General features: G+C 36.5%; 2 protein-coding genes across 2 annotated transcripts; one reads left to right on the top strand and one right to left on the bottom strand.

Moving 5' to 3' along the window:
* The first annotated feature begins 6,315 nt into the window (after nucleotides 1-6,315).
* On the top strand, nucleotides 6,316-21,983 carry LOC131931000 (Na(+)/citrate cotransporter-like). Its single transcript, XM_059287676.1, has 14 exons — nucleotides 6,316-6,467; nucleotides 7,550-7,694; nucleotides 8,739-8,897; nucleotides 10,260-10,375; nucleotides 11,028-11,133; nucleotides 11,613-11,788; nucleotides 12,139-12,267; nucleotides 17,941-18,045; nucleotides 18,119-18,223; nucleotides 18,451-18,545; nucleotides 19,913-20,016; nucleotides 20,375-20,536; nucleotides 21,015-21,152; nucleotides 21,831-21,983. Exons 1-14 carry the CDS (start codon nucleotides 6,316-6,318, stop codon nucleotides 21,981-21,983), a joined length of 1,845 nt encoding a protein of 614 aa, XP_059143659.1.
* Nucleotides 21,984-24,216: 2,233 nt separating this feature from the next.
* LOC131930999 (Na(+)/citrate cotransporter-like) lies at nucleotides 24,217-37,216 on the bottom strand. Its single transcript, XM_059287675.1, has 14 exons — nucleotides 37,026-37,216; nucleotides 36,273-36,426; nucleotides 31,590-31,748; nucleotides 31,324-31,439; nucleotides 30,983-31,150; nucleotides 30,659-30,835; nucleotides 28,429-28,557; nucleotides 26,766-26,870; nucleotides 26,503-26,607; nucleotides 26,269-26,363; nucleotides 25,571-25,683; nucleotides 25,014-25,175; nucleotides 24,505-24,642; nucleotides 24,217-24,366 (listed from the first exon to the last, which is right to left on the bottom strand). Exons 1-14 carry the CDS (start codon nucleotides 37,214-37,216, stop codon nucleotides 24,217-24,219), a joined length of 1,962 nt encoding a protein of 653 aa, XP_059143658.1.
* Nucleotides 37,217-60,727: the final 23,511 nt, after the last annotated feature.

The raw sequence follows: 60,727 nt of genomic DNA, 5'->3' as shown, positions 1-60,727 counted from the left end.
CTCCTAACTTGCTCTTGAGATCTGTGAACTTACCGCTCCAAAAATGTTTGGTTTTCAAATCCAGCAATAGCATTTGAAGCGAGCAAGCATCAATTCCAAATGGCTCAATGTTGATCTCATTTTTATTTGTGCTGGGAGGATATAAAATGAACGCCAGTGTACTTTTGAATTGCTCAAACCTCTTAGTTAATCCATCCTTCGTTTTGTTGATAGAAATGCTGAAGTGATACATGTTAATAGTAGCGTTGGTTTCACCACGATATTTTTTTCAGATTTTTCAAAATAATGTAATTTACAGGTCTCCGTGTCTTCAACAAAATGAGGTAATTTTTTTTTCGAAACAAGCATCTTCTTCAAGCAAGGCATGGCTGGGTTTTCCTTTCCATTTAGATTTAGCTCGTTTAGTTTCTTTGTGATATCCACCATGAAGATGAATTTTTCAATTCGGGATGAACAAATTAATAGTAAATACATTGAAATAGAGAGTAGCTAAATGTTCTTATAGAATAGCGAGTGTTTATTGTTTATGTTTATTATTTTATTGTTCATTACCGAGTGTTGCAGAACAATATTTTTTTGAGTTTTGAAAATAAAATAAAATAATTATTAATATTTGTGCATGGAACTCAAGAGCCGCATCTCGACATCAAAAGAGCCGCATGAGGCTCGCGAGCCGCAGGTTGCCGACCCCTGGTGTATAACGATAATTACTATGAGAAGATTGGTTTATAACAATAATTACTATTAGAAGATTGGTGTATAACAATAATATTATGAGAAGATTGGTGTATAACAATAATTACTATGAGAAGATTGGTGTATAACAATAATTGCTATGAGAAGATTGGTGTATAACAATAATTACTATGAGAAGATTAGTGTATAACAATAATATTATGAGAATATTGTTGTACAACTATAATATTATGAGAATATTGTTGTATAACAATAATATTATGAGAATATTGTTGTATAACAATAATATTATGAGAAGATTGTTGTATAACAATAATATTATGAGAAGATTGTTGTATAACAATAATATTATGAGAAGATTGTTGTATAACAATAATATTATGAGAAGATTGTTGTATAACAATAATATTATGAGAAGATTGGTGTATGAAAATCATGACTATGATCTGATTGGTGTGTGTGTCAATGAAAGAAAGGGGCGATAACTCACTACAGTACCCATACGTACGAGTCCTCACAGAACCTCTGAAGCTCCAGCTACCCCAGTTCCACGAGTACTCCAGCCTGGGGCAACCTGTCGTACACTAGCACCACACGACCAGCAACGTGTGACAGACTGACAACAATCCCGTGTGACAGACGAAGAAAAAATACAATTGACGTCGGTCTGTCATAGCTATTTAAACGACAAGTTTCAAGATAAAAAACAAATTGTGTAATCTTGTTCAAGGTCGCGATTATTGTTATGTTATCTAAGCCTGATAGAGCAACATGGAACGTGTGTTGAAGTGGGCCGTACAGGTCAATGGTTTCAGATAAAAGAACGATAACTGATGCCTTCAAATGACAAGAAAAAATATGAGCTTTTAAATACACTGAAAACGAAACAAATAAAACTAATTTTCTTTTTGTAATAAAAGATTTGGTCGCTCATGAGGTCTCTTACTTATTTAGCGACCAAAGCTTTTATTTAGAAAGCGAGTTTTGTCGGAGGGGGGGGGGGGGGCGGCGCTACTAATAAAGCGAACTAGGTGGTCGCCTAGGGCGCTGTCCATAGTGGGGTGCAAAAATGAATACCTAATAATTAATTACTTTGATTACATTATGTAAACTATAGACAGGGTATTATACAAAGGTGTTGCGATTTATTTCGGCGCCCAGGATGAATTAGGCCTACCAGTTTTTGGGCCCTCCTCCCCAAATTAGGCCCTAATGGGCCTATATAGGTCATATAGGTGTTCGCGTTGCTGAAAATACCCCTCATGAGTACTCAGGTTTACGCCAATGAAATGGTTTGGGAAGGGGGAAGGTAGGTAAAATAATCTTTTTTCTCGGAGATCAGGAAATACGTGGGTAAAAAAATTCACATTTTAAAATTTACTTTGATACAAAAAATATCATTTGTGATTGAAAAAAATAATTAATTTATGATTTTAATAATTTAATAATTAATTAGTTGTTTAAATATCTACTGCTTTAAAGTTCTTTTAGTTAGTTTGAAAGTTGAACTCCAAGTATAAAAAATACGAGCAGTCAATGGCAATGCAAAGAGTCTATTCGTAATGCCAGTTTATGTTAGTAATACATTTACACTAAGTGAATCGCAATATTGGTGTAAATCCGTTTAACTTGGATGGCTAAAAAAGGGTGTGTGCCAGCCAAATCTACCAGTGACGGAAGACAAAAAAAAAAAAAAAAAAAAAAACCCACAACAGAAAAAAACTGCTTTAGTGTGTTGTTCGTAAGATTTTCTAAATCAACTTGATAACACTTGCTTGCTATCACGAAAAATCACTTGAATGCAATTTGATTGACTGAAACTGTCTACTGATTAAAAACAAGTTGGTCATGCACATTTGTCTAAACGTATAGTTTACTTTAGCCGTATTCCTAGCTTACATAACAGACAGAAGCTACTTCGCCAAATAAATAATTTAGTTTTAATTAATTTCATCTATTAAGCTGAAGAGGTTTACGTATATAACAACATATTTTCTGCTTTATGCTTCAAACCGAAAAGTCTCGAGTTCGAACCCCCAGGCAGATGAGGTTCGTTAGCTGGGGACAACTCCAAAATCAAACAACTGCTGTCTTGTAGTTTGTTCTTGGTTGGACAAAGGCTATGGAAGCAAATCCAAAAAGAAAAGCAGTCTGAAATCGTAGTCAATGGCCCATATAGAACATAACAAGCTGAGACGTAAAACTTAGTTGGAAAGTTCCAACGTAAGAATAAAGAAAGTAGAAGTAGAAAAATAAAAATATCAATCACAATCATCAATAATAAATATGTGTTACAGTCACAGGTCAAAATAATAAAATATAAATATATAATACAAATATAGATCACAATCATACAAATTAGTTATATGTTGCAATCAGATAAAAAGTGACAAGCGAACAAAGTAGCTATGCAATACTTTTTTTGTAGATTATACCTTGCAATCAAGCAACTCAGTCGTATATAGTACATACACACTCGCCTATCGTACACACAAACACATACACACACATACACACACACATCCAACAACACACTCATGCAATAAACTCTCCTATCGTACACACAAACACACACACACGACAACATACTCACTGATCGTACAAACACACACTCACACAAACTCACACACACCCAACAACACACTTGTCTATCGTACACACACACACACACATGCACCCAACAACACACTTGTCTATCGTACACACACACACACATGCACATATCAACCAACACACATATTATCACAGCAACAAATCCACGAGATGTAACCATCAAGTCCAATAAAGTCACCCCAGCCCGATTACAACCATTGTAGACCAAAGTAGATGACGGCAGCGTACTACGGTCTGTCTGAACATGGTATCGAGTAGATTATTCGATCAAATCTCAATACAATTAACATGTTTTGGTTAATGGAATATCCAGCTTTAATTAAAATAAATTTCTACCCTGAAACAAACGACATGTGTTCAGTATACTAACTAGCTTTCAAATCACGTTTTTCGAACTTCTTTCTAAAATTAATTTGTATTACGTCTTTGTGCCGCTAGTATGTTGTTGACCCGTATTATTTAGTGCGGTGATGTGTGATTGTATATGGTGAAGTTTATGTGTCGCAGTTGTTGATGAAAACACAGACTCACGTCTCGGTGTCATTTGTCACGTTAGGAGTTGACACATTTGTGACATTTGGGGAAGAGATTTGCGATGTATATACTTTTAACAGTGTCCGCCCCCCGCCCCGGAAATTTTAGTCCGCCCCCCCTAAAACTTTCAAGTGTGCCCCCCCCCCCCCCGGACGGAAAAAAAAGCCTGGAAGAAACACTGGATGTGAGATATTAATGATGTGTGAAATGAGAGTTTTTTTAACATCAATGATGTGTTACACGAGAGATTTGTGACATCCAAGATGTGTGATAAATGCTGATGAGCTGGTGAACTTGTCTGGTCGTCTGGCCTCTCGCCCTCGTCTGCTCCAGACTGACAGCACGTCTGTCATGTGTCTGACCGATATTACTTGACAGATGCTTGATGGGATATGATTAGGATTATTGTAATACAGTACGCGGTTATTAACGCTAAGTTTAGAGAGGGGAGGTAATTAAAGTTGTAGAGAATTTAAAGTTTCCTAACGTTTTACAGTTGAGAGTACATGTCTGAAAAGAAGTATTACTATTGTAAATTTGTATCAGTCTCACAAGCCGATGATGAAAACTGGAATAATAAGACGAACAAGGCAAGACAAGATGTTGCTATGAATTACATGTCTGAGGCAAAAAAAAAAAATAGAAACAAAAATTAGGAAAAAAATGTTTTTCTCTGTTAAATGATCACTTATTTTTGTTTTGGTGTCACCCCCTTCAAATGGTATCACCCGTTGCGCTCCATCACTTCCTGTCTTGGCCAAGTAAAGCCGCGACATCAGCTGGTTGGTTGTCAGAGGTGTTACATGAATACATGAATTCAGTTATTCTATTCTGGCTGGCTCGATTTGTCTCCCTTCGTTTCATCTCAAATGAAATACTTTTAGCTATGACTAACGTCGGGTGGAGGGGGGGGGGGGTGGTGTGTGTGTGGGGGGGGGGGGGTAATGTATGCATACAATGTGTACGTCATCTCATTGGTGGAATTATTATAAGTTCACGGGTCAATTAGAGCAGTCTCTATGGCTAAATGTTTAGCTTTCTTTATAGCTAAACGTATCGCTAACGTCGGAAACAGCAAGTTGCAGTATTCAGATTTGGTCAGAAAGGCGGAGTTGTTTCTTACTAAACTAACTGACTTTCTTATAGGACTTAACTAGGTCTTTTATTGAAATTGTGAGTGGGTTTTTCAAACTTTTTTTTTCGGTTTGGTTTAGATTTTTTAATTTTATAATTTTTCACTCAAATGTTTATTGTTTAGGAAGCGTTGTATTTTGATGGTAGATGAAGATGAGTTCTTTTATTTACCCATTAAAGTTTTGTAAGTTTTCAAAACTAAACTGTAGCACGTTTTATTCTCGAAGCCGTAAGCTAATTGTAGCCTCTACGTAGCTAAGTACTGCACAAGTGTTAGCCGAATGTTGTGAATTGTAAAATATTTGTTTTTCTTTTACCTGAAAATTATTTATTAAAATTTAGCATCGTTGCTAAACGCAATTTAAAAAAAAAAAAAAAACCAAGAAAATAAAAAACAAAAGGGTTTAAACTTAAAAAAGTAAGTAAGGTTCCCTTTTAGAACATGTCGGTCCACGGGTCAAGTGAAGTATAGTACACTTGTTTCTGTGACCTCGGCATATGAAGAGATAGTGTGGCCAGCACTATGTCCAGCCGCTTTTTCTTTCCCTAACTTGAGTAAGGTACCCATTAGAGCTGGGTGGACCTAAACGTTATACTGACTTGAACTCGGATTTAAATTCTAGAATTTTGGGCTAGAAGTCTAGCGCTCTACCTCTAGGCCACGCCATCCCACGGGTTCAAACGTTGAAGGGAGAAAATAAGGAGAGACAACCTCAATGTATGTATGTATGAGATGCAAAGATGAAAGGGAGAATTAATGTGAGTGCTGAAGACTTTATTCTTTTTTTTTTGTTGCTCTAGTTCTGCCTTGTCATTCGCGAATTGATGCGGGATTAATTAACAATTGAATTCATAATTAAGTGTATTAGTATTATTAGCAAGATGCTGAAATGTGAGTGTAAAAGTACAATCCGGTTAGGCTAATTCTAGTCTATAATCATCCCACGAATGTTGTTGTGTTGCTTTATTTATTTGGAGATTTAGATACAATGTTCAAAACATATAACAAGTGGCTGGGTGGTAGAGTGCTTGTTTCCAAACACAAAATCTTGAGTTTGGATCATGGGCTCCGTTGCGTTGGAAATCTCTGAGTCCACTCAGCCCTGATGAGTACCTGACTAACGTTTAGTGAAGCAATAGGGCTGGCCACACTATCCCATTCATATACGTGTCATAGAAACAGGTTAACTCTACTTCATCTGTACCATGGACGTACACGTCCAGAAGGGTGCTTTTCTTTTACTGTATTATTTTATAACTTTATTTATAATATCATCTAAAATTTAGAATTCCTTCTCGTACGTCCTCGCTCAATAACCAGGAGTTATGGGATCCACCATGGAAAACACTGACTCCACCATAATGGTGAAGACTATTCCAACCTACAGACGCCAGGCTAGCCTCATAGAACAAGAGGAGGGGGGTGAGGTGGCGGAGAATGGGACACTGCTTTCATCTGGATGTGGCGACATCGTTTTTGAAGATTGCCAGTAAGAAGTTCGTGTATATGTTGTGTTTTATCATCATCTTTTATTTTTTTTGTTCAAGATACATAGAGTCATCACAGAAAACTCCCTCCACTTTTGTCGGTCTCCGGCGATTCTCCTTGCAGTCCCCCAAGACAGTCCTGCCTCTGCCAGCTGCTTCCCCACTGTTCGCCTCCACGTCTCTCTTGGCTTCCTGCTTTCTTATTATAAATCGAGCATAATAGACATTAACGAAGAGTGACTACGTGTACATTGTTGCCTAATGAAACATATTTCCACGAAACATAAAAAATAATAATTGGTAAGTATAATGAGTTTGAATTTGAACATTTGCTGTGTGCGCAATTTCCATTGCGCAGTTTTCCGATTGGGCATCTATCTGAGAAACCACTGTAACAGGTGTTGTAGATGTAGCTGGACGTCATTTTGTCAATTCCCGCATACATGTTGGAGAGTGAGTGCTGAAACATTCCGGTTAATTATGACACAGACTAGGATTAGCGCACCATGTGATATTGATGTCAACATCTAACTGGGATAATGACTAAGATTAACTCCAATAATTAGCGACCATTAACATGGGAAATTTACACGCACAGAAAAAAGACTCAGCACAAATACATTCGCACACACACACACACACACACACACATATATATATATATATATATATATATATATATATATATATATATATATATATATATATATATATATATATATACACACCAGTGGTGTAGCGAGGTCGGGTGTCACCCGGTGCGGCACTTAATGGTGTCACCCCCCCAGAGGCGTTGTGACCCTTCCCGGGGACAAACATTCAAGTTATCGATTTGCACCCCCCTCAAGTTTTCGATTTGCACCCCCCCCCCCCTTCAAACTTTCGATTTGCACCCCCCCCTCAAGTTTTTCTCTATATATTTTGCTATTTTTTGCCTTGGTGTCACCTCCTTAAATGGTGTCACCCGGTGCGGTCCGCACCCCCGCCCTCCCCCTCGCTACGCCCCTGACACACACACACACTCACACACGTAGTGAAAAATTATCAAACTAATTTTTTTTCAAAAATATTATGTTTATTGCAGTGAAAATGAAAAAGAATACCCTGTCGATCGCGTAGACGTCAATCACACCTCCATGTTCAAGTACCTGCTGTCAATGTGGCCCCTCCTTGTTATCATAGCCACGCCCCTCGTCTGTCTGCCCATAGTGCTGGCTGTGGATGAAAAGGTTACCGGATAGAACTCATTGAGTTTCTTTCAGGCATTTCTTTGGGGGGCGCCACCTTCTACCCTACCGAAGGAAATAAAATTTATATAGAAAATAAATGATTTTACCAATATCCTACTCACCGGAAAATTTAATCCCCTCCCCCTCTGAAAATTTTAAGTGACCCTCCCTCTGTGAAGGTGGGGGTGAAAGAGATGATGAAGAGAAGATCAAACACACAGTCCAATTCAAGGTGTTCTATAAATCTTTATTTAAACAAATCAATTATTCTACTTCTACCTAACTAGCCTATACTATATGCTGTCTACTAACACTACTAACTACACACTCCCATGACCAACCCTAACACTATCTACCTCTAACTCTCTACCTAACTCTACATTTCTTTGACCGTTCACTACTGTTGCCTATCACCAACTGCTTGGCCTAACTACTGACCCACGCTCCAGTGGTCAGCTGACCGTCCCACGTGACCGGTCAGCTCCTGTACTTTCATTGGTTTGTTTAGCTAACTAAGCTATAGTCTGTTTCCACAATCTACTTCATTTCTAACCTAACTCGCGTCATCACACTCCCCCCCCCCCTCCATCGGAGAAAAAAGTCTGAAAGAAACACGGCTTATTGAATATATTTATCTAAAGTCTATGAACTTCAATCATCAAATTAAAAATATAGGTACGATCTTATGAGACTAAAAGTCTACAGCAAATCCAAGGTTGAAGCAATTAAGACTTTGCAACAAAATTGTATTTCAATATACGCTATCTAACCAGTAATTGTAAGTTAGGTATAAATGGTATAAATGGTAACCATTAACCAACGTGATGAGGCTGCTAAGAACTACGTCGGATTTGAAGGCGTAGAATCTCTTTCCGGAGTAAACAACTATTTCACCTCTCATCTTATTCATATATTCTCGAATTCCTTTTGATTACCAATGACATAATTATTTCCCTTTACCTAACACTCCTTGAGTTATGCCACCACCCATGTCTAGTATAGTCTATAAGCTACACCGTCTCAAGTATCATACCTGTATTACAGCATCAACAGCCGGCCAGGTGTGCCTACGTCATAGTCATCATGGCTGTCTACTGGACAACCGAGGCACTGCCCATAGCTGTGACGTCACTGGTACCTGTCGTCCTCCTGCCAGCCCTAGGGGTCATGACGACACGGGAGACGTCAGCTGTTTACTTTAGTGTAAGTTGTAAGCTGTGTAAATGTGGATGTGAGTTGTGAATGTAAGCTATGGATGTAAGCTGTGGATGTACGTTGATGTAAGCTATGGATGTAAGCTGTGGATGTTCGTTGATGTAAGCTATGGATGTAAGCTGTGCATGTAAGCTTTGAATGTAAGCTGTAGACGTAAGTTGATGTAACCTGTGGATGTAAGTTAATGTAAGCTGTGGATGTATGCTAGACATGTAACATGTGGATGTAAGTTTATGTAGACTATAGAAGTAAATTGATGTAAGCATATTGGCTATCGAAGTATGCTATTATTACTTCTCGCATTTGAATTTTGTTGCGTTAGGTAAGAACCTTGTTGGATTTTATATTTTAGTTTTTGCGTGAGATTCAGCTTTCAAAAAGTTATTTAGGGCTGTCACTAACTATGACATCCATGCAGGCTTACACAGACGCCTCCTGTCATCTCCACCTTCTACACGTTGGTTAGCGGACTGTACTCACTTTGACAATATAACCTGTTCATGTCATTAGGTGGAACGTTGTCGTCTAGCTGCATTAGGATTGCTAATTAGACTTTAATTAATCGGCCCTTTGTGTAATTTAGCAATTGTACTTGCAAATTGGGTTTTCATGTGTTTTTATTTTTGTCTGTAGAAACGTTTTTCAGCAGGTATTTTTGTATGTAAAAATCATTACCGCTGCTCTCTGATAAACTCGTATAGGATTCAGGTGACGATTGTTACAGTGACTCAGCAGAATACTTGCACCAGCCTTCAATACTTAAACGTTGTGTTTTAAAATATTGGTTGATTAACGCTATACACAAACCCTCAATGAACTAATGGTTGAATGACATTATACACAAACCCTCAATGAACTAATGGTTGATTAACGCTATACACAAACCCTCAATGAACTAATGGTTGATTAACGCTATACACAAACCCTCAATGAACTAATGGTTGATTAACGCTATACACAAACCCTCAATGAACTAATGGTTGATTAACGCTATACACAAACCCTCAATTAACTAATGGTTGATTAACGCTATACACAAACCCTCAATGAACTAATGGTTGATTAACGCTAGACACAAACCCTCAATGAACTAATGGTTGATTAACGCTATACACAAACCCTCAATGAACTAATGGTTGATTAACGCTATACACAAACCCTCAATTAACTAATGGTTGATTAACGCTATACACAAACCCTCAATGGACTAATGGTTGATTAACGCTATACACAAACCCTCAATGAACTAATGGTTGATTAACGCTATACATAAACCCTCAATGAACTAATGGTTGATTGACATTATGCACAAACCCTCAATGAACTCATGGTTGATTAACATTCTTTCAGGACACATCAATGCTTTTCATGGGCGGATTCTTCGTGGCTTTAGCTATTGAGCAGTGGGATGTCCACAAGAGAATCGCCTTGTTCGTCTTGAAGATTGTTGGTGCCGAGCCCAAATGGTAATGTCTAAATATTCACTGATCTTAATTCATAAGGAGTGTAGATTTCGTCTACGTTATATTTATATAGATAACACAGAGTTTGCCCAGAAACTTCAGAACACTTCCACGCCTAGGAGAGTTTTTGCACTGACCCATATCTTTATTAAGAAAACTGGGAGTGCTATAGATTGTAGTTTGAGATATTGCCAAAGAGAATGAAAGCTGACCGCAAATGACTACCCTATCAAATATTTAAAAATGTCGCCGACAACACAACCTGTAACTTTTCATATTTGTAAAAGGCCCAAAACGAGGCACCAAGAAAATATAATGTCTATTTTCAGAAAAGTTTGAAAAGACTGACCTACTGCTTCAGTAAAATAACTTGTGACACATTCTCCAACCCTGCCTGCTTTATGGGTTTAGTTGTAGCTATTCCCTTCGAGTGTCTCATAGTGTAGTATGTGAACCTTTGAAATGTAGCCTTTTTTTTAGTTAATAGAAACTCAGTCAATTAAAAGATTTTAACGTTTTATCGAAGAAAATCTGTTTCCACCAATAGGTATACAGAATAAGTTTCTGATTTTTCTAGAACCTTCCGTCTAGTAAGTCACTGAGAGGGTCTATATTGAAGGTGAAGAATTTGTTTTCAAACTCGTTTTTTTCCCAGCCTTCTCTTTGGCATTTGTATGGTCACATGGTTCCTGTCAATGTGGATCTCCAACACGGCCACGACGGCCATGATGATGACCATCGTCCAGGCCTTGCTGCAGCAGGTCAAGGACGTCCAGAGAAATCAGCGACCCAAGAGACGTCCAACTAATGAACGAGCCAGGTTAGGACAATGTAACCTTACAATCATTCAAGAACAATGTTTTCATCTTACTAGTTGGATAAAAAAACTTTTTTTTACAATAAACTGTGCTATGGCACGGAAGGTAGAACGCAGATTGGCTGCTAACATGCGAGTCTCGAGTTCGGATCCAGGACTCGAGTCTGTTGGAAGTTCCTAAATCCGCCCGACTCTGATAAGTGGGCACCGGACTCACGTTAGGGAAAGTAAAGGCGACTGGGAATTGTGTTAAGTTCATAGAAAATAGGTGAAATCTACTTTACCTGCCCAGTGTGTCTTGGGCACTGAAGAAAATAATTGAATAAATTTTGCATAGCCTACATCAATGTTATGCCTTAAAAAATTTCTTCTGTAAACTTTTATTAGTACCAGATTACATAACTTTATGCTGACACATGACAGAGCGAGGCTTTCCCTAGGGCTTACACGGGAACAGCTGACAATGGCTCAGCGGACGCCGAGTTTCTGAGACTGAGCAAGGCGCTGTCCCTGACCGTGGCCTACTCGGCCAACATTGGAGGCATCGCCAGTCTGACGGGGACTGGACCTAACCTTGTCCTGTTTGCTGCGGCTCAGAAGTAGGTGGAGCAAGGGTTTTATTCATTTTAATTAGTGTGAACTTTTCTGAATGTCATGAGTTCTAAATGGTAGATATGCACATTTGTTTGCGAACTTTACCAATACCCATACCAGTTTTCTTTGTATCCTGCACTTATTAATGTAAGTCGCAATGAGATATTTAAAAAAAAAACATATCTTGATACATTGACGCGTATTAGAACTGTTTATCTCAGAGGCTGATGTTCATATGTGTTAGAATTGTGTGTTTCTTGATGTTGCTATAATACAACACAGGCGCTTGTGTTAGCAATACATCTGGCTGTAGTATTTATGCTACAAATCGTTTTGATTCTCTTTCATCTTTCAGAGTTTTCGAAGACGTTGGTCTAGAGTCACCGGTCACATTCAGCACCTGGTTGGTGTACGGGTTGCCACTGTCTCTGCTGCTTGTTCTAGTCATGTTGGTCTGGATGGTTGTCGTGTACCTGAGGTACAGGTAAGTGGTTCTTCAGGTAGATACAGGTCAATCCTTAACGTATGATACAAAATAGATAGGTCTAACAACCCAATACATACGAATCTAAATATTTCATTTGAGTTGTGTGGCAAAGATATGCCTTTTCGTGAGTTATCTCATGCTTTCAGGTCATTTGCTGAGAGATTCTTCAGTTAGAAATTGACTTCTATAACGATGGCGAGGATTCTATATAAGCCAAAAGTATTTTTAAACCATTATTGTAACAAAATATAGTGTTGCCTTTTAGGTTATGCTATTAACATAACGTCTGGGTTCAGACTGTTCTGTCTTTACTTGGACTATATTCTGTACCTTTGTCTACCCTTGGCGTTGAAATATCACTTTCTGTTTACATTGCTATTTCAGTTACAACGCCTGCTTCCACCCTTTACCATGCTATTAACATTCAACTCTGCTAATTGTTCTATCGAACAAAACTCAACTGTCTCCAGTGTGTCTGTGTTGTTGTAGTACAAATATTTGAAAGATCTAACCAAACTAAACTGTCCCTTATGTGTCTATGTTGTTGAAGAATAAACATTTGAAAGATTTAACCAAACTAAACTGTCCCCTGTGTGTCTGTGTTGTTGTAGTACAAACATTTGAAAGATCTAACCAAACTAAACTGTCCCCTGTGTGTCTGTGTTGTTGTAGTACAAACATTTGAAAGATTTAACCAAACTAAACTGTCCCCTGTGTCTGTGTTGTTGTAGTACAAACATTTGAAAGATCAAACCAAACTAAACTGTCCCATGTGTGTCTGTGTTGTTGTAGTACAAACATTTGAAAGATCTAACCAAACTAAACTGTCCCCTGTGTGTCTGTGTTGTTGTAGTACAAACATTTGAAAGATCTAACCAAACTAAACTGTCCCCTGTGTGTCTATGTTGTTGAAGTACAAACATTTGAAAGATCTAACCAAACTAAACTGTCCCCCGTGTGTCTGTGTTGTTGTAGTACAAACATTTGAAAGATCTAACCAAACTAAACTGTCCCCTGTGTGTCTGTGTTGTTGAAGTACAAACATTTGAAAGATCTAACCAAACTTAACTGTCCCATGTGTGTCTGTGTTGTTGTAGTACAAACATTTGAAAGATCTAACCAAACTTAACTGTCCCATGTGTGTCTGTGTTGTTGTAGTACAAACATTTGAAAGATTGAACCAAACTAAACTGTCCCCTGTGTGTCTGTGTTGTTGTAGTACAAACATTTGAAAGATCTAACCAAACTTAACTGTCCCATGTGTGTCTGTGTTGTTGTAGTACAAACATTTGAAAGATCTAACCAAACTAAACTGTCCCCTGTGTGTCTGTGTTGTTGTAGTACAAACATTTGAAAGATCTAACCTAACTCAACTGTACCCTGTGTGTCTGTGTTGTTGTAGTACAAACATTTGAAAGATCTAACCAAACTAAACTGTCCCCTGTGTGTCTGTGTTGTTGTAGTACAAACATTTGAAAGATCTAACTAAACTAAACTGTCCCCTATGTGTCTGTGTTGTTGTAGTACAAACATTTGAAAGATCTAACCAAACTAAACTGTCCCCTGTGTGTCTGTGTTGTTGTAATACAAACATTTGAAAGATCTAACCAAACTAAACTGTCCCCTGTGTTGTTGTAGTACAAACATTTGAAAGATTTAACCAAACTAAACTGTCCCCTGTGTGTCTATGTTGTTTTAATACAAACATTTGAAAGATCTAACCAAACTAAACTGTCCCCTGTGTTGTTGTAGTACAAACATTTGAAAGATCTAACCAAACTCAACTGTCCCCTGTGTGTCTGTGTTGGTGTAGTACAAACATTTGAAAGATCTAACCAAACTAAACTGTCCCCTGTGTTGTTGTAGTACAAACATTTGAAAGATCTAACCAAACTAAACTGTCCTCTGTGTGTCTGTGTTGTTGTAGTACAAACATTTGAAAGATCTAACCAAACTCAACTGTCCCCTGTATGTCTGTGTTGTTGTAGTACAAACATTTGAAAGATCTAACCAAACTAAACTGTCCCCTCTGTTGTTGTAGTACAAACATTTGAAAGATCTAACCAAACTCAACTGTCCCCGGTATGTCTGTGTTGTTGTAGTACAAACATTTGAAAGATCTAACCAAACTCAACTGTCCCCTGTGTGTCTGTGTTGTTGTAGTACAAACATTTGAAAGATCTAACCAAACTAAACTGTCCCCTCTGTTGTTGTTGTACAAACATTTGAAAGATCTAACCAAACTAAACTGTCCCCTGTGTGTCTGTGTTGTTGTAGTACAAACATTTGAAAGATCTAACCAAACTAAACTGTCCCTTGTGTGTCTGTGTTGTTGTAGTACAAACATTTGAAAGATCTAACCAAACTAAACTGTCCCCTGTGTGTCTGTGTTGTTGTAGTACAAACATTTGAAAGATCTAACCAAACTAAACTGTCCCCTGTGTGTCTGTGTTGTTGTAGTACAAACATTTGAAAGATCTAACCAAACTAAACTGTCCCCTGTGTGTCTGTGTTGTTGTAGTACAAACATTTGAAAGATCTAACCAAACTAAACTGTCCCCTGTGTGTCTGTGTTGTTGTAGTACAAACATTTGAAAGATCTAATCAAACTAAACTGTCCCCTGTGTGTTTGTGTTGTTGTAGTACAAACATTTGAAAGATCTAACCAAACTCAACTGTCCCCTGTGTGTCTGTGTTGTTGTAGTACAAACATTTGAAAGATCTAACCAAACTAAACTGTCCCCTATGTGTCTGTGTTGTTGTAGTACAAACATTTGAAAGATCTAATCAAACTAAACTGTCCCCTGTGTGTTTGTGTTGTTGTAGTACAAACATTTGAAAGATCTAACCAAACTAAACTGTCCCCTGTGTGTCTGTGTTGTTGTAGTACAAACATTTGAAAGATCTAACCAAACTAAACTGTTCCCTGTATGTCTGTGTTGTTGTAGTACAAACATTTGAAAGATCTAACCAGACTCAACTGTCCCCTGTGTGTCTGTGTTGTTGTAGTACAAACATTTGAAAGATCTAACCAAACTAAACTGTCCCCTGTGTTGTTGTAGTACAAACATTTGAAAGATCTAACCAAACTAAACTGTCCCCTGTGTGTCTGTGTTGTTGTAGTACAAACATTTGAAAGATCTAACCAAACTAAACTGTCCCCTGTGTTGTTGTAGTACAAACATTTGAAAGATCTAACCAAACTCAACTGTCCCCTGTGTGTTTGTGTTGTTGTAGTACAAACATTTGAAAGATCTAACCAAACTAAACTGTCCCCTGTGTTGTTGTAGTACAAACATTTGAAAGATCTAACCAAACTAAACTGTCCCCTATGTGTCTGTGTTGTTGTAGTACAAACATTTGAAAGATCTAACCAAACTAAACTGTCCCCTATGTGTCTGTGTTGTTGTAGTACAAACATTTGAAAGATCTAACCAAACTAAACTGTCCCCTGTGTGTCTGTGTTGTTGTAGTACAAACATTTGAAAGATCTAACCAAACTAAACTGTCCCCTGTGTTGTTGTAGTACAAACATTTGAAAGATCTAACCAAACTAAACTGTCCCCTGTGTTGTTGTAGTACAAACATTTGAAAGATCTAACCAAACTAAACTGTCCCCTGTGTTGTTGTAGTACAAACATTTGAAAGATCTAACCAAACTAAACTGTCCCCTATGTGTCTGTGTTGTTGTAGTACAAACATTTGAAAGATCTAACCAAACTAAACTGTCCCCTGTGTTGTTGTAGTACAAACATTTGAAAGATCTAACCAAACTAAACTGTCCCCTGTGTTGTTGTAGTACAAACATTTGAAAGATCTAACCAAACTAAACACTCCCCTGTGTTGTTGTAGTACAAACATTTGAAAGATCTAACCAAACTAAACTGTCCCCTGTGTTGTTGTAGTACAAACATTTGAAAGATCTAACCAAACTAAACTGTCCCCTGTGTTGTTGTAGTACAAACATTTGAAAGATCTAACCAAACTAAACTGTCCCCTGTGTTGTTGTAGTACAAACATTTGAAAGATCTAACCAAACTAAACTGTCCCCTATGTGTCTGTGTTGTTGTAGTACAAACATGTGAAAGATCTAACCAAACTAAACTGTCCCCTGTGTGTCTGTGTTGTTGTAGTACAAACATTTGAAAGATCTAACCAAACTCAACTGTCCCCTGTGTTGTTGTAGTACAAACATTTGAAAGATCTAACCAAACTCAACTGTCCCCTGTGTTGTTGTAGTACAAACATTTGAAAGATCTAACCAAACTAAACTGTCCCCTGTGTTGTTGTAGTACAAACATTTGAAAGATCTAACCAAACTCAACTGTCCCCTGTGTTGTTGTAGTACAAACATTTGAAAGATCTAACCAAACTAAACTGTCCCCTGTGTTGTTGTAGTACAAACATTTGAAAGATCTAACCAAACTAAACTGTCCCCTGTGTTGTTGTAGTACAAACATTTGAAAGATCTAACCAAACTCAACTGTCCCCTGTGTTGTTGTAGTACAAACATTTGAAAGATCTAACCAAACTAAACTGTCCCCTGTGTGTCTGTGTTGTTGTAGTACAAACATTTGAAAGATCTAACCAAACTAAACTGTCCCCTGTGTGTCTGTGTTGTTGTAGTACAAACATTTGAAAGATCTAACCAAACTAAACTGTCCCCTGTGTGTCTGTGTTGTTGTAGTACAAACATTTGAAAGATCTAACCAAACTAAACTGTCCCCTGTGTGTCTGTGTTGTTGTAGTACAAACATTTGAAAGATCTAACCAAACTAAACTGTCCCCTGTGTGTCTGTGTTGTTGTAGTACAAACATTTGAAAGATCTAACCAAACTAAACTGTCCCCTGTGTTGTTGTAGTACAAACATTTGAAAGATCTAACCAAACTAAACTGTCCCCTGTGTTGTTGTAGTACAAACATTTGAAAGATCTAACCAAACTAAACTGTCCCCTGTATGTCTGTGTTGTTGTAGTACAAACATTTGAAAGATCTAACCAAACTCAACTGTCCCCTGTGTGTTTGTGTTGTTGTAGTACAAACATTTAAAAGATCTAATCAAACTAAACTGTCCCCTGTGTTGTTGTAGTACAAACATTTGAAAGATCTAACCAAACTAAACTGTCCCCTGTATGTCTGTGTTGTTGTAGTACAAACATTTGAAAGATCTAACCAAACTAAACTGTCCCCTGTATGTCTGTGTTGTTGTAGTACAAACATTTGAAAGATCTAACCAAACTCAACTGTCCCCTGTGTGTTTGTGTTGTTGTAGTACAAACATTTAAAAGATCTAATCAAACTAAACTGTCCCCTGTGTTGTTGTAGTACAAACATTTGAAAGATCTAACCAAACTAAACTGTCCCCTGTATGTCTGTGTTGTTGTAGTACAAACATTTGAAAGATCTAACCAAACTCAACTGTCCCCTGTGTGTTTGTGTTGTTGTAGTACAAACATTTAAAAGATCTAATCAAACTAAACTGTCCCCTGTGTTGTTGTAGTACAAACATTTGAAAGATCTAATCAAACTAAACTGTCCCCTGTGTTGTTGTAGTACAAACATTTGAAAGATCTAATCAAACTAAACTGTCCCCTATGTGTCTGTGTTGTTGTAGTACAAACATTTGAAAGATCTAACCAAACTAAACTGTTCCCTATGTGTCTGTACAGAGGAGGGTGTCTGTGTTGTTGCTGTGCTCCAGAAGCCAACAAGAAAAAACTGGAGAAGGTCAACGCCATGATCAGAGATGAGTACAACAACTTGGGACCTATCACGTGAGTAGATTCATCACTAGTATTAAACGCCTACATGTTTCGAGGTTTTGAAATATTGTCTTCGTGATTACAGATACCCACAAGGCACAGTATTGACAACGTTTGTGCTGCTAGTTGTACTTTGGATCACTCGTGACCTCGGTGGTGTGGGTGGCTGGGGGATGTGGTTTCCACCTGGGTAAGTCTGAAGAGAGGGGGTGGAGACGGGGTAGGGAGATGTGTCCGGTGTAGTCCTGGGCAAGACACAAGCATAAGTCATGGACATGAATATTTTGTTGGTAGTTGGGCTCAAAATTTTTTAATTTTCATTTTAAACCTGTTGGTCCGTAGTGCAGCTGAAGTAGAGTAGACGGTACAAACTGGAGTCAGTTTTGTAACAAGATCAATTTTTATTGCCGTCAACAGCCTGAACGACTCCACGACGTCCATCTTGTTTGGTGTTCTCGTGTTTGTTTTACCTTCAACGTTGCCAGATAATTTTTCAACAAGAGGCAACTCAGGTTGGTCCATTGTGTAATAGCCTTGGCTAGGTTGGTTAATAATGTAAAGTATCTTGATAAGTTTGGTCAAATTTTAACGTGTCTTTGAAATTAATAAATTTGCTAGAATATTAATGGTATTTATATTAAGTGGCTTTGAATATTAGATCTGCCTGTACTTGTGTAAGCCCTTCTAGGGGGGGATACCTAAAATCTACCCTTCTAGGCTTATCTATTACTGTCCGGTCAGTGAAAGCCCGGCTAAACCCAGACTGGTTAATAACCTAACCTTGGTCTAAATAAAAACAAAAAAATCTTTGACAATTAATTAAATTTATTACATGGAACCAATCAAAATAATAAGAAAGATGATAAACTACAGAATACGCAAAGCACGACTAAACAAAACTCAATGGGACAAAACACGACTAAATAAAACAAAACAGACTTAATGGAACAAAACACCCAATTTTGGACCACCGTCCTAGAAAGAGGAAAAATAGACAAATCAATTCAAAATGTAAAAGAATTATACACAAGGCATTAAGTCGACACAATTGAAAATAAAATGGATATTGTACAAAATGAACTTTCAAATGAAAGTAGTACAAAGAATACACTTAAACGTAAATATCAGGTCGCTGAGCATAAAACTACCAGTTCAATGCACACAATTATCAGCCTCAACAAGAGGTTCTCATAAAATATGTAAGTAAAATCTAGACATAGATTCTAGATCCATGACTGAAATCTATTAATATCATGTGCACATCCCTAGTGACTTAGAATGAAACAAACACTCTCCTGGGGATCAACAGAGATCACCACAGGAAGTGTATGTCAACTATAATGGCTATAAAATAGTATAAACAACTTACAAGTAACAACCGAACCCGACAGTCAGGAATGAACCGTAACTGTGAGTCAGGCAACAATAACTCCACTAATTAACCCAACAGCCAGGAGTAAACCATAACCACAGAAAAAAAGCTTATGGCCAGCAGCCAAAAATAACCCGCAAAATAAAAATAAATGTGTTTCTAACTTACCAGGTCTGTAACGAACACATACACAAAATAATAATGACTGGATGATGTACTTTATAATTGATGGAAAGAGGGTCGCCTTCGCCCTCACCTCCGTCGCTTCAGCACACAAAAAGACAGAATCAACAAGCCGGAAATCGACTTTCACATACCTCACACACTACACGTAAACAAATAGTCCGTAATTCACAGATAACAAACCAAACGCCACGAAACATGCAACAGAATTATATAAAAAGACACTTAATATAAATCTTGACAACAATATAAACGAAATATATACAAACTAGCTATAAACAGGGACATTCAGACAAATGAACAATACTTTATTTTCTACCTCAGCCAAGATGACGCCCTTGCTTACATGGGGACATGTTCAAGACAAGATGCCCTGGTCTCTCTACCTACTGCTGGGTGGGGGATACGCCATCGCCCGAGCCTCCACGGTAAGTTGATGTTTGTCAGAATCATCCTCGGTAAGTTGATGTTTGTCAGAATCATCCTCGGTAAGTTGATGTTTGACAGAAGCCTCCTCGGTAAGTTGATGTTTGTATACGCCATCGCTCGAGCCCCAACGATAAGTTGATGTTTATCATGAGAAATTCAATAGTTCAGTCATTGAAGTGAATAAAGCGGGTCCTTTACACAAAATATGGGTGCCCATAGTTACACGCTTACTACCATAATAACTATTGATCCCGGGTCTCATCATTGATTAAGGTCAAGGGTTGTTTATGATTCACGTTTATAAATGTAGCCACACTACTCACCTATAGCCACACTACTCACCTTGTGTTTGTCCAGGTGTCGGGTCTGTCAGCGTGGCTGGGGCAACAGTTCCTCGTGTTCCAGGCCCTCAACCTGTGGCTGGTTCTGCTCATCGTCTGCTACGTCGTCTGTTTCGCTACAGAGTTCACCAGCAACGCTGCCATAGCCACCCTCATCATGCCAGTGTTGGCACAGATGGTAAGTGGTGGCTGGTGGGTGGTTGATGGTGCAAGTCTGTGAAAGTGGTGGGTGGTTGATGGTGCAAGTCTGTGACAGTGGTGGGTGGTTGATGGTGCAAGTCTGTGAAAGTGGTGGGTGGTTGATGGTGCAAGTCTGTATGACACATATTGTTAGTGGTGGGTGGTTCAGGTACCAGAAAGTGGTTTGTAAGTTTTTGGTGGTTCAGGTCACAGAACGTGATGTCATAGATGGTAAGTTTTAGTTTTTAAGTACGAAAATGTTTTACCATCCAAATGATTAAAACCTTTTAATAATTATTGTTTTTTAGCTGTTCAGATATATATATATATATATATATATATATATATATATATATATATATATATATATATATATATATTCATACAATTTCTTAAGTCTTGGAAAAAAATTATCAATGGCTATATTGCTATTAACATTTTTCTTTTTATCGCTATAACGTGTATACCCTTCACAGTCCATCAGCCTGCAAGTGAACCCTCTATTTTTCATGTATCCTGCCGCCATAGCTACGTCATTCGCCTTCATGTTGCCCGTGGCAACCCCACCCAACGCCATCGTTTTCGCTAGTGGAACGCTAAGGGTCATAGATATGGTAAGGTCGCCTTAATGATGGCATAGGGGTGACACGTTTGTCATTTCAAGTCATGTGATTGTCATGTCAATATCCCGTTTAGTTATTGTCATCTCGCCGTTCTGTCATATTTCTGTTACCCTGAACTTATAATAAGAAGGATAGTCTTTGAAAATGCTTTTTTGGCGTGATATAGGGCGGGGGTGTGTAGATTACAAATATCGCAGTTTTGTGTTATGTGTTATACGCACTATTCCATTTGTATTAAATTACTGTTGGACGTTGACAATGCAACCTTTACATACAATGATAGGTGAGTTGTTGGTTCCTTTTCTTTCTTCTTCGTTCTTAATTCTCCACTATTAAGTATATATGTCAACTGGTCATGCGCCATTTCCGATTTCAGCCTGCTTTTTTTTGGATTTGCTTCCATTGCCTTTGCCCAACCAAGAACAAACAACAAGGCAGCAGTTGTTTGATTTTGGAGTTGTCTCTCCTAGAAAAGTCACTGTCCCCAGGTAACGAGACTCATCTGCCTGAGGATTCGAACTCCAGACTTTTCGGTTTAGCAACCACGAGCTTTTCAGACTCGACCACGCCGATCCCGTTGCTTCCTCATTTAAGCTGCCTTGAAAGCTTTATTTACTGTCAATAATTGTTTTTTTTAAAGCGTCCAAAACCATCTTGTTTTATTTTAAGGTGTCCAGTGGTTTGTTCCTCAACATTATTTGTGTGCCGATTCTAGTTTTTGCTACAGCCACGTGGGGTAACGCCTTCTTCAAGTTTGACCAAGTGCCTGAAGAATTTCTAAGAAACGTAACTCAAGCTTCAACAAGATTAAACTCACCATGACAGATATGTACCTGTCACATGCATGCAAGTGTCTCTGCCCCCCCCCCCCCCCCACCACCTTATCCCAATCTATACTTGACAAAATATTGAAAAAAAGGTCTAGCTATATATTGCCTATAGATTAGACTAGTTTCCATTGATTTTATTGAGTATGTGGTTTAGAGTTTGTGAAATCTATGTAACTTTAATTGAAATAGTCCAGATTCTCCTAATTAAAAAGTCGAAATAAATGTGTGGCTTTCGGGCATTTGTCGCATTTGGGCAAGTGTCCCTTCGGGCATTTGTTGCATTCGAGCAAGTGTCCATTCTTTGTTATTTTGTGTTATACTGTTGTAACACCTGATATATGATTGTAACTTTGTTATTTTGTGTTATACTGTTGTTAACACCTGATATATGATTGTAACTTTGTTATTTTGTGTTATACTGTTGTAGCACCTGATATCTGAATGTAACTTTGTGTTATACTATTGTAACACCTGATATATGATTGTAACTTTGTTATTTTGTGTTATACTGGTTGTACATAAATTTTATTTTTACATCAAACAATAGTTGTGGTTGAAAAAATTTCAACAGTGTGTATGTCATTTATAGTAGTCGAGGGTCACTTCTGTAGTTTAGTAGATCTGTTCAGGTGTTTGAGACACTCAACACGATTAGATGCATAAAATCGTTTGTGGCTAGCTTTGACGGAAGTATTTTTACATTCTCTCTTTTTCCATAGTTAACCCGAGTTACATTCCTAGGATTAGTTTATTTATCTGATTGATTCACTTATTGTTTTCAGTTTTAGTCGATTTTTTGAAACACATTTTATTCAGTTTGACCCATTAACTTTTATACACATCTACTTTTTCTGAAAACAAGGGACAATCCACACAACGTTTGGTGGTTAATTCCCTTTGATATACCTGCACATCAACTTGTCTAGCCTAACTTTTCTGTCTTTTTATTCTTTTTGAAATATTGATATTACAGTAACATATAATATTACAATGTAACGAGTGGATCCGTCGATGAAACAAACAAGAACAATTATATAAATTCCTAGCCGAGAAAACTGATGGAATTTCTTTTACATCACAAGTTCTGCAAATAAAACAGGAATTTTTGTAACAAATGAAGAATATAAAACTTGACAGGTCGATAAAACTTTCTTCGACGGTGGCTCCAGGCTTAATGGTTTCCTTTTGTTTTTCAAAGCTTAAAATTTTTCGAATTCTGGAATGTTTAAAAAACTAACAAGATCAACACCTGTTTTCGGCTGATTAACCAAACTACATAATTTATTTTTTCTTTTACCAGCATTTTAAAAGTAGTTAAGACGCAATCCCTCTTTTATAAAAAAACTCACTGCAGTAACACATTATTTCCAACTTCCATCGATGTTAATGTGGCTCAAGACTCGAATCCCAACAATGTTATTGTAGAGTAATTAGCTTGGTAAATGAAAATAATATCCATTATAAAAATCTACACGATCAAAATAGATACATCCAAAGTTGTGCAGCAACTAAGGAGATCGAATTGTAGCCTGTTATATCGTATTTTTGTGGTTCTAGTTGCCAAAGTTTTGGCTATACATCTTCTGAAAGATTATCGAGCAAAACTTCCTAGCTTAATTAATGTGAGGGCTGTAGTGGTTTATTCTCTGACTTTTTTTCTTCCAGTCTTGTTGTAGCACTCCAAACTGTTGGTATCATTTACCAAACTTCAGTCACTCGTGAAATAAAAACTGGTAATTTTATAATAATTTGTAGTTAAGTTAGACATAGTAAAATCAGTAATATATATGAAACTCTTTATTACTCAAGGTTTAAAACATCCTAGTCATGATTTTGTCAGTCGATCTTTAGTTCATAGAAAAGGAGGAAAAACGGAGAAAACAGTGCGCACAGTTTTAACAGTGATTTATTTATGTTACGGTCTAGACCTAGAACGCTGGCTAGAAAACACAAAGCAAAGAGATACGACTGTCATCATTGAAATCATTAGTGGGTATAATCTAGTCCATTTTATTTAGTTTTGAGAATTAGTTTTATATAGTAATAGACTTAAAATGAGATAACCTTGCGTTGTCATCGAAAATGAAATTATTTACAAAGTTTGAAAAACATCGTTGGTTAAAATCTAGTTACAATATTTGACTACAATTCAAATCTTACACAGAAAGACAGTGATTTAAGAAAAAAAAAGAGTAAATTTGATTAGATGTTTCTAAATATACAGATTATGACCTGAGTATTTGACCAGTACTAGTTGCATTTCTTATAAATTCTTTCGGTACTTGGTCGAAATGGAAGAAGGCGTTACCCCACGTGGCTGTAGCAAAAACAAGAATCGGCACACAAATGATACTGAAGAAGAAACCGCTGGACACCTGTGGAAAAAATTTAAAGACTAATATTTTAATACTGCACACGGAAAAAGATTACCTAGAAAATTAATAGTGCTACATATTATGTTGCTCGTATAGTCAAAGGGAAGTAACTCTAAAAAGAGCTACACAGTTACTTACCATGTCTACAACCCGGACTGTTCCACCAGCGAAGACGATGGCGTTGGGTGGGGTTGCCACGGGCAACATGAAGGAAAACGAGGACGCAATGGCGGCAGGATACGTGAAAAATAGAGGGTTGACTTGCAGGCTGATGGACTGAAGAAGAAAGATGGAAACACTCAACTACCAAATAATTTAAACAAATTGTTTTGGCCTTTAGAGGAGAATATACCAAGCTTATATTTTCACTACTATCCACCCGCTATCAAATATATATATATAGGCCTATATATATACATATATATATATATATATATATATATATATATATATATATATATATATATATATATATATATATAATTATATAAATAAATATATATATATATATATATATATGTATATATGTATGTATGTATGTATGTATGTATGTATGTATGTATGTATGTATGTATGTATGTATGTGTGTATTGCAATTTACACCATTACTAATAAATTTGAGATACTCATGTCATATATAGACTCACCATTTGTGTAAGGATGGGCATCATTAACGTGGCTATAGCCGTGTTGCTGGTGACTTCAGTAGCGAAATCTACAATGTATGTTATGATAAGCAGGACAACCCACTGGTTGAGTGACTGGAACACAAGCAACTGCTCACCTAGCCAGGTAGCCAGACCGGATACCTGGGGGAATGAAATTACAAAAATTGTCAAAATAATATTTAGGTTTAGCTTCTGTTTTACTTGTCTTGTATCATCCAAATATTCAGCGATATTCAATTTTAAAAATGTTGTTCAAATGTCTCCAAAATGCCAAACAAAAAAAAAAATACAAAAAAAAAAAAAAAAAAAATCCGGATCGTATGTACAGCTACATCGCTGCTTGATATAATCTACAGTTTATTTCAAAAGACAATGATTTCTTGATGAGACCCTCCCCCCCTTCCCCTCACTGGCCTTTCAGCCTCGACAGGGTAAATTACATAACCCCCCCCCCCCCCCCCACTATCTCAATTAATTAACATCTAATTAGACAACGAGATCTCGTGCACCACCAACCTTATTAAATTTTGACTCACCGTGGCTGCTTGAGCGAAGGCGTAGCCTCCCCCCAGCAGGAGGTACAGGGACCAGGGCATTTTTTCATGGACGTGACTCCACTTCAGCAGGGGCGTCACCTGCGTGTAGGTATCTGTAGGAGTAAACAATGTTTAGCGTCGTCAAAAGTTTTCTGAATGTGTTTTGTGCTGGGAGCACCAATACGTTTCTCTACGTGGGACCATGCGAGACACCACCACCACGTACACACGCCGATCTGCCCCTTCCCCAACTTCAACATCAGCAGCAACAGACCATAATGCTACCGCCCCCACCCCCACCAGTCTGATGAGCTGTGGTTCGCGCCGAATATATGCAATCGTAGAGCCGGGTCGTATTAGTGACGGCTATTAGTGGCAGATAATTAATTTTTTGAAACGATTTGAAACTAAAGTAAGGTAACAAGTTCTGCTTGATCTTTTCATTGTCGTCTGTAAACAGTCGTCACTGACGGCTGCTTGCAAGGGGGCGGGATGGGGGGGGGGGGGAAGGTGAGGATAAACGTTCTTCACGAGCTACTTATAGTATTTTAAGGCAAAATATTTTCAGTCTCAGAATTGGTAGTGTCGAATGCACAAATGTTGAATTACTGAAAGGAAGAAAATAAAACAACTAATAGCGGCGTATGCTGCGCCGCAGGTCGGTTCGTTAAAAAAATAAATGACATCTTTTGACTTACTTGTTTCACCACTCCGTGAGAAAATATTCGGCAGCGATGACGGTAAAACAAACATGAGAATACCAAACAAGATGGAAGGGGTGGAGTCACTCAAGCTGGGGACAGAAAAAGTTGAGGGTAAAACAAACATGAGAAATGAGAATCTTATACCCAAATCTTCAAGGGGCAACCTCGGGATAAAATGTGTGAATCCAACCCTGCGCTAACCTCCCAACCCAGTCTCCCCTGACTTACCCAGGAGGAAACCAGTCCGCCCATCCACCAGCTCCTCCAAGATCACGAGTGATCCAAGCAATAACTAGCAATGTAAACGATACCAACACTGTGCCTTGGGCGAATCTGTTAAATTTGTAGATTAGGTGAAGAGAAACGATTTTAAGACAACATCGAAATCTGAATTGTTTTATAACTAATTTGATAAAATAACACTCATAACTACATTTATGACATATTAATTTTCCACATTTTTAATCAATTTAGGTTATAAAAAGTCTCACGTGATAGGCCCCAAGTTGTTGTACTCATCTCTGATCATGGCGTTGACCTTCTCCAGTTTTTTCTTGTTGGCTTCTGGAGCACAGCAACAACACAGACACCCTCCTCTGTACAGACATACAGGGGACAGTTTAGTTTGGTTAGATCTTTCTAATGTTTGTACTACAACAACACAGACACACAGGGGACAGTTTAGTTTGGTTAGATCTTTCAAATGTTTGTACTACAACAACACAGAAACACAGGGGACAGTTTAGTTTGGTTAGATCTTTCAAATGTTTGTACTACAACAACACAGACACACAGGGGACAGTTTAGTTTGGTTAGATCTTTCTAATGTTTGTACTACAACAACACAGAAACACAGGGGACAGTTTAGTTTGGTTAGATCTTTCAAATGTTTGTACTACAACAACACAGACACACAGGGGACAGTTTAGTTTGGTTAGATCTTTCAAATGTTTGTACTACAACAACACAGACACACAGGGGACAGTTGAGTTTGGTTAGATCTTTCAAATGTTTGTACTACAACAACACAGGGGACAGTTTAGTTTGGTTAGATCTTTCAAATGTTTGTACTACAACAACACAGACACACAGGGGACAGTTTAGTTTGGTTAGATCTTTCAAATGTTTGTACTACAACAACACAGGGGACAGTTGAGTTTGGTTAGATCTTTCAAATGTTTGTACTACAACAACACAGACACACAGGGGACAGTTTAGTTTGGTTAGATCTTTCAAATGTTTGTACTACAACAACACAGGGGACAGTTGAGTTTGGTTAGATCTTTCAAATGTTTGTACTACAACAACACAGACACACAGGGGACAGTTTAGTTTGGTTAGATCATTCAAATGTTTGTACTACAACAACACAGGGGACAGTTGAGTTTGGTTAGATCTTTCAAATGTTTGTACTACAACAACACAGACACACAGGGGACAGTTGAGTTTGGTTAGATCATTCAAATGTTTGTACTACAACAACACAGGGGACAGTTGAGTTTGGTTAGATCTTTCAAATGTTTGTACTACAACAACACAGACACACAGGGGACAGTTTAGTTTGGTTAGATCTTTCAAATGTTTGTACTACAACAACACAGGGGACAGTTGAGTTTGGTTAGATCTTTCAAATGTTTGTACTACAACAACACAGACACACAGGGGACAGTTTAGTTTGGTTAGATCTTTCAAATGTTTGTACTACAACAACACAGACACATAGAGCAAGGGACAGTTTAGTTTGGTTAGATCTTTCAAATGTTTGTACTACAACAACACAGACACACAGGGGACAGTTTAGTTTGGTTAGATCTTTCAAATGTTTGTACTACAACAACACAGACACACAGGGGACAGTTTAGTTTGGTTAGATCTTTCAAATGTTTGTACTACAACAACACAGGGGACAGTTGAGTTTGGTTAGATCTTTCAAATGTTTGTACTACAACAACACAGACACACAGGGGACAGTTTAGTTTGGTTAGATCTTTCTAATGTTTGTACTACAACAACACAGATACATAGAGCAGGGGACAGTTTATCTTGGTTAATACAATGAGCAACGTAGTACTGTTAGTTCTGTACAGAGGATCATTCAAGATCTATTTAGAGTTTAGAGGTTAACTAAATACCTAAATAGAAATATTGACTTACTTGCACCTGAGAAACACTAACACCATCCATGCCCACAATGTGAGAATCATCAAGAAAGACATCGGCAGACAGTAGATTAGCCAAGTACTGAAAGTAACTGGCGACTTGAGGTTTACGTCCCCATACGCTCTAAGAAAGAAAGTATAGTTTTATCTAGGTGATACTTTCTGGTAACCTATAATCAGCATGTGATAATTTTATAAGTTTTTATTTTACTTTGTACTTTTGTCCCAGATCATATTTTTTTACGTAAATACCTATGAATTTAACAAACATTAAAAATACAAAGTATTTTTACACTAATTCACATACTAGAGTTATAGGATTAGACTAAATTTAAATGTGATAATCTGTGATAAATCTCTATACTACTAAAACTCGTTTGTTTACATGTTTGAATATTTATTTGTTTTTTTTTTGTTTGTCTGATTGACTACTGGAGAAAATCTGCTCTATGTGCAGGGCTGTAAAATAGTATGTAGGTAGAGAACAATTTTTATTTTCAGACAGACTGTTAATCACAAATTTATTTAATGACGTTAATTAATTTATTGATTTATTCATTGGTAGATTAACCACATTAATTTTAAAAGTTTAGAAAAACGACTTTACTTTGAGTGAATAGTGACGTCACATGATTTGTTTACTTTTTAGTACAATTAAATGGCGGTTTCTATCGAAGAAGATTGTGTTCCCATTCCAATGTTTAACGCGTTCTAAAGCTAATTTCCCGTCGGCTATAACTTTAACAATACGTCCGTTTGCTGTATTTATTATGTTCCAACACTTATATCAATTTTCAACTGTCTTTTTCATTTAGTTTAACAATAAATTTCTCTAGATCTACAGATCAGCTGTCGAAGGAAGAAAAAGTTATGAATCTAGATCTAGATCTAGAAGTCTAGATCTAGATCTAGGTCACTAGACTTATGTAAATTCTACATCTAGAATCTATTTCAGGCCTTAATTATTTTATAAAAATCTTTGTTTGTTTAGCTATACAAATGGCTAATTTAAGATACAATTAAATTTTAAATAATTCTAGATCTAATTCTAGGGCCGATTCGCGTAGATTCTTACACAGACTAAAAGTAAAATATGTAAGTTATTATTATTATTGGAACTTAGCGGGATACAGGGCAGGTGAAGTAGAGTTCACCTGTTTCTTTGTCCTCAATATATAACGTGGATAGTGTGGTCAGAGCAGGGGCGTAGCGAGGGGGGGGGGGGCCGGGGTGCGGACCGCACCGGGTGACACCATTTAGTGGGGTGACACCAAGGCATAAAATAGCAAAATATATAGAGAAAAACTTGACGGGGGGTGCAAATCAAAAGTTTGAGGGGGGGGGGGTGCAAATCGAAAACTTGAGGGGGGTGCAAATCGAAAACTTGAGGGGGGGTGCAAATCGAAAGTTTGAGGGGGGGGGGGTGCAAATCGAAAACTTGAAAGTTTGTCCCCGGGAAGGGTCGCTACGCTCTGGGGGGATGGCACCATTAAGTGCCGCACCGGGTGACACCCGACCTCGCTACGCCACTGGGTCAGAGCCATGCTCGGCCGAAATTTTTTTTTTTAAAGATAAAACATGTTTTCTGAGACTTGGCGGAATACTGGGCAGGTGAAGTAATGTTGGGTAGGTGTAAAGTTCACCTGTGACTTCAGAGTATGAAGAGATAGTGTGGTCAGACCCATGCTCAGCCAAAATCTGTGTTTTCAAAGACAAAAAAGATGTCTGAGTTGGGAGGACACTGGGCAGGTGAAGTAGAGTTGACCTGTTTTTGTGACCTCAGCATTTGAAGAGATTATGTTGTCAGACCCATGCTCAGACAAAATCAGTGTTTTTAAAAGACAAAAACGTCTGAGGTGTGGGTGTTACGCCTTTTTTAATTTAGGGGTCTGGTTCTTTTATGATGATAAGTGACAGACGTGATGTCATTTATGGATGACACTCGAAAACCACAGTTATCTAACTAGATAACGGGTAGTCTAGTATTCTATTAAAAATGTCACCACTAGTCTTTTTTGTGTCACCCGCTATAGCCACAATGGCGGATTAACGAGAGGGTGGGGAAGAGGGGGGGCTGAGAGGGCAGCCGCCAGAGGGCCCCGAAATTTAGGAGCCCCAAAATTATACCAAATCAAACAATGTTGAATGTGAGTTGTTTTCCAACGAATCTTGCTGTACATTATAACTTGCAGTTATCGATGTCCTTCCACCCCACCCCCACTTACTTCTGTGCCGCAGCAAACAGGACAAGGTTAGGTCCGGTTCCAGTCAGGCTGCCGATGCCTCCAATGCTTGAAGCGTACGCTGCCGTCAGAGACAGCGCCTTGCTCAGTCTCAGAAACTCGGCGTCGGCCAGTTCCTGATCTTGTTTACGCTTGAGTGCGTCAGTTGATTTGGGGTCACTGGGGGATAAAAGTTGTTTTAGTGCGGACTCTTCATACAGAGAAATCATTGGACTTTACATAGAGGAAATTCAATATCTAATCCTCTCACCTCTGTTAGTGTTGGCACATTACCTGTTAAAACCTCAGTTAGTAATGACACCTCACCTGTTTAAATCTCCGTTAGTGATGGCTTTCTTGGACTTCTCGTTGATGTTCATGTCCTTGAACTGCTGCAGCAAGGCCTGGACGATGGTCATCATCATGGCCGTCGTGGCCGTGTTGGAGATCCACAGGGACAAGAACCACGTGACCATCGTTATACCGAACAGCAAACTTTAACAAATGTCAACAAAGGCCAAAAGAATCATATTGATTATTCTGCTTTAATCCAGCAGAAGAAATACTTATTATTATTGCATATCCTCAAAAAAAAATTAATATTATTTTTTTGGTAAATATCAATAACCATTATTTCTATCCAGTATGCGAATTAAAATGAAACCCACCATTTCGGCTCGGCACCGACTATCTTCAACACCATCAGTGCTATTCTCTTGTGGACGTTCCAGACCTCGATTGCTATGGCAACCAGAAGACCGCCTATAAACAACATGGACGTGTCCTGTGATGAAGATAACACAGAGCAAACGTGTATGTTGTCCAAATGTTGTATTTAAGCCAGATAATAAAATAGTGTGAAATCTTTTAAAATCGTGTTTTAATTAATTGTAGGCCCAATTAGTTATCCAAAATAATTAATCTCCAAGCCTACATTGAAGTAAGCAGCTGACGTGTCTTTGGCTGACATAACCCCCATTGCAGGTAACAAGACGACAGGTGCCAGTGACGTCACGGCGATGGGCAGCGCCTCTGTGATCCAGAAGACCGCCATGACGGCTATGACGTAACCACATCTTGCCTGTCTCTGATGCTGTAGAAAGGATGATGAAAGAACATTTTATTTAAGAGGACATGCTCCGTTTTTTTAAATATTTTTTACAATTTAAGATCTAAAGCCTTTTGAATACTTTTACCATATTTGGCGCATGGAAGTAAGTATTAAACAGCAAAAAAAGAGTTTAAAACAATTTTGGTTGTCGTGGAAACCCGAGAAAACCTCCGCCATTTTGAATTTTTCGGTACTTTGAAAAATGCTAAGGCTTTTTTATTTATGCATTTATAGCAATCAAATTTTAAAGGCTTATATTTTAGTAAATATTAAAACTTTTACTACGACAAAATTTTACGAGGTCTGAAAAATAGTCCTTTTTTTAATTCAAAAGTTTTATAATTTGCATATTTGCAACTTTTTCCTATGAAAGTTATCACAATTCCCTCGTGAAAAAAGTTTTATTTCAGCATGAATAACAATTACTGAAAATATGGTTTGCATTATTTAATTAATAATAAACTGGTAGTGATCTCCCCTAAACTTTCTCGAATATTCTTATATAAAACAACAGGGGATGGTAACTGGGGATATAGTTATGATTTTTAATCCATTTTAAATACTGAAACTTTTAAAAATAGAATAGAATCTCAGTAAAAAACAATTGCGCACCAAGCGAACGCCTAATAAAGGTGTGTATAATGGTGCGCAATAGTATTAGTACTTTAAAAATTTACATTAGTTTTTTGAGAAATCGGAAGTAGCGTAAATTACTACTTCCGGTCAACGGAAATTACTCAAAATTTAACAGAAGGTAGAGAATTAGATCTTTTACTTACATGTGAAATTTCATTTATCTATCTGAAATAGTACTCAAGTTATAGGCTTTTGAAAAATTCAAAGTAGAAAAAGTACCACTTTCGGTTGTCGGAAATCGCTCAAAAGTTGATACGGATCTACGATTTTAATATAATACTTATATATGAAATTTCATCAACCTAGCTGTAACGGTACTCAAGTTATCGTGTTTACACACGGACAGACACACACACAGACAGACACACACACACACAGACATACGGACAAGATTGCAAAATTATGTTTTTCCGTATAAGTGAGGTGTAAAACGTCGAGATTTGTAAAAATCTCGATTTTTTTTTTTGCACGATTACAATACTTTCTCTATACTACGTATATACGAGAAAGTAAAAAGGTAGTAGGGTTTTTAGTGTTAAAAAAGTGCGAACTAAGAAAAACAGCAAAAAGAAACAAAAAGTAGGTCACGAAAATCACAGATCTGTGTAATTTGTAAAGCCGATTGTAGACTTTGGGTATTTCCGACATGATTGAAAATACGATTATCAAATACGTGAGAAATGAAGCTTTCCAATGATACCAAATACAATATGATGACTGATATAAAACGATTTGTAGAAAGCTTGTAAGATTGAGAACAAATTATTACTTTTTTTTAATTAACTGGGTCTTAAAAATGATATTTTAAACACAATTTTTTTTCTTTAAGTCTATTATTTTCTTAATTTAAAAATGGACAACGTATACAAAAGTGCAAGAAACCCATCATTGCGAAAACTAGGAATTTTGTGATTTTGTAAGGAGCATATCCCCTTAAGAAACGTTTACATGCTGGGAAGATGGCTTGAGTAATCTTGGTATATGCTTGAAAAGTCTATATAAGCATACACACTTTTGTGAAAAATCGTTTTTAAAATATGGCTAGCGGTAAAATTAAAGTTAATTTTTAAAGACTTATAGCTGTTTGGGAACCATCAATTACACTCAAGTTCATATTTTTTGTATTAAATATAAGCGGTTGAAAATAATTTTAGAATTATTTTATCAATTTTAAATATAAAAAAACCCACCCTTAACCTCTCATTGAAGTAAACTGGAATGGCCATGGAGAGTAAAACAATTAAAGTAACAACAATTGTTTTCCATGATAAAATACATAATAATGGTCTATGATGTTTACCCAGTATTGTATTTATATTAAATAATATAACATTCCTTATCACCACAACACTCTGACTCTACTAATCCAATTCTTTAAAAAGTGTTTGCTAAATTACTATTATATTACTAGTAATTATTTCTTTAACTATTTCTAGCCTTTATAAAACCGGAAGTAATTTTGTACTATTACACAAATTTTATAAAATATTCAATTTTGGTTGAAAAATATGTTTTCTGGGTACAAAAATTTGAAACTATTTGGAATCAAAAGTTGACAACAGACATGTTTACATTTTAAAAGTTGACATTATAAAGTTTACCTACAATAGTTTGCATTACAAATGTATAGCCTACATTAATAAGTCTGTATATTTACATTTGAAAAAAAATACACTTTTTGTCTAATTATGTTTAAAACATTCGTTTATTTGTTTAATTTAATCTAATCTAATATATAAAGCTCAGTTCTGTATGTAATGCATTTGTATGTCGTTGGAATTGTACGATTTTAAGTGTTAGAAAAATTATCGTGCGCATTTGTCTAAATTTATGAGCTAAAAAATTACCATTGAAAGTGTTGGGAAATAATTTTCATTTTTCAAATTATAGTAATAATTGTCGGCATGTTCATTAAACACAAGTTTTAAAAAAAATATCATCTTTTACAAAAATTCTAATTATGTCTTTATTTAGTCCTATAGCACTTACTTCCCTTTGATAAATTAGGAAAAACACAATTACTTCCCTTTATAAAAAACCATTGCATTCCGTGAAAATAATTTACTTTTTAATTACTTTGTTTTGGTGTTGGGAAAAAAAATAATTACATAATTAGCGGGGATTGATCAAGTGCAAATGTTGTAGGTATTTTACGGATAAGCTTGGAGTATTAAAATTGTTTATTAAATTGAAACAGGCGCGTTCGTTTAAGTGAGTGCAAAAGACTGTGAATAAGTTGGGGTACTATAGTCGTTCATTAAGCTAAAACAGGTGATTCCGCCCCGGGCGTTTATGTTCGCGTTAGTGTTTTCTTTGTGTTTAGGTGGGTTTGCGTTAGTGGTTGCGTTTTAATTTGGTTCGTTTTTGTTCTTTCTTTTTACGTTTTTGTTTGTGTTTTTTTTGTTTGGGTTTGTATTTGTGTTTTTGGTTGGTTTTGCGTTTGGATTTGGTTTGTTTTCGTTTGCTTTTTTCGTTGATTTTTTTTTTATTGGTGTTTGTGGGTGTGGTTGTGTTTGTTGTTAAGTTTTTGTTTTCGTTTGTATTTGTAATTGTGTTAGCGTTATGTTTGCGTTTTGTTGTTTTGGTTTTGGTTGGTTGTGGTTTGGGTGGGCAATGCCGGGTTTATGATGATTACTAAACACACAGGTAATGGTCTTTAACAGAAAGGTTTTTCACAGAAGCCAGAGCAGGGCCTGGCCGGGACGGCTAGTATCTAATATATAAAGCTCAGTTCTGTATGTGATGCATTTGTATGTCGTTGGAATTGTACGATTTTAAGTGTTAGAAAAATTATCGTGCGCATTTGTCTAAATTTATGAGCTAAAAAATTACTATTGAAAGTGTTGGGAAATAATTTTCATTTTTCAAATTATAGTAATAATTGTCGGCATGTTTATTAAACACAAGTTTTAAAAAAAATATCATCTTTTACAAAAATTCTAATTATGTCTTTATTTAGTCCTATAGCACTTACTTCCCTTTGATAAATTAGGAAAAACACAATTACTTCCCTTTATAAAACCATTGCATTCCGTGAAAATAATTTACTTTTTAATAACTTTGTTTTGGTGTTGGGAAAAAAAATAATTACATAATTAGCGGGGATTGATCAAGTGCAAATGTTGTAGGTATTTTACGGATAAGCTTGGAGTATTAAAATTGTTTATTAAATTGAAACAGGCGCGTTCGTTTAAGTGAGTGCAATGACTGTGAATAAGTTGGGGTACTATAGTCGTTCATTAAGCTAAAACAGGTGATTCCGCCCCGGGCGCTTATGTTCGCGTTAGTGTTTTCTTTGTGTTTAGGTGGGTTTGCGTTAGTGGTTGCGTTTTAATTTGGTTCGTTTTTGTTCTTTCTTTTTTCGTTTTTGTTTGTGTTTTTTTTTGTTTGGGTTTGTATTTGTGTTTTTGGTTGGTTTTGCGTTTGGATTTGGTTTGTTTTCGTTTGCTTTTTTCGTTGATTTTTTTTTGTTGGTATTGGTGTTTGTGGTTGGGTTTGTTGTTAGGTTTTTGTTTTCGTTTGCTTTTTTGTTTGTTTTTTCTTTGTGTTTGTATTGGTGTTTGTGGGTGTGGTTGTGTTTGTTGTTAAGTTTTTGTTTTCGTTTGTATTTGTAATTGTGTTAGCGTTATGTTTGCGTTTTGTTGTTTTGGTTTTGGTTGGTTGTGGTTTGGGTGGGCAATGCCGGGTTTATGATGATTACTAAACACACAGGTAATGGTCTTTAACAGAAAGGTTTTTCACAGAAGCCAGAGCAGGGCCTGGCCGGGACGGCTAGTTTTACTATAATAGCAGAAGTTGTTTCAATACAAATCTGTGTATAATAATTTCTAAAGTCCACTTATTAATTTAATGAGATAGATAATTAATTACTTTTTCATCCACGCAGAGAAATATGGGTAGAAAGACGAGGGGCGTGGCTATAATGACCACGAGGTACCACCAGGAAATGACGTACTTGAGCAGTGAGATCCCACTAGTTGTGTCAACTTTCACGTCACTGTCCATGTTGTTGCTGGTGCTCACGCTGGGGTTAGTTTAAGAGAAAATTAGGGTTGTGTTTGAGTGTTGCACAAATCTTGAAAACATTAGGGTTATGTTTGTGTGTTGGACAAATCTTGACTCAGAATTAAGTCTGTATATGGCGATTGAATTTTAAATAGCTAAGTTATGGTTAAGAAATGAACTGTTTAGTTATTAACTTAACTGCAATGATCAAGTTACACATAGATTACATTTAACTAAAAAAAATTGAAGATCACAAGAAAAGTAAAGCAACATTGAGTTATGTTATTTTAAAATAGATCGTGCGGATAGTTGAAATAATCCAATTTGTTGACAAAATACAAGTTTTACTCTACTTTAACTCTACTTTAATTTTTTTAAATTTGCTATTTTTTAAAGAGATAAAATTTAAAATGCCACCTTTTCATTCAATTAAACAGCACAATCTTTCAACGAAAATACAAAATTAACTTTTTAAAATATACACTAGAATAACTCAATTTTTCTGAATATTTTTTTTTACAGTTTTAGTTTAATAAATTCTACACTGTTATAACTCAATTTTTTCCGATTTTATTTTTAAAATTTCAGTTTGATAAATTCTACACTGGTATAACTCACTCCTTTTTCTCGCCCCCTCTCCTCGACATCCGAGCAATATTTACCACCACCTCCGGCTTGAAGTCGAGATCCAGCTCGCCAACATGAAGTTCCTGCTGTGTGACGGGCGGGCGGGGCATGTAGGATGGGAGAAACACAGGTGAAGGCCGTCTAGGTGAGCTGGAATCGAGGGACTCGGTAAAGGCTTCCATGGCAACAGGGTCAAGGTGAGTTGTGGGACTTGTCACGGGTTATTTATAGCACGAATGTGATGTTGTCATCACGTGAACAGCGTCAAAGGACATATGACATCTTGCAGAAGACCCAAACCTTTTAAATGAGGAAAGAAAATGTGTTAATTAAACAAAAATTTAATAAGGTGTTTGATAACCATCTTTTATATCTATCTTTAGACTATTTAAACAGACCAGGGTTTAGAAGTAAGAATATTTATTAATAGTTTTGTTCCAAACCCAAGATCATGAAATGTGAACTATGTATTGAGTGTTAAAATGAGTAAAAATATTAAGTATAGGGGCCTACATAAAACTAAAATACATTTTAAGAAAGTAATGAAATTTAGAGACATAATGTAAAACCCACTCAAAACTTCTCACATAAAGAACTATGACTCAAGTTTTCAACAAGCAGAAAGTTCTTCACTTTAACGCAAGTCCATTAAAAACGAGAAATAGTTGCCAATTGAAAAGTACCAATGCATTATGGGGTTTTTAATCGATACATGAAATGACTTTGTTGAATATTTGTACAATGTTATGTTGAACAAAAATTTATATATATATTTTTTTTAAATAAGGATGCGAATCAAATACGAATGTCCACAAAACTTGACTGCTTTAGGACCCCTAATTAGCCTGGACTTATTAAATAAATTACCCAGGGCGTTGGGATATTGTGGGTGAAGAGTCCTAATAAGGCTGGAGTGCGGCTAGTGTATTGTTAGTGAAAGCGGCAAACCGTTTTCCAAGTGGAAACTGGGTCATTTAGTATACACAAAATGGAAGAAAATGCTTTCTTTTTCGTTAAATGTATAATGATTTGCCCCGTTCAAACAAATATAAAGGAGATGTGGATCGCTATATTATTATTATTATTATGTATTTCATGCCGTTACAAAATTTTAAAACTGACTCACAATTTTCTCTATATAATGTGCAAGTTTTTGAATTACTAAGAAAATTTTAATTGTTTTAAACTTTTGAATTTTACTTATAAAAAAAATTATTACAAAAATTTATAATATTTTCAAAAATAATTATATATTTTTTAGTTTTAATAGAATAGACTCGAATCGTACTAAAACAACATTTTTTCATTATAACAAATTAAAAACATATTAAGCCATTATTCCTTATCTTATAAACAGTTGATCTTGTTATCTGTAAATAATTGAACTGATTCGTTCAATATAATAGATGGTTGGTGTAATGTGGGGTGGAGTTTTATGAGATAAAGTGGAGTTCTGTAGTGGGCGGTGGAGTTTTATGAGATAAAGTGCAGTTCTGTGTTTAAAGATGGAGTTTTGTAATGGGAAGTGAAGTTTTTTTTAGTAGAATGTTGATGCATAATGATAGAAGGTAGATTGTTATGGTGCAGATGGAGTGGAGTATTATGTACGCAGATGTATTGTTTTAATGGAAGGTGTCTGTTATAAATGTTAGCTTGCATTATACCACATACCTGACCAAATGGAAAAAAAGGGTAAACTTTCAAAACTTAACCAATCAGGTCAGACCGGTCAGATGAAGTAGAACAAACTTGCCCCCAGAAACATTAATCCTAACTATCCAGAAGTATAGAAAACCAAGATCTCACGTAGTCGAGAGTTAACCGTCAGGGGAAGGGGGTTAGGATTTATAATTGATACAAAATAAACACTTCAGTTTTACTACACAGAAATTCGTAGATAGAAGAGAACCACATGCACACGCGATATTTTACTCTGTATGTTAGTGCAGGAAGAATTTCTTGAACACGGCAAAAAAAAAGTTCCACTTGTGCATTTTAAAAATTTTATTTACCAGATTTTTAAACAAAAACTAGAATACCCGTCATCCGTTGGATAACTGTGGGTTTCGGGGGTCATCCATAAAAAAACATCACGTCTGTCACTCAGAGGCATAGCGACCCTTCCCGGCGCCCGGGGACAAACTTTTCGATTTTAACCCCCCCCTCAAGATTTCGATTTTCAACCCCCCCCCCTCAATTTTTTGATGTGCATCCCCCCACTCAAACTTTCGATTTGAACCCCCCTCAACCTTTCAATTTATTTTTCCAAACTATTTTGGCGCCCCGACATATGTCCCCCCGCCCCCCCCTTCCCCCCTCCACCTCCCCCCGCCTCCCCTCTCCCCCCCCCCCGCCTCCCTTCCCGCCCACCCCCCTCCTCGCTACGCTACTGCAGTGTCACTTATCGTCACAAAAAACAGACCCCACATTCAAAAATATGTTTCTTATCTTTTAAAAACACCGAAAACACCGATTTCGGACTATCCCTTCATATACTGACGTCACATGTGACCTACTCAACTCTACTTCACCTGCCCAGTGTCCCGCCAAGTCTCAGACGACATGTTTTTATCGTTTAAAAAACGATTCCAGCCGAGCATGTCTCTGACCACACTATCCTTTCATATGCTTAGGACAAAGAAACAGATGAACTCTACTTCACCTGCCCTGTATCCTGCCAAGTTCAGATAGGCAACTTTATCATTCACATCTAAAAAAAAAAATTGAAAAAAAATATCATTGACATATTGGTCTAGAACCTGTGCCACCCGCATGAGAGCGGACTACGCTACCAACTTAGCTATTTACTCGTGACGTCACAAATGAATTTTTATACTATACTTTTGAGTCTCCGCGCATAGATCTAGATCTAAGTCTAGTAGTAGTAACTTTCAAATTAAATTTTATCTTAAATTAGCCAAACAAAGATTTATATAAAATAATTAAGGCCTGAAATAGATTCTAGATGTATTAAGGCCTGAAATAGATTCTAGATGTAGAATTTACATTAAGTCTAGATCTAGAATTTACATTGAGTCTAGTGACCTAGATCTAGGCTAGATCTAGATCTATAGATCTAGGCTAGATTCATAACTTTCCTTCGACAGCTGATCTTTAGATCTAGAGAAATTTATTGTAAAACTAAATGAAAAAAGACAGTTTAAAATTGATATAAGTGTTGGAACGTAATAAATACAGCAAACGGACGTATTGTTAAAGTTATGACCGACAGAAAATTAGATTTAGAACGCGTTAAACTTTTGAATGGGAACACAATTTTCTTCGATAGACGCCGCCATTTTATTGTACTAAAGAGTAAACAAAAACCTGTGACGTCACTATTCCCACAAAGTTTAGTCAATGTTTTAACATTTTAAAAAAAAATGGGTTACTCTACGTATGAATAAATCAATAAATTAATTAACGTCATTAAATAAATTTGTGATTAACAGTCTGGCTGCATTAAAAAATTATTCTCTACCTACATACTATTTTACAGCTCTCCACATAGAGTCGAACATATCACAATACTCGATCGGACAAACAAAAAAAAAAAAAAATATTCAAACATGTAAACAAACTTGACTTTTAGTAGTATATAGATTAAATGTGATTTGATATCATAATCCATATAACTCGTTGATGTAAAACACTAATATAGAAAAATAATTGATATAAAATTTTAATAGAGGAAATAATTGATACAAAACACTAATATAGAAAATAATTGATTTCAACTTTAATACAGAAAATAATTGATATAAAACTTTAATAGAGAAAATAATTATTGATATACAACACTAATATAGAAAATCCTCGATTTCAACTAAAATAATTGATAGAATGCTTCAATGGAGGAAATAATTGAAATAAAACACCAATGTAGTAAATTATTGTTATAAAACTAAATAGAGAAAAAAATCCTGAAATTTGTATCAAATTACCTTCTTCAACTTTCCGCAATGAAAAGTTGAGTTCGTGCTACAAGCAGGGCATATGAGAGTAAGTTCTCAGTTTTATAGAAAAAAGAATTGTTTGACTAACGAAACGTTAAATTTAAAAAGCCAACACGAGTTTAGAATTCTTTTAACCGTCTAATAAAGTTTGATTAACCGAAACACCAGTACAGTGACATTTTACGTTAGAAATGTTTGTATAATAAATCAACGGTGTGAGGCAGAGCAGGGAGTGGGTCATTTTAGCTGGGTTGTGGATGGATGGATTAGGTCATTTTAGCTGGGTTGTGGATGGATGGATTAGGTCATTTTAGCTTGGTTGTGGATCGATGGATTAGGTCATTTTAGCTGGGTTGTGGATGGATGGATTAGGTCATTTTAGCTGGGTTGTGGATGTATGAGTTGGTCATTTTAGCTGGGTTGTGGATGGATGGATTAGGTCATTTTAGCTTGGTTGTGGATCGATGGATTAGGTCATTTTAGCTGGGTTGTGGATGGATGGATTAGGTCATTTTAGCTGGGTTGTGGATGGATGAATTAGGTCATTTTAGCAGGGTTGTGGGTGGATGAATTAGGTCATTTTAGCTGGGTTGTGGGTGGATGGATTAGGTAATTTTAGCAGGGTTGTGGGTGGATGAATTAGGTCATTTTAGCTGGGTTGTGGGTGGATAGTATTAGGTCATTTTAGCTTGGTTGTGGATGGATGAATTAGGTCATTTTAGCTGGGTTGGGGGTGGATGGATTAGGTCATTTTAGCTTGGTTGTGGATAGATAGATTAGGTCATTTAAACTGGGTTGTGGGTGGATGGATTAGGTCATTTTAGCTTGGTTGTGGATAGATAGAGTAGGTCATTTTAGCAGGGTTGTGGATGGATGGATTAGGTCATTTTAGCTGGGTTGTGGGTGGATGGGATTAGGTCATTTTAGCTGGGTTGTGGGTGGATGGATTAGGTCATTTTAGCTTGGTTGTGGATGGATGGATTAGGTCATTTAAGCTTGGTTGTGGGTGGATGAATTAGGTCATTTTAGCTGGGTTGTGGGTGGATGAATTAGGCCATTTTAGCTTGGTTGTGGGTGGATGGATTAGGTAATTTTAGCAGGGTTGTGGTTGGATGAATTAGGTCATTTTAGCTGGGTTGTGGGTGGATGGATTAGGTCATTTTAGCTTGGTTGTGGGTGGATGGATTAGGTAATTTTAGCAGGGTTGTGGGTGGATGAATTAGGTCATTTTAGCTGGGTTGTGGGTGGATGGGATTAGGTCATTTTAGCTGGGTTGTGGGTGGATGGATTAGGTCATTTTAGCTTGGTTGTGGATGGATAGATTAGGTCATTTTAGCTGGGTTGTGGATGGATGTATTAGGTCATTTTAGCTGCGTTGTGGATGGATGGATGGATTAGGTCATTTTAGCTGGGTTTTGGATGGATGTATTAGGTCATTTTAGCTGCGTTGTGGATGGATGGATGGATTAGGTAATTTTAGCAGGGTTGTGGGTGGATGTATTAGGTCATTTTAGCTGGGTTGTGGATGGATGTATTAGGTCATTTTAGCAGGGTTGTGGATGGATGGATGGATTAGGTCATTTTAGCTGGGTTGTGGATGGATGGATTAGGTCATTTTAGCTGGGTTGTGGATGGATGGATTAGGTCATTTTAGCTGGGTTGTGGATGGATGGATGGATTAGGTCATTTTAGCTGGGTTGTGGATGGATGTATTAGGTCATTTTAGCTGAGTTGTGGGTGGATTAGGTCATTTTTGCTGGGTTGTGGATGGATGTATTGGGTCATTTTAGCTGGGTTGTGGATGGATGTATGGATTAGGTCATTTTAGCTGGGTTGTGGATGGATGTATTAGGTCATTTTAGCTGAGTTGTGGGTGGATGTATTAGGTCATTTTAGCTGGGTTGTGGATGGATGGATGGATTAGGTCATTTTAGCTGGGTTGTGGATGGATGTATTAGGTCATTTTAGCTGGGTTGTGGGTGGATGTATTAGGTCATTTTAGCTGGGTTGTGGATGGATGGATGGATTAGGTCATTTTAGCTGGGTTGTGGATGGATGTATTAGGTCATTTTAGCTGGGTTGTGGGTGGATGGATGTATTAGGTCATTTTAGCTGGGTTGTGGATGGATGTATTAGGTCATTTTAGCTTGGCTGGAGGAGGATGGATTAGGTCATTTAAGCTGAAGATAAGGATGATATTGATATAGTAGATCATTTTACTTGTGTTGGATAGATTATGTCATTTTAGCTGGGGATGAATGGAGTAGGTCATTTTAGCTGGGGATGGTTGGGGCTTGAGACTAGTTCACCAGCTACAAATTGTACTTTTGCTCCAGCTTTACTAAGAGAAAAAAAAATAGAAACATTTTTCAAGTTTTAGACTTGTATGATCTTTGATCAACGAACATTTATTTTGGGTTTGTCCATCAACAACGTGACATTCCTAGATGTTTAGGGAGGGTGGGGAAGGATTTAGACTTTGTGACTAAATGTAACGAGGGGTAGGAGGTCGTTTCAGAAAGTGTGACGACAGTTGTGCACCTCACGACGTCACGTTCCTAACATTTGGAGAGGGTGGGTGTGGGTTTCAGACTTGTGAATACGTAATAACGAGTTGTGGGGGATAGTTTCATAAAGTGTAAAAAAATTAACATGTCAAAGTCAAATTGTTCCCTTTATTTTGAATTATCGAAAGACTTTTAAAAAAAATTAATAAAATTTGCGAGGCATCAATTTCAATGCGTGCAGAAAATGATAAGAACGTCAGCACTCGAGTGACCCTGAAGCTCGAGTTTGTTCGTACCCTGCTCGGCTGTGTGGTCGACTCCTCCCTTCATAACATTGTAGCCCCCCTAATATCTAAGATCCCCCTGTCCCCCCCCCCCCCCCACACACAGAGCCATTGTTGACATAGATGTAAGGTGTTCTCTACGGGTCTAAGTTTTAGATTACTTATACTTGAAACTTATGCAAGGCGGGTAAATCATACATAGTTGTTTACATGTCTAAAGAATATTTAAAAACGTTCGGTAGCATCTGTAAGTGACTAATTTCCTAGGGCTACGTTACTGGGGAGATTTTCTTTTCATTTGCAAAATTACGGTAAAACTTATTTTTATAAGGATCAGCAGAAGCGCAAATTAAAATGTAAAAAAAAAAAAAAAAAAAAAAAAAATTGTAGTGTTTTGAAATTGAGTATAAAAATAGTAAAGATACTATTTCAGACTCGACGGTCAATACGACAGGTGAAGAAGGATTAAGTTAATATTTTCTTGGCTACTCGGCGTAAATAATGAAGGGCTAATGTGTTCGATTCGATGCCCAGCCGCTTTTATTTTCACAAATGTGAGCCAGGTACCCATCGGAGCTGAGTTGACTCAGGGACGGCCTACGGAATTCAACCTGAACCTTCCGTTCCGGTTAGTTATTGTGTGTTCTGTTGCCAACCCACGCCGGAAGAATATTTGTTTGAAACAGAGAGCTTTTACATCGTTATATATATATATGTATATATATATATATATATATATATATATATATATATATATATATATATATATATATACATATATATATATATGTATATATATATATATATATATATATATATATATACTAGCTGCATCCCGTGCTCCGCCACGGTAAATCTTTTTTAAATGTACCAACTTGGGAACAGAACAAAACTAAACACAACACAAACGAACGCAAAAAAAAAACAACGAAAAAACAAACACAACACTCATAACATAAACACAATTTAAATGCAATCATAAAGGCATTTTGCTCACAGTCTAGCCCGTAGCGCCAAAATCGCGCCCTTTCCGGTGATTTGCACCCCCCTCAAACTTTCGATTTGCACCCCTTCCCCCCCCCCCCCCGCCCTAAAACTTTCGATTTCCACCCCCCCCCTCGCAAATTTTTTCCAATGCACTTTGGCGCCCCCTAAGGTCGGCACCCGGGGACATATGCCCCCCCCCCTCGCTACGCCTCTCCTATAAAACCCGAAAGATAGAATAATAATTAGAAAACAGTATAAATAATAGGCAGTATTTAAAATATCCGTGTTTTACCTACAATATTTCACTTTATCCATTCACGCATTTTTTTCCAGTACTTTAAATTTAAAAAAATTACAATAGAGTTTCATAACTAAAACCATTGCGCACCTAATGAACGTGATGACCCGCCTATAATAGTGCTGAATAGTTGATTAAAAATTATAAGTAATAAACAGTAGGGCCTACATTCAGCGAATAAAATAAATAAAAGATTGCCTTTTATCAATCCATGCTAATTATAATTTTCTAACAATAATTTCCTCTTACACATCCGAATAATTTGCATTCAGATTTTGCTAATTATATTATTGCAACACTAATTCCTTCTATGACGAACGTATATTTGCATTTACATTTTTTATTAGCGTGAGTTTAATGTATTTTTAAATTACCTCCTTTGTCAAAATTAGAAAAGAGTTAAATTAATTTGATTTTTCTACCGTACTGTTATTATGTTATTAAAATGTATCCACTTTTTCTAGGAATATAAACGAAAATGATATTTGACATTAATCTTTTTAATACGTTTTAGCAGTTTGCGTGTATTTAATATTTTCTTGACGTTATGCGAAAGAGTAAAAACCGTGGCAATTATAAAATAGCTCTACGCCGCTATATAAACAAACCCTACTCTAATACTTATAATAAGACACTGCGGTGCACTGAAAAGCACAGCATGGTGCGAATGTTTACTTTTATGGTTCCAAAATCTATAGCGATGACGGAAGGAAGGAAGGAAGGAAGGAAGGACTGACACACTACCAGCAGCGTTATATTATAGATATATATATATATATATATATATATATATATATATATATATATATATACTAGCTGCATCCCGTGCTCCGCCACGGTAAGTCTTTTTTAAATGTACCAACAGAACAAAACTAAACACAACGCAAACGAACGCAAAAAAAAAAAACAAAAAAAAAAACGAAAAAACAAACACAACACTCATAACTTAAACACAATTTAAATGCAATCATAAAGACATATTGCTCATAGTCTAGCCCGTAGCGCCAAATCGCGCCCTTTCCGGTGATTTGCACCCCCCTCAAACTTTCGATTTTGCACCCCTTTCCCCCCCCCCCCGCCCTAAAACGTTCGATTTCCACCACCCCCCCCCTCGCAAATTTTTTCCAACCCACTTTGGCGCCCCCTAAGGTCGGCACTCGGGGACATATGCCCCCCCCCCCTCGCTACGCCTCTCCTATAAAACCCGAAAGATAGAATAATAATTAGAAAACAGTATAAATAATAGGCAGTATTTAAAATATCCGTGTTTTACCTACACTATTTCACTTTATCCATTCACGCATTTTTTTCCAGTACTTTAAATTTTTAAAATTTACAAAAGAGTTTCATAACTAAAACCATTGCGCACCTAATGAACGTGATGACGCGTCTATAATAGTGCTGAATAGTTGATTAAAAATTATAAGTAATAAACAGTAGGGCCTACATTCAGTGAATAAAATAAATAAAAGATTGCCTTTTATCAATCCATGCTAATTATAATTTTCTAACAATAATTTCCTCTTACACATCCGAATAATTTGCATTCACATTTTGCTAATTATATTATTGCAACACTAATTCCTTCTATGACGAACGTATATTTGCATTTACATTTTTTATTAGCGTGAGTTTAATGTATTTTTAAATTACCTCCTTTGTCAAAATTAGAAAAGAGTTAAATTAATTTGATTTTTCTACCGTACTGTTATTATCTTATTAAAATGTATCCACTTTTTCTAGGAACATAAACGAAAATGATATTTGACATTGATCCTTTTAATACGTTTTAGCAGTTTGCGTGTATTTAATATTTTCTTGACGTTATGCGAAAGAGTAAAAACCGTGGCAATTATAAAATAGCTCTACGCCGCTATATAAACAAACCCTACTCTAATACTTATAATAAGACACTGCGGTGCACTGAAAAGCACAGCATGGTGCGAATGTTTACTTTTATGGTTCCAAAATCTATAGCGATGACGGAAGGAAGGAAGGAAGGAAGGACTGACACACTACCAGCAGCGTTATATTATAGATATGTATATATGTATATATATATATATATATATATATATATATATATATATATATATATATATATATATATATATATATATGTATATATATATATATATATATATATATATATGTATATATATATATATATATATGTATATATATATATATATATATATATATATATATATATATATATATATATATAATGTTGCACTATTTTAATATTGGAATGAGTTTTATAAACTCATTTTTCTCGAGATTATGTTTTCTTGGACATACTGCGTTTGTCTTCTATACCCTCGATATATATTGGTATAACATATGTCGTACGCGTAATGAAAAAAACCCCACCAATTTGAATATAGTAGTCTAATTTGAGAAATGTTAAAAACAAGATGGCGCTGAAGTTTACATTGGATTGAACTTTACCCACTAACTTTTATTATCTCCACCCTCCCCCTCCCCACCCCCATACAACGGTTTAATTTTACTCGACTATGGAGGTCATTGTGACAGGTAAGTCAAGGCCAAGAAGCCTTGACTTTTGATTGGCTAAGAACTTCTTGGTTTTGAAAAGGGCTGTAACCAAAGAAGGGCACGTAACTCTACAGGTGAGTTCGACGTGTTAAAAGAGAGTAGTCCATATAAATATTTGATTCTATTGTCGGCTAGTAAATTATTTCATTGAACTGTTAGAAAAAAAATCCTTGATGATATTGTTCAAATATGTCAGCTTCTGTGTTTAAATAAATGCAGTCTCTTTTAAACGCATATTAAAATACAAAAAAAAAATAATATTTAACATGCGTCGTTATTTAAAAAGAAATCTTTAAACAAAGCAGGTTTGAAAAAAAAACTTTACCTTCCTTATATGTTACTGGTAAAGTTCGACATATTTGGAATAATTATAACTACAAAATTCACCTATCAATTGTATAACCAAAGTGTATAAAGTGTGTTTTTGTGCTATGTTACTGCTATGTGTTATTGAATTGTTTTATTTGTTTAAACGGCCAATGTGAAAAAAGGCCTTTGTGCCTACAATTGTAACCGTTTTTTAAATAAATTTGAATAAATTTGAATAAATTTGTTTGGAAAAGACTTTTTTAACAAAATGGCTTAAAATAAAAGTTATATAAAATAAAAAAAATGAAAAGTATAAGGCTCTTTGTTGTGGTGGGACGGTGTGACCTAGCGGTAGAGTGCTAGTCTGCTAACCCGAACGTCTCCAGGTTCAAGTCAGTAGAACATTACTGAGTCCACCCAACCCTGATGGGTACCTAACTCACATTAGGAACAGTAATAGTGACTGGGCATAGTGCAGACTACACAAACCCTTCATATGCCGAGGTCACAGAAACAGATAAACTCTACTTCACTTGCACCATGGACCGACCGGTTCTAAAAAGGAACTTTACATTTTGGAATCGTGGTCACGTGACAATGTGGGTAATGTGTTACATTGTGTTACAGAGGTGATGTTGGAGATGTTATGTAAAGTCTGTTGTATAACAGAGCTGAAGGTCTATTGTATGACTGAATGAATAGTGGGTCACTCACTGGCTCACATCATCCATATGTTAAGCTCAGAATGTGCTCATGTGCTCAGAATGTGCTCGTGTGCTCAGAATGTGCTCATGTGCTCAGAATGTGCTCATGTGCTCAGAATGTGCTCATGTGCTCAGAATGTGCTCATGTGCTCAGAATGTGCTCATGTGCTCAGAATGTGCTCATGTGCTCAGAATGTGCTCATGTGCTCAGAATGTGCTCATGTGCTCAGAATGTGCTCATGTGCTCAGAATGTGCTCATGTGCTCAGAATGTGCTCATGTGCTCAGAATGTGCTCATGTGCTCAGAATGTGCTCATGTGCTCAGAATGAGCTCAGAATGTCAGAGGCGTAGCGACCCTTCCCGGCGCCTGGGGACAAACTTTCAATTTGGCGCCCCCTCGGGAGCAAATTTTCAATTTGCACCCCCCTCATACTTTCGATTTGCACCCCCTCCCCCACCCCGCTCTCAAACTTTCGATTTGCCACCCCCCCCCCCCCTTTCAAACTATTTATAATGCAAAAATGCAGCTAAAATGACATTTTAATTTGTTTTTACAACCCATTTTGGCGCCCCCTAAGGTCGGGGCCCGGGGACACATGTACCCCCCTGCCCTCCCCAATCGCTACGCCTCTGCAGAATGTACCCTAAAATGTGCCCAAAATGTGCCCAAAATGTGCCCAAAATGTGCCCAACATGTGCCCAAAATGTGCCCAACATGTGCCCAGACAGTTACAAAAATGGTTTTTAAGTATATATTATTTCCTATTCTTTGTTGCTTTCCTTAAAGAATGCCTTGATGAAAATATGAAATAGAATACATTTCCTACTTCACCGGTCAGTAGTATACAATGCCGAGTCTTCATTTTGCTAGCGGTAGATTTAAAAATAGAAACATGTAGATTTTCAAAATCTTAACACAAGCGACTAATCATTTGACTGTATTTAGAGAAAAAAAAATTGTTTTAATTTTAGAATATGAAACAAATTTTCTAGTGTATTTAAATACTTGTTTTAATTGCTCCTTTCTAATTTTACTTAACCAAAAGCTTAAAAATGCCAAAATAATCATTAAGGTGCAGTTGAGGCAGAGTTAATTAATTATTTTTATTTATGTTAACTAATGAAATAATGTATGTATCAACTATAGTTTGTTAAATAACGCCATACCCAGATCGTGCTTTGAGTAAATATTTTTTTTCTATGCTCATTAAATAAATTTGGTTTGTTTACAAAAAGCTGCAAGATCCAGGGCCTAATACTCCTAGGGCATAGAGTTGACAGTGTACCTGGACTATTGGAGGGCATTTTGGCCTACATTTAGTGACCAAATTTAAGGTCAAACGAGAGAGAGAGGGGGGGGGTCCATCTATCGCCGTCTGTTGACATTACTGTATAATTAAAGTTGAGTTTATTTAGCCGGTTTATGGGGCGTTATAGGGTTCTCGACTTGTGTGTGTGGTGGTTTGTGAGATGGGGATGTTTAGAAGTTTGGATATACCGCCTTTAACACATAGGGACCAAAGTGGGTCTAGGACATTACCCCCTCCCACGTCAATTACCCCCGGATATTCCCCCCCCCCGTCATTACCCCCAGAGCAATTCCCCCCCCTATCAATTTCCCCCTAGCGCTAGCCCTAGCCCTAGCCCTAGCCCTAGCCCTAGCCCTAGCCCTAGCCCTAGCCCTAGCCCTAGCCCTAGCCCTAGCCCTAGCCCTAGCCCTAGCCCTAGCCCTAGCCCTAGCCCTAGCCCTAGCCCTAGCCCTAGCCCTAGCCCTAGCCCTAGCCCTAGCCCTAGCCCTAGCCCTAGCCCTAGCCCTAGCCCTAGCCCTAGCCCCAACCGTAACCGTAACCGTAACCGTAACCGCAACCGCAACCGCAACGCAACCGCAACGCAACCGTAACCGTAACCGTAACCGTAACCGTAACCGTAACCGTAACCGTAACCGTAACCGTAACCGTAACCGTAACCGTAACCGTAACCGTAACCGTAACCGTAACCGTAACCCTAACCCTAACCCTAAACCTAAACCTAAACCTAAACCTAAACCTAAACCTAACCCTAGCCCTAGCCCTAGCCCTAGCCCTAGCCCTAGCCCTAGCCCTAGCCCTAGCCCTAGCCCTAGCCCTAGCCCTAGCCCTAGCCCTAGCCCTAGCCCTAGCCCTAGCCCTAGCCCTAGCCCTAGCCCTAGCCCTAACCCTAGCCCTAGCCCTAGCCCTAGCCCTAGCCCTAGCCCTAGCCCTAACCCTAACCCTAACCCTAACCCTAACCCTAACCCTAGCTGTACCTTAAGCTATGACGGGGGGTAATGTTCTACTGAGCGGGGGTGATTGACAGGGGGTAATTACTCCGCAGGTAATGTCGGAGGGAGGGGGGATTGTCAGGGGGAATGTACGGGCGGGGGGGGGAATTGACGGGGGGGGGGGGGTAATGCCCTGTTCCCGACCAAAACATGTCAGGTAGGTGGGGAGGGGGTGGAGACTTATAGTCGTGGAACAGAGGGACAAAAAGAGTCAAGGTCTGGCAGAGATTGATTGTGTGCAGTAAATGAAAAAAAGTCATCAAAAGTGTACTCGATATTTTTTGGAGAAAACGTAAACAAAAACAAAACAAACAAAAAACAGAGGAAACTAATGGCAAAAGATATACTCAGAATATTGTTCAACCAACTAAAAGCAGGGTAGAGCTCGAGAGTTATGTTTGGGAACCTTTGATCTATAGTCTATAGCAGGGGTCTCCAAACTTTTCAGTCCGAGGGCCGCATTCACCATCAAATTTCAGTTCGGGGGCCAGTTTCTTCCAGGCATGTCTTTGATTTTTCTGGGCAAAGTTTCTCAGCCATCACCAACAAACGTTTTTTCCGTGGACAAAAAGATCTCCGCGGGCCGGATGAGAGGACATCGCGGGCCGCATCCGGCCCGCGGGCCGTAGTTTGGAGACCCCTGGTCTATAGTATAACGCTTAGAGGTACGGGAGAGGTATTTGTGAGGGGGGGGGGAGTAGTTCGGTAGGGTTGTTGAGTTCTGTGGGGTGGGGCAAGTTAGGTTGGGTGAGATGCTTATATAAATTGGAGGGTGGTTGGTTGAATTCAGTAGGGTTGGGGGATGCTGTGAAAATAGATTATTTAATAGAGGTGAATATCAACGTTACGTTGCATCTGTTTTTAGTTCAACAAGTTTGTCTTTATTGTGATCTCAAGAATTTATTTTTACGCTTACATGTTCGAGTCTATAAAAGCTTTGAGAAGTCTACGGTTAAGCAACGTGTCGAAAAAAATAAAATAAAATAAAATGTTATAATAATAATCTTTTAAATACATTGAAGTAAGAAAACAAAACAAATTTGCTTTCATTAATAAATGCATTAGTAACCAAACAGTGCTTTTTTAATTGAGATTTCATGAGCTACCAAGCAAGAATATTTTGCTAAAGAAAGCAAATTAGTTTTATTTTACTATTTTCAGTGTACTTAAAAACTTATTATATTTTTTAAAATTATTTGTTTTATTTTCTAATTTTAGGAATGCATGCTAAATGAAGTAGAAACAATATACGACTAAACATGTCTGCTTTTAAAATTGTTCAGTAACATACAATCTTTATTAAAGAAAAAACAAGTGTTGCTAGCAAACAAGGCTTAAGGGGTCGGTGCCAGCCCACGCACAAAAAAAATAGATTTTAGATTTTGAAGTTAATGGTTACCAAGTAAGGTAACACATAGTTAAGATGTTTGTTTAAGCAGGGTATTGGACCAACACATTACACGGCGTGCTACAATTCACAACACCAGCACAAAACTAGCCAAACCTTTTGGTTTTGGAGTTTTTCGTTGCTGTGTGTATAAAACTTTATGTTGCTGTCAGTGTTTCTTCCAGGCTTTTTTGGGCTGACTAAAGGTTATGTCGAGTATTTTCAACAACCGATTAATCAATCAACGATCGGGGAGGTGGGACACACCAATTGCAACCTTATATATATATATATATATATATATATATATATATATATATATATATATATATATATATATATATATATATATATATATATATATATATGTATATATATATATATATATATATATATATATATATATATATATATATATATATATATATATATATACATACATATAAATATACATATATATATATATATATATATATATATATATATATATATATATATATATATATATATATATATATATATATATGGTTCCATGACAAATGATCTCAGGACAAATGATCTCAGACAAAATATCTCCCCGCTACTTCCCCTTCCCTCAACTACTTCCCCTTCCCTCCACTACTTCCCCACCCCTCCTCTCTTCCCCACACATTCATTACTTCCCCACCCCTCCACTACTTCCCCACCCCTCAACATTTACCCTAAACTGTTATGTAAATACGAATATTGTTTTAGAACGATATTTGTTTTTAATGCAAGTTCAGTAAATACACAGGATTCCAGTCCTCCATGATTAGTCTAATGTTTTAGAAACCTTTCTTCTATGATTTAATCCTTCTTAGCAGGAATTAACTTTGCGAAAGCTTTTTGAGAAAAAATATTCAAGAAACTTAAAGAGTTTTTTTTTTTAAATCTGAAAATTAATGATTATTTCCGATTTTTTTATGGCACTTACATTTTGGTCAGACAATGGAATGTGATGTTATCCAGAAAAAAGGTTGCTCTGTTGCAACATTTTTTATCTCACATTTTGTCGTATCGGGAGATGCCTACAAGAGTTTAGGGCAGAGAAAAAAAAATCTTTTATTTTTTTTTATTTTTTTTGTTTAACATGAAAATATGATACTTGATCACGTTACCCACTTCAACCTTTGTAATTGCATGTTTCCTCAAGGTTTAAAATGTTTCACTTAGCACTGCGTATGTTTTCTCTAGTTATTAAAATGTTCCCTATATCACAACATTGAATATATTTTGTGTTTTTTCTTTGTGGTTACTTGAATTAGTTACCCCTTTTTCTAAGTTCTAACTTAAACCTTACGGTCTACGTGACAGGTGAAGCAGAGTTCAGCTGTTTCTGTGACCTCGGCATACAAGGAGCTAGTGTGGTCCCGATGCCCAGCCGCCTTTACTTTCCCCAGTCTAGGTCAGGTACACATCAGATCTGGATGAACTAAGAGCCGTGCTTTTGATGTAGTCAGGGACTTGAACTCGAGACTTTCAGGTTTGTAGACAAACGCTCTACTATTTGACAGCTTAGTCCCATTTCAGTTATTACTGTTTTAGGATAAATTTGTGATGAACTTTTTACATTTTGATCTGAATCGGAGTCATGTTATTTTTTTAAATCAGAAAAAGAATAATGACAGAACAATTGTTTTAAAACTTTTATAAATTTATTTAAATTTTGAATTAAAATAAATGTAAAAAAGTCAAACAATGATATTTAAAACCATGTTACCTGCTCCAACGTTTATATATATATATATATATATATATATATATATATATATATATATATATATATATATATATATATATATATATATATATATATATATTTGTATGTATAGAGTATCAAAAGACATAAAGAACGCTTAAACAATCCAGAAAGCGAAGAATTTGAGCTATACTTCAGCGAAAGCTGTTACAGGTTTAAGAGTAAGGAGCGCATCAGTTATAATGTATTAGGGTTTCATCAATCTAAATTACAGTTTAGTAAAATACGCCCAAGAGTGATGTTTAATTTAATAGTGCAATGCCTTGAGTAAAATATTTTTCTACAACTTATCTTAATTAACTCTTTGCCATTTCATTTGTGTTAATACAAATTGCATATATTATTCTAAAAAATAAAGTTTGTATATGCTAACAAAAATGTTCATTGCAAACAAACGCAAAACATTATTTCTAATTAGTTGTAATTATAAAATAATTATTAAAATACATCTTATTAAAAAAACAGTCATATTTTCAACAACATATTATTTACTAAAAAAAAACTTAAGTAATTTATATAGCTTTGTTGTTTAGGTTTCATTTTCGTGTCTTACATATATAACACCATTCATTTAATCTCTACCCTTTCCACATTGCTTAAAAAAATCAGACTTATAAATATATTTCCTAATATTTCTGCCTCCCTATCTCTACTCACAATATGGAATTTTTAAAAAAAATTCCTTTCGTGCAAAATATGAACCGTGAAATATTGACTGTGCTGTAGGTAGGCCTATATTAGCAAACAAAATACAAGCTTCGTTAATTTTTCATAAAAAAGTCTTGGCTAATGACCATATATTACTGAACGTAGTTTTTCCGAATCAATGTTAAGAATTATTTGTAGAATGACCATTTTCTTTTATACCTTAAACAATAACGTTTATTAAATTCTCAATATTTTTCAGTTTAATTTCTTTACTAATAAAGTGTAACTTAACTCTTCCTATTCCCCCCCCCCCCCCACTCCTTTTAAAACGTTTTACAAAATTACGAACACCCACCCCATGTACTGAATGTGCAGCTAAATCTGGAATACTCCTGAGCAAGTTTTCTCTAGGCTAGTAGGAGGACGCATAGAGCTCCGATTCCCAAGAAGACAAACTCTGTGGAATATGTAAAAAGATATTTATTTCAAGCACAAAAATGATCTATGGACTCTTTTTAACGTGTTTAATAGTAAGACATGTTAAACCTAAAAGTATCGAGTTCGAACCCCCGGACAGTTGAGGTTCGATTACTTTATAGTTTGTTGTAGTTGGGCAAGTGTTACGTAACTTAATCCAGAAAGAAAAACAAGTTAAAATCAGAGTCAACGGACTGTATGGCGCATACATTGAAATGTAATAGTTCTGTAGAAAAAAAAATCCATATAAAAGTACAATAGTCATTCAAAATAATGTAGGGATTACTTTAAAAAAAAATTGACACATTTTTCTATCTCTCTAGCAGTTAAAATGTCATCACTATCTCAAACTACGCTCATTAGGCCTGCAGAATAGAATAGGGTTGAAATTTTTAAAAATATCTCTTAAACATGGGTCTCTCGTGAGTTTTTGCAACCCATAGGTTTTTGCTAGACGTTTATCACACAAGGTCCTGTTCGGTAGTGGGACGACCTCCTAGCCAATGGTGTAGTTATCATAGCGCGCGTTCTACCGATAGATCAAAAGCGCTTTGTTGTCTCTTTCAATGTTTTCCCGAGTCGACCCCTATCCCACCCATCTTTCATAGCCTCGCAAGTATAGAGTAGATAAATGTATCATTTATGAACTAATTCCTAACCGTACAATCACCACTTCAGCACATTTTGTCAGACACTAGACAACACTAGTCAGCAGATATTAATTTAATGTGCATAGTTTAAGTGAATCTAATTTACAAAACAGGGAAGGTAAGATTATATTTTAAATAAGTTTTTAAAAACTAATTTGATCGTTTAGAATTAATTGAATATTATCAATAGTCAATTACTATTCATAAATTAAGGCATGGGGGGGGGGGGGGGGGGGTGAGTGTCTGGCTTTTTGTAAGTCATTAAAAACGTGACGTCATTTGTGGATGGCCTCCCAAATCATAAGGTTATCCGACGCGTGAGCTGGCCACATACAGTTGTACACGTGAAAAACATGTTTCTGTCTTTAATGCATTACTCCATCATTCATTCGATCGCCATGAAAAGTTGGGAAGCTGTTGAGTACAGCACCGCAAAAAATATCTCACGGACAATTGATCTCATGAAAAAATAATGATTTTAGGACAACTGATCTTAGGACTAATGATCTCAAAGACAAACAGTCTCTGAGATCTTAGGAAAAATTATATTAGTATAAATAATATCACGGAGAAATGATCTCAGACAAAATATCTCCTGGCAAAATATGTCTAGTTCTAACGATAGTTTTAGTCGATTTCAACATTTTAAAAGCTTGATTCTCGTATGCTGATTTTTTAAAAAATAATTCTGAGATTTACTAAAATTAAATATCAGAAGCATTAAAAGACTAACTAAACTTATTTTTTTAAAATAGCATTTTATATAAAAGATTTGACATGTAAATGCATAAAACAAATAAAATGATAGACGTCATACAATATTAATATTCACAACTTGAAATAGTTTACAAAAAGGTGATTGGATTTTCCGATTTATAACGTAAAACCTATTTGTTTACTGCAGTATCAACACAAACATAACCCTAACTTTATATGAAAGTTGCGTTCCAGCGTCAATCTGACTTCTAAAAAGTGCAGAAGCATTTCTGGGATGAATCGTAAGAGGTCTTAGATGGGTAATCACCACTAATTTTATGTTGCTTGTATTAACACTATGAATAACCCATGTAACATATAAAGCATTACCTGAATGTAACTGTTGTTCTCCGTTGGTTGAATAAGAATAATCTTTTTCCCTCCAAGCGAACCCAAGATTGTCCACTGGGTCCCAATTATCTGTCGGAAGAGTTTTCAAATGAATTTAGATCCTAATCCATGTCAAGTATTTATCTATACTTATACTTGAAACCGTGGCATAGGGGTCATCCATAAATGACGTCACGCTTTTTTGAACTATTTTTACCTCCGACCCCCTCTCCTCCGTCACACGTCGTCACAAAAAGCCAGCCCCCCCCCCCCCTAAAATGACGTCACACCTCAACCTACAACCCCCCTCAAAATTGCAGTTGAATTTTTTTTAAACATCGATACTTTTCTAAAATCTTGTCTAAACTATTACAATTTATTAAAACAGTTATCTAAAACGCGAAATAACGTCTAAAATTCGTTTTCTAACGTTGCTTTTTTATAATGCAAACGTGTGACGTCGCAACATCTGAACCCCCCTCCCCCTCATCACACATCGTCACAAAATGACGGACCCCCCTCCCTCCTACGAGTGTGACGTCATTTATGGATGACCCCCATACATGATAAACGTCCAGCACAAACCTATGGGTCGCAAAAACCCACGAGAGACCGTGTTTGGGAGATATTTTTAGGGCGTGTTTTATGTTTATAAAAGTGTTATGGTCATAAAAACGATAATCTTACGGTTTTAAAATATTTATCTAAAATATTTAAATACTAGCCAGAAAGACCATCGCTTGACAGGCATTATGAAGAAACAAACGGGAAACAATGTGGAAAATATAAGGACCAAATGAGATAATATGTCTTCCAATTTTAGATTTCTAGTTTCGTAAACCACCTCCGCACTATATTCAACGCTTTTCCACCCCAACCGCTAGGTAGTGTGTCAGTCCTCCCTTCCTTCTTTCCGTCATTGGTATACCAGCTTTCTCTGGAAGAATGTGGTGTGTTTTTCATAGAAATCTCTGAATTTAATTGTCATAGTCCTTTAGGTCCCGTTTATTTATCCAATTGTTAATAAACATTAAGTTAATTAGAGACCAAAATGTGCTACTTGTTTGCCTCAGACATGTCATTTATAGCGTCGGTTAATTAACCTTGCCATGTTCGCTTTAGTATTATGGTTTTCATCGTCGGCTTATGAGGACTGATACAGATTTATAATAGAAATACTTCTTCTGACACGTACTTTCATTCATTTAAAATAGGTTAGTTATACGTAATACAAAACGTCTAACTTTTTTTTTAAACCTTAAACTACAAATTTGTAATTAAATGGTGATTCAATGTTCTGTTGGGAGAACTAATTTGCTATTTTGCTTGAGATTGTCTTAAATAATATAAATACTTATTCCCCTCTTTGTTTTATCAGTCGAGAGTTTCCAGTCTATGACGTATCTTTGCTTTAAATAAATCTTTTGAGTCAATGTCAGGGTATTTATTTTTAGAATAAATCGTTACGTTATTCCTAAAAACCAAACCATCGTTCTTCATAGACGTAGCTACCAGTTTATTTTCGTCTCCTGTTCTGTGTCTAGTCGTGTTAATTAAAATAAGCGTGATTGCTTTTATGTTATGGCTTTTAGGTGGTTTTTAATATTTTCGCAAGTGTTTGCTCTGCTTTTTGTATTAACTTACATTCTAAATACATGTATTTCTCAGTTTTTTGTATGTTTTGTTTTCATGTTTGACATGTTATTTTGATATTTTGATTTGACTGTGTGTTGTGTAAAACTGGTGTTAAATTTAAGATAGTTTGTTGAGTATTTTGTTTTGGCGTAATAGGTTTATTGTGTATGTTTCTAAATGTATCTATTATATTTATTGTATTGCGTTTACTAGCATAACTATATTTGGTGTAAAGAGTGTTTTTTTATATTTAGAAGTCGTATTTTTTTGGTGACTTCCCTATCAAAGTTATTGTTTCCTTGAAATGTTTCTAGAGTTTCTTTATAAATGCTAACCATGTAATGTTGTGCTAATTTATGATAATGTATTTCTATCCAGGTTCTCTCTATGTGTTTTAATCGGAAGTTCTTTATTTATTATGAATGTTATATAGCTCTATTCCCAATTTAATTTGCTATATATTTGCTATATTTTGTTTGCTAAAGATTCTAATTTTGTGTTTTTGAAAAATATGTCTATCATAATGCGCTATTAAATGCATGTATAGATCTACGCGAAAGTATAAGGTTTCAAGTGTGTTGTTGTGGTGTTTTGTCTACTCCGTGTGTAATGTATGTGTAGGTGTGTATGTGGTAATCCGCAGTGGTCTGTAAGGTGTAAGATGAATTTTGTCTGGATTGTGTGTGGATGATTCTACAGATCAAAAGGCTCTGCTAAAACCATTATTGAACATTTGATACTTCGTTTATTTTTTTCCAGTAGAGTAGAGAGCGTCAGATTGCAATCAATTTTTATTACCCCCCCCCCACCCCATACTAACATATCGATTGACCGTACAATAGTTTCCTACTCTATTTACATCCTGGAGCTACTTGTGATATTAACAAAGAAAAATAGAAAGTTAAAAAAACGGCAGGGAAAATAGGGATTAGCCTAATTAATTACTTAAAGAGAGGATTAGAACAGATTCTAAGCTGATTTCTAAACTTTTTGCTATTATATGCACTTTCACTTTTCTTCCTACGCATGAGCCCAATACATCGATATTTCTTCTCCATGAGATTACTTCCCTGTCAAAACTAACTGAGGAAACATTCAACTCCCAAATTATACTACCTTTTAGAATGTAAATATACATCTATATACTACTAAAAGTCAAGTTTGTTTACATGTTTGAATATTTATTTGTTTGTTTGCCTGATTGACTATTGTGATATGTTCCACTCTATCTGGAAAGCTGTAAAATAGTATGCAGGTAGAGAATAATTTTTTAATGCAGACAAACTGTTGATCACAAATTTATTTAAAGACGTTAATTAATTTATTGATTTATTCATAGTTAAATTAACCGTATTTTTTTAAAAATGTTAATACTTTGAATAAACTTTGTGGGGATAGTGACGTCCCTTGATGTGTTTACATTTTTGGTACAATAAAAATGGCGGACTCCATCATTGACTTTGTGGCCCATTCAAAAGTTTCACGCGTTACAAAGCTAATTTTCTGCCGGCTATAACTTAAACAATACGTCCGTTTGCTGTATTTATTACGTTCCAACACTTATATCAATTTTCAACTGTCTTTTTCATTTAGTTTTACGATAAATTTCTCTAGATCTAAAGATCAGCTGTCGAGAATCTAGCCTAGGGCCTAGATTCTAGATCTAAGACTATTCTAAGATCTAGATCTAGATCTAGGTCACTAGACTCAATGTAAATTCTACATCTAGAATCTATTTCGGGCCTTAATTATTTTATATAAATCTTTGTTTAGCTTCAATGATCATCTAATTCGAGAATACATGGGATTTTTTTTATCTAGGTTTTATATCTAGATATAGTAGGATTACTCACTAACTTGGAGGCGTGGTCGGCTGCTAACAACAATATGACGTACGGACCGGACGAATGACTTCCTATCATTTTTAGGCCATGTTTACCACGAGCAAAATGGCGGGTGTTCACATTATTTAAACATGGTATAGGTGGCCAGCAGGGCTAGATAATAAAGATATGCCAGAAAAGCATTTTAAAATTTGCTTTGGAGAATGAAGGCTACATTTTAAAGCCAGTGTCATAAACATTAATATAACTTTTTTTTTTTTTACGTTTTCAATTATTTTTTCT

This window comes from Physella acuta, unplaced genomic scaffold, assembly GCF_028476545.2.
Source record: "Physella acuta isolate Inbredline_101_S28 unplaced genomic scaffold, ASM2847654v3 ptg001874l, whole genome shotgun sequence".
Classification (NCBI taxonomy): domain Eukaryota; kingdom Metazoa; phylum Mollusca; class Gastropoda; family Physidae; genus Physella; species Physella acuta.
This window is presented reverse-complemented; position numbering and strand designations above follow the sequence as displayed.

What these genes read in the sequence shown, in the direction of transcription:
- LOC131930999 (XM_059287675.1), bottom strand. Translation starts at nt 37,216, where the DNA reads ATGGAAGCCTTTACCGAGTCCCTCGATTCCAGCTCACCTAGACGGCCT. An exon ending in CTCACGGAGTGGTGAAACAA is followed by an intron (nt 25,684 to 26,268) that starts GTAAGTCAAAAG and finishes TTACTCCTACAG; the next exon opens with ATACCTACACGCAGGTGACG. An exon ending in CCTTCGCTCAAGCAGCCACG is followed by an intron (nt 25,176 to 25,570) that starts GTGAGTCAAAAT and finishes TCATTCCCCCAG; the next exon opens with GTATCCGGTCTGGCTACCTG.
- LOC131931000 (XM_059287676.1), top strand. Translation starts at nt 6,316, where the DNA reads ATGGAAAACACTGACTCCACCATAATGGTGAAGACTATTCCAACCTAC. An exon ending in TCCAGGCCTTGCTGCAGCAG is followed by an intron (nt 11,134 to 11,612) that starts GTCAAGGACGTC and finishes GACACATGACAG; the next exon opens with AGCGAGGCTTTCCCTAGGGC. An exon ending in AACAACTTGGGACCTATCAC is followed by an intron (nt 18,046 to 18,118) that starts GTGAGTAGATTC and finishes TCGTGATTACAG; the next exon opens with ATACCCACAAGGCACAGTAT.